General features: G+C 29.2%; 5 protein-coding genes, 1 non-coding gene and 1 pseudogene across 6 annotated transcripts; 4 read left to right on the forward strand and 3 right to left on the reverse strand.

Annotated features, from left to right (window-relative positions):
- Positions 1 to 12,045: 12,045 nt before the first annotated feature.
- Positions 12,046 to 19,131, reverse strand: LOC137807965 (probable inactive purple acid phosphatase 27). Its single transcript, XM_068608845.1, has 12 exons — positions 18,638 to 19,131; positions 17,951 to 18,045; positions 17,695 to 17,764; positions 17,475 to 17,597; positions 17,163 to 17,255; positions 16,802 to 16,931; positions 15,849 to 15,930; positions 15,636 to 15,768; positions 14,615 to 14,820; positions 14,401 to 14,526; positions 13,752 to 14,061; positions 12,046 to 12,566 (listed from the first exon to the last, which is right to left on the reverse strand). Exons 1-12 carry the CDS (start codon positions 18,839 to 18,841, stop codon positions 12,261 to 12,263), a joined length of 1,878 nt encoding a protein of 625 aa, XP_068464946.1. The 5' UTR covers positions 18,842 to 19,131; the 3' UTR covers positions 12,046 to 12,260.
- A 5,795-nt stretch (positions 19,132 to 24,926) lies between these two features.
- On the forward strand, positions 24,927 to 29,092 carry LOC137807972 (subtilisin-like protease SBT5.4). Its single transcript, XM_068608852.1, has 11 exons — positions 24,927 to 25,007; positions 25,118 to 25,227; positions 25,315 to 25,412; positions 25,505 to 25,666; positions 26,420 to 26,522; positions 26,628 to 27,156; positions 27,263 to 27,360; positions 27,448 to 27,693; positions 27,784 to 27,898; positions 28,120 to 28,327; positions 28,421 to 29,092. Exons 1-11 carry the CDS (start codon positions 24,927 to 24,929, stop codon positions 28,969 to 28,971), a joined length of 2,301 nt encoding a protein of 766 aa, XP_068464953.1. The 3' UTR covers positions 28,972 to 29,092.
- A 3,659-nt stretch (positions 29,093 to 32,751) lies between these two features.
- On the forward strand, positions 32,752 to 33,976 carry LOC137805657 (subtilisin-like protease SBT5.3; annotated as a pseudogene).
- Positions 33,977 to 34,442: 466 nt separating this feature from the next.
- On the reverse strand, positions 34,443 to 35,447 carry LOC137807971 (ATP synthase delta chain, chloroplastic). Its single transcript, XM_068608851.1, has one exon. The coding sequence runs from the start codon at positions 35,326 to 35,328 to the stop codon at positions 34,585 to 34,587; it is 744 nt and encodes a 247-aa protein (XP_068464952.1). The 5' UTR covers positions 35,329 to 35,447; the 3' UTR covers positions 34,443 to 34,584.
- Positions 35,448 to 39,898: 4,451 nt separating this feature from the next.
- On the forward strand, positions 39,899 to 44,883 carry LOC137807966 (ubiquitin-like modifier-activating enzyme 5). Its single transcript, XM_068608846.1, has 14 exons — positions 39,899 to 40,171; positions 40,317 to 40,385; positions 40,491 to 40,604; positions 41,037 to 41,165; positions 41,462 to 41,530; positions 41,675 to 41,827; positions 41,921 to 41,957; positions 42,364 to 42,446; positions 42,720 to 42,794; positions 43,020 to 43,094; positions 43,302 to 43,388; positions 43,514 to 43,629; positions 43,819 to 43,865; positions 44,593 to 44,883. The coding sequence occupies exons 1-14, from the start codon at positions 40,082 to 40,084 to the stop codon at positions 44,727 to 44,729; spliced, it is 1,281 nt and encodes a 426-aa protein (XP_068464947.1). The 5' UTR covers positions 39,899 to 40,081; the 3' UTR covers positions 44,730 to 44,883.
- A 2,647-nt stretch (positions 44,884 to 47,530) lies between these two features.
- On the reverse strand, positions 47,531 to 51,267 carry LOC137807973 (uncharacterized). The gene is made up of 9 exons (XM_068608854.1): positions 50,940 to 51,267; positions 50,779 to 50,854; positions 50,651 to 50,690; positions 50,504 to 50,562; positions 50,391 to 50,428; positions 50,144 to 50,207; positions 49,680 to 49,733; positions 48,147 to 48,248; positions 47,531 to 47,944 (listed from the first exon to the last, which is right to left on the reverse strand). The coding sequence occupies exons 1-9, from the start codon at positions 51,104 to 51,106 to the stop codon at positions 47,888 to 47,890; spliced, it is 657 nt and encodes a 218-aa protein (XP_068464955.1). The 5' UTR covers positions 51,107 to 51,267; the 3' UTR covers positions 47,531 to 47,887.
- A 6,880-nt stretch (positions 51,268 to 58,147) lies between these two features.
- On the forward strand, positions 58,148 to 58,228 carry TRNAL-AAG (transfer RNA leucine (anticodon AAG)). The gene has a single exon. It is a non-coding gene; the product is annotated as a tRNA-Leu (tRNA).
- The last annotated feature ends 1,108 nt before the right edge of the window (positions 58,229 to 59,336 follow it).

Genomic DNA, 59,336 nt, shown 5'->3' on the forward strand with positions numbered 1-59,336 from the left:
GAACAAAAAGGATTTGGAAAATTATCCCGCATAAATGGAATTAATGGGTTTAATTCGGTCCAGTTTAAATTAAGATGAAAAGGTATTTATTAAAACGCGTTTTTTCATATTAATTTGATTTAAATTTTAAAATATAATTGATCTAGCCAAACTAAATTAATATTATTAAAACCCGTTAGTTTGATTCCAGTTAACTAAAAATAAATAATTAAATATATTTAATTTTTTTGAATTAATATATATATACACTCACACACGTACATTAAGTTTATTGGTGTAGCCTTGTGGAATTTTAGTTAACATAAAAGACCTTTTGTTAATTTTACATTTTCGACATTTTTTTAATTTTTATTATTAATTATAATTAATTTAACGTAAAATTAAATAATATTTAAGATAATAAATAATGATTTAAATTAATATATTCAGTTGTTTTGAAGTGTCTAATTCAATCATGTCATGCATTAATTATTTCAATTAGAAAAAAAAAATCCACAGAATGCGTATAAATTTCTTTCTTATTTTATCACATCATTATATTCTTTACCAAAATATAATGTAATTTTACACAACAAACACCAAATTCGAAACGGGTAGTAAGTACGCTGTAAGAATATCAAAATCAATGAAAGAGAGAAATATAAAATAATAAAGTAGAAGGATAAAAGTGTTTAAATCTATATATAGATCTAAAAGTTAAGAATAAGTTAATAATGTCGATGGTTGATTATTTTTATTAAATTAATTAATTAAAATTGGTTTACTTCAGATTTAAATATAAAAAATAAACTAAACGGAATCAATTTAACTAATTTGAATTATTGAATTCATTAAATCAATCTTATTTGATAAACATCTTCACTTACCATTAATATATCATTAAATACTTACTTTTCATGTATATTATCAAATAATACTTTCCATGTTTTAGTTTAGTAAAAATACTTTATATATGTTTTTTAAATTAATTGTTACCAAAATCATTAATTTTATTGTATTAAAATTTTATAATCGAACAACGGTATTAAAAAAACTTCACAGATTTAATTTTACTTTTCATCCCGTGAGGGTATCATATTTATTTAATTTTTTCGTTCTAAAATTTAATTAATAAAATTAAGTTATTAATCATGTAATCATACGACTCTAATATCTTCGCTAGTTTGTTTATTAACAATATAAAGAGATAATTTTGTTTAAAATAAATTAAAAACATAAAACGACAACTTTATACATAAATACGTGTATACAACATAATTATATAATTATCTAAATGTATAAGTTTATACATATAAATAAAATATATCTACATGTACTTCAAAAAAGATGAAAGTCCCATATAAAATATTTAAAATCTAAATTTGTCTATAGAATTGCCTTGAATTGGTACATTTATTCATGTACAACACATAATTACTACAATTACAAAATTAAAATATACAGTAAATTAATAAAATAAATAAATTTTAATTTTAATTTTAAAATATCACCAAACAATGTAATTAATACAAAGATCAAACATATTATTTATCTTACCAAGTATATAAAGAATCACTAAAGCAAAATTTAAAACTAAACTTTTTGAATATGGTATTAAATATTTTCTTATTAAAATAATACTTAATCTACGTTGAAGGTGCGTCCGAACATCAAAACCATAATTTTGATTTCAATTGTAAACTCATTTCTATTATGATAGTTTTTTACAAACTTGTTCCAAGAATGACATATAAGAATCTCAATTTTTTTTTAAAGTTTTCACTACTTAATATTTTATTTACATTATTTAGGTTATCATTAAATTTTAGATATCTCATTTGATTATTTACTTACCCTCTTGTACCTATAATTCTGAACATCAATTAATTAAATTTCAATTTATTCCACAACATTCTCTAACAATATATCTAGTTTTACCAAACAAAACAATTAGACCACTTGAATACTACATTGTAAACATATTCATATCCGTGTAAAATAAAAATAAAAAAATTATACAACACAACTTATTAATAATAAGATTAATATTAGAAAGTATTTAGTAATCACTGGGTTAACAATATTTTCATTGAAAAATTCAGGATGTTAAATAGAGTTTATAAGTTTCTTTCACATAAATTGATAAAGTATAGATAGATCATTACAATCCGAATGACACAACTTATTTATTTCATCACTTGAATGATGTCTAATTTTACCTTAAAAAAACTTTTAAAAAATTTCACTATAATCAAAATATATCCCAGCTAAGTACATAACATCATTTCTGACAAGCAAAATAAAACAAAATAATTCATATTTATCTTGTTCTATTTCTCAATTAATATTAAGAACTCAAGTGTTATCTATTATCACTTCTGTCTAAAAAAAGAACAAATGATGAAATGAAAAAAAAAAACTCTTTTAAAAAGATATATGAAAAGCTTTCTATTTGAGTTATAATTTCACAATGAAGGATATATAATATTTTATTTAAGGCTATACAAAACTAAGAATACATATAAATAAGTTTGTATGTTTTTTCGTACTACATTTGTCTTCTTTTAATGTTTATAGATGCTTAGAAACGTAGTTGTTTTAAAGCAACTTTTATCTTGATATTTGTTTTTGAAATTATGGTATTGTTTTTGTTTAATTTCATCAAAAGATATCGAATGATCGATTCACCATTGAGAGCATTGACCCCAAAAAGCAAAAGGATGAATATCGTGGTGTTCTAACCGTGACAGATCAAACAAGAACTTTATGAGCGAGATCAGCTGACGAAAATCCTTCCTTTTTCTACAATTTCGAAGCGAAACCTAGTGTATCTTGATAACAAAATTATTGGTTGAACTTATATTTTCTTCTTACGAAAGGTAATCTATTACCTTTAACTGTAGGTTAACATAAAAGCATCAACTAGGACAATATAAGATATAATAATTTATTATTATTTTATTTCACATAATATAAATGATGATTAACCAAACATGATTATTTCTTTCAAATTAAATAACAAAAATACGATGCATTGCAAATGACGTCAATTGTCTAATGGCACAGGTCAGTAGGCCAAGTCACAATCAAATCATGGGGTTGTATTGTTGAGTTTATTAGAATCTAGGTTCAAGTGAGGGTGAATTGGACTTAGAAAATTTTCGCAAAGAATACAATTTAAGAAATCCTGACAGAAAAATAACATATTGATTTAATGAAAAACAAATTTATTTCTTGATTTCGAAAAGCAATTTCATAAATATAAAAGATTGGTTTTAGAATCAGCAAATTTATTTCTTTATTAGTTCAAGACTTTTTGTTCAAAGAAATATTTAAAGACAATATTAGTCCTTTAACACAAGAGTTAACATGAGAACACTTTGAAGATTAAAACCAAGAAATACAAGATGTTTCAATTTGATTCCTGAATTAGTACCTTTTAACAAAACCAATTCAAAAATATTTCACTTGAAACAGTTTTGTTGAAGAGAAGTGGAGAAATTAAGTTCAACAAGCAACTTTCAAAAATATTTTTGAAAATAGTTTCAAAATGATAGAATCTTGAACTAGATTGCTTATTTGAATATTAACACACGTATTCCTTAAACAGAGGTTAAAGATACTTTGAATATTGAAAAAGATTAAATCCTTATCAGAATATGATTTAACTCAGATTTTAGATTTAAAGCAGTGATCAAGAGAGGAGAAAGACACACACAGTTTTATACTGGTTCACTCAATAAGAGCTACATCCAGTCTCACCTTATACCAAGATGGATTCCACTAAAGCAAACACAATCTTTACAAACCTCTTAGTTCTTGAACCCTCTAAGAACCGAGATCACCAACTGAAACATACTACTTCAACAACACACTAATTTCTAGAAACTCTATCAAGAATTACAAATACAAACACTTTTACAAAAGGAAAAGTTTAGGGAGGAAAACACCTTGATTGCATATACAAGAGTTCAAACCAGGACTCTCAACTACAACACTTGACAGAACCTTGAATTTCAAGCCAAAAGTACCAACACAAGAGCACTTAAAGATTTTAAGAAAAACTTTCAAAAACTAAAACTCACTTCAAAATCTCAAATGAAAGCACTTGAAAATTGTGTGCAAATTGTGACTGTAAGAGGTGATTTGACCTGAGATCAACCTCCTTTTTTATAGGTTTCAGATCAAAACAGATTTTATAAAAAACAGTTAAGAACTGTTACACAAAGAACAAATTAAAGTTCAAAAAAACATATTGTTTTTTTGAAAATACTCTTGGTGGTAACATGACCACTTTCTGATTAGTTGAAAACTGAAAGTGTGAACTAAATTTTGAAAAAGCTAATAGTTTTGAAGTCGTACTAAATAATCAATTGTTTTGTCAAACAACAAATTAAATTTTTGTGTAGTAACACAGTTTTTGAAAAACTTGGAGCAGTTTCTTAAAACTATTTTTAAGAGACCCTTGTGCTTAAGCTCATCACTATGGCTATGAAATATAAAGTAAATTCAGAGTGCAAAAGGCTATTTAAACAATTCTAACCTAACTAAGACCATGGATTACATTTTTCATAAACATTCAAACAAGTTGTCTTCATCAAAACACTTCTTTCATGCAAGTTGAGTAGAATCTTCACTTATCATTAACAATTATGCTTTTAAGTATAAAGTGTTGTGCCTCAATTATTAGCTATATTGTTTATCTTGGTAGTAAGTATTTGATTCAACAATTGGTATTGAAGTCAAAGTCACAAGTTTGATTTCCAGTTAAACAATTGTTCAGAGGGAGATTGTTGCAAGTTGCACAATTGTGTTGTGGCGTAGGCAAAGTGAGATGACTCATAATTGAAGAGTTTAATTTTTAGTGGAACAATTAGGTGACATTAATTGTGTGATAACATAAAATACATTGATTAAGTCACAGTCGAATCATAACGCTTTGGCTTGGATTTTACTCTCTGAACTAGAAACAATTTGTCCCTTGGCTATCATTTATAACTTTAAACCTAGTGGACTTGATTCAATATTATACACTATATACTCATTTCATATAATTAGTATAGTATATATATATAAAATAGTTAGTATAGTATATTTATACAAAATTAGAGTATTGTATGATTATATAAAGATTTCCTTACATCGTATACACATTTCTTCCTAGTTATATTTCTCATAACCTCTTTTAGCTGAAACCTTTAGCTATTCTCATAACCTCTACTCTATTTTCACCTTCTTCCCGATAAACTATCAAAGTCTTAAATAAATTATAGCTTGACATAAATTTAAAATTAATTACATAAATTATTATATGCACATTAGAAAAATCCTTGTAGTAATGTATTAAATGTATTTTATTATTATTATCCCTTTTATGCATGAAATAATTAATACATATGATATAAAAAAATATAAGCAATTTAAAAAAAATATTGTGATTAAAAAAGTAATAATCAATTAATAAAAATAGCACACCAATGCTTGTAATATATTAAAATTTTTAAAAATGATAAATATAAGTAGTGTGCCATTATCTTTATAAAATAAATAAATATATTACTCAATTGAGTTATTTTAAAAAAAAATACTTAATTGAGTTATCTAACATTCCTACTTTATCAATTCTAAAAATTATAATAAACATGAAATATTAATATACTATATTAACATATAGTATTTTAAAATATATTTCTCTTCATAAGAATTTTAAATATTTCCATAAAATTAAAATAAAACCTTCAAAAGAAAATGTTTCATCTTTCACTATGAAACACTCTCACTTAAAGTCTCATTTGCTCTTGTGTAAATACATGTTCATCATAGATAAAAAAAAACACAACACAAATAACATTGTAAGCTAGTTATTTTTAAAACTTATCCTATAAATGAAATTTTTAATAACAAGCATAAATTCATCAATTTTCATACCTTTATCCAAAGCAATCAAGTGTCCACAAATAATTTATCAACCATATTTCTCATGTCAGACTTGTAGTGACTCACATACTCAGACATTTGACTCTATTTTCGCAAGACTCATATATTGAAATTAGTTTCCAAAGACTTGCATTTGTCATACTATTCATTGTGAATCTAAACAGTCATGCACATAATAATTTCAACATCGAATCATCCTAAAATACCAGGTTCTTTTTCATACCCCAAACAAAAATCATATGAACTTTCTTCGACTTTCACAACTTGAATAACTTCATTTATGTGATTTTAATATATCAGTAAAGTCAAAATCGTCTCTTTCAGAGGACACTTACAAATTAATGTACTTTCTTGAAAACCTCAATACAATATTTCCTTTCTTGCAAATATCCGATCACATTTTCAAATCATTACAGACTTCACATTCACAATATTCAAAATCGTACTATTGAATCACACCAAATTTTAGTGGTGTCACTTAATCTTAAATCATACCATTGAGTTAAGTGGTGTGTCATTTAATCTTGTTTTGCTTTGTTGATTGCTTAAACTATGAGTATCTTATATATAAGGGTTGGACACCCCTAAAATGTTCCATTTTATTCTATTAATTTATTGCTGATAAAAAAAAAAATCACACCAAATTTTAGAATGGAAACAAACCAAAAAATTATCCAAATTTTAAATAAACACATAAAAAAACTAAAGAATTTTGAATTAAATATATAATTAAAATTCACTTATAAATTAATTAAAAACAATAAATAATAATAATAAAACATAAACACAAAAACAAATCTTAAAAATTTAAAGTTTTTTTTTTAAATTTAAGTTCAACGAAAATAATCCCACTTAAAAAAATAAACTCGCTTAAACGAAAACACTTTTACTTTAGCGAAGATAAAATCCTCTCGTTTGTCTTGAATATTTTTGCCATACTTTAAAATAAAATTTGAATATAATTTAAAATAAAAGTAAACAGTACTTGGTTTTGGAATTAATTGAAATTTAGAAAGTTTCACATCCTGAAAATTGAGTGTGAAAGCACAATTGAGAAAGTGCAAGTTGATTCAGTCAAACAGATGAATCACTGAATTCATTGAAACATGCAATGCAAAATGGATCTGAAGTTTTTAATTTTAATTATATTTTAATTAATACTTTAAGAAAGAGTTGACCTTTGATTGATTGATTGATTGAATGCTATTTGATCTCATTTTATTAATCAACCAACTTGCTGGTCAAGGGTCTATTTCAATCTCATCTTCGCATTTTATTTTATTTTTTAATTTCTGCTAGAATCATTTTGTTGAACTTTTTTTTATATTACTTTTTCTAATCAATCCATAAATACTTTTACTAGGGAGTGATCTTTTTTAAGAATTATCATTTAAATTAGGACACGTGTTACTTAAATTATTATAATCTTAAGCAATCCTAACTTGAATTTGATCTTATAAATATCGAATTTTGGCACACAATTTCAAAAAATAACATTGTTTTAATGTAAATAATTATATATATATATAGTTTTTCCTTTAATTTTATAAATTATACTTCCTTTATTCTCTTTTAATATAGTAAATCTTTTCATCATTAATAATGAAACTTTTACTTTTCTCTTCAATTCATTTTTATTTAAAATTAAAAATAACCTTAAGCTAGAAAACCTCTTTAATTAATATATATTTCTTAATGTTAAATAACTCATTCATGTTGATTATAACATATTTATTATGCTTCTAAAAAATAATGGAAAATGAAGCAACCATTTGAAATCTTATCCGCATAACATATTCATTTTCAAGCTTTGATTAATTTATTATTTTGAATTTTTATTCTCATTATGGTATTCATTGACGTTTTAGTGTGCACTTCGATAAAGTTTGTAGTGATATTTTTCTAATGAAAAATAGACCTATATAAATAGAAAATAAAATATAAATATGAATATTAGTATTGTTTTAAAAATAGAAAATAAAGTAAAATATAAGCTTTTTATTCATTAAAATTAACAGTTTATATATAATCGTTATAAATACTAAAATTTTATTGTTTTTACAGCAGATTAAATTTTTTGTTCAAATTTATAATTTTGGTATTCCTCATCGGTTTCTTTTAGTTAATGAGAAACGAAGAAAAGAATAAGAAAAGAATATAGATGTATAAATATTAATATTAATTTATATATTATTATTAATATTTTTTGGAAAAAATTGACAAAAAAAGTATTAATTTATTATGGATTATGTATAATCCATTATGAAAGTTTTATAATTAATTATGTTTTTGTTGAAAACATAATTGAATAGGTTCTTAAAAAATATTTTCATCCTATAGTAACTAGTAATGCATTCAAATATAATTATTAAGATAGTAGAAACATACACTCCACTAAAATTTATACTCTGTTTTAACTCTTTTATTATCTAGTTGTGATTAGAAAACAATGGATTAACTTAATGATTAAGAACTATGCACTCCCATAAATGTTGTAAATTTTCTATTTCTATAAAAAAAAACCACGTTGTTGGAAGAAATTTGCATTTAAATGAAACCATTCCTTTAATAATTTATTTATTTATATATTATAATTTGATTATATCTTAAAAATAAAAAATACTAACAGTGATATATAATAAACTTAAGTTTATTATAAGCATTAATAAATTCTAATAATATATTATAATATTAAACTTTAAATCTAATTTAATTTTATAAATTAATTTAATAAAGTGAAATTTAAATCTTCATTATATATTATAATTTAATTATGTTCTTGTGTAAGGGTCATGGTCTGGAAAACTACTGAGAAGATGCGTCTTTTTTCTTTCTGTCGGTTGGTCGCGTTGCTCTCCAATCTCCTTTGCTCGTTATTCACCTTCGTTTTGTAGCCTCGGTCCTCGGTACTTCTCGTAAACACCGAATTAGCTACCTGCAGAAGGTGTTCCGACGCTTAAGTCGACAAAAGTGTTCGGTACTTAGCCGTCAGAGTACTGTTGATAATGACGTACCTGTTTCTTAGAATATTAACTATTTATATTACTTATGATGGACTTTTCTTATTGGGTCAGGTTAAGGGGTTAAACCGTGTTTAGGACTGAATTACCTAGTTTCCAAACATGAATTAATTTCGCTGACCTTAATTGAGTGTAATTGGATCGACGTGATAGACGCGTGCTATAACTACGCTCCGTTGACCCTCATCGATACAAATTATATTTATAGTTGATGTAAAAATATTGATAAAATATATTATATATTTAAAAAAAATATCAAATTTTTAAAAAGTATTAGAAAATTTTCTCATTAATTCTTTTAAACGTAACCTTTAACGAAGATGTTACACACCTCTCTAATTCTTAAATAGATATTGCTTTCCTTTTGTTTTTAGTAAATGACATTCATCTTATTTGTACCTTTGAAAAAAATTATAATTATCTCTTATTAGATTTAAATAATTTAATTTGGTTAAAAAAATATTTAAATATTTATGTTTTTAAACTTTAAATATTAATTTTGTATTGAAGTTTTAACTAATATAATATGTTTGAATAAAGCAAAGAAAGCAAGAACCGTTTCCTTAAAATTATAAAAACGTCATTTATATAAAATATTAATATCTATTTAAAATGGGAGAAAATATATGTATTATCTTATTAAAATATAAAAAATTAATGTTCATTTTTAAAACTAAACTGATGAAAGTTTTTTCCTCTAATTAAACTTGAAAACTCGAAACTCAGCAATATCCGTGATAACAGATTCTGGGATTATATATGAAAATATTAAAAAAAATTAGGAAGAAAATTTGTAGCATGAGCACGTGTGATAATATATTGTCCTATTTATTTACCTCTTAAATATATTTTTAATAATAAAATTAATAAAAAAATATGACATAGACTTCTAAGAATATATTTATGTAACACGTGTCCTTTAATATATTACTTTTTCATATGTCCTTCCATATTAAATAAAACATAAGATTTCATTTAATTTTATTCTAATAATAAGTTTCACTTAAAGATAAGTAAGTTTTTTTTTTAATTCCATAATATTTTTTAATAATAAAAGAAAATTTAATTTTTTTTTTATTTTACAGGTTTTGACTTTTTTTTAAAACAACTCAATATTCAACACTATTTAAAATTTATTAGATAAAAAATTTAGAATAAAAAATAATGAATCATTATGTTAACTAAATTAGGTATTATTTATAAAGTAAAAAAGTTATTAATATTTAAAGTAATTTTTATTTTATAAACTATTTTTAAAATGATATTTAATTAATTATTATTAATATTTTAGTTATTAACTTTATAATCTAAATTAATTAATAACTAATTAAATATATAAAAAAATCATTTAAATAAATTATTTTCAAAAGTTAAAATTATAACTTGAGAGTTTGCTTGAATTAAATAAAAACATTTGGTAAATATTTTCTCTAATTTATAATATTTTTTAAAATGTTGACTCTGAACCGTGTGAAATGAGTGTAATAAAGTGATGATAAAAGTAGCCGACGTCATTTATTGCAATAAAGTTTTGTTGTTAGTGATAACATTATCTAGATAGGACTTGAAATAATACCAAAATCTTGCAACTAATTATTATTTTTCTATTTACTTTGAATGTTTTAATAAAAGTTATCATTCACCATCGTTTAATATTATTTATTTTTATGAAATTATTCCTTTAATTTTGCTTTATTTATTTATTATCTTTTAAATAAAAAATTAATCTTTAGACAAAAAATGATAAAAGTTTAAAATTAAGTGAAACCTAAAAGTTAAAATAATAATTACATAAAATATATTCTTGTCCATATAATTAAATTAAATTTTATATAAAAAATCATATACATATGCGTATAATGTATTTAACCAGTGATTTTAATAGTGTATATATAGTTTTAGTTTATCAAAATAAACTTGTATAATAAAAAGCTTATTTTATATTACCAGTTTTTTAAAAGGAATTTTATATTGACCAGTTTGTTGAATAATTAATCATATCTAAGACTTGTAATTGAGTGAGTCAATTTAGCTTCCAATAAAAAAAATTAAATTTGAGGTTTCAACTGTTTTACTATTTTTTTTTTCCAAACATATCCAAGCTCCAACTTGAAAAACTTACTTCAGAGATCCAGTTCCAAAGTTTAATTTTCGATAAGATTCAAGATATTCATCTAAATATGAACAAACTCTCGTCAAGGGCTACTTCTTCTTGCACCCCATAAGTTCTTTCAGCACCTCATTGTAAATATGAATTACCGTTTTTTCTTTCAGTAAATAATTAAAACTTCAAAATCCTACACTGTTACATACCTTATTCTTTCTTGTTACATTGAAGGATTTTTGTGTGGTTTTTGACACAATTTGTATCTTTTGCGGTGCATTTGTGATTGAATGGTTGAAAATGTTAGTTTGAGTTCTTTTTCATTCTTCTCTTGCACTGGTTTATGAGTGATCATTGTGCTATTGAATTTTTTCGGTTTCTAAAAAACCTGTTGAATTAAATCGGAAGGCAATATTGAATTGCAAATTAAATCCGAATCATGTAATCCATAAGCAATTATTTTAAATAACATATTATGAATTACGTAAACGCAAACTAGAAGTTAATATTGGACCTGGAATCACCTTACCAATTACATAATTCAAAATTAAATTTAAAATTTATGTATCTTTCGGATTGGATAATTCAGAAGGATATTTATGAAATTAACAAATTTATGGGTGCTGCAAGAACATATGGAAGTAAATGGGGGTGCAGGAAGAAGCAGCCCTCGTCAAGCCCTTACGCACATTTCACAAACAGTAACACTTGTTCCAAGACTTTGGTTGTAAGTTATAACTTTCAACAGTTTTCTTCTGGGGTTAATGCAATAACATCTTCAAGCATAACTCACCATTTAGATGTAGAAACTCCTTCATTTGACACAAATGAAGAATCTCTATTTAGGGACAGCATTTAGTCCAATGTAAATTCTAAATTTTTTTAGGTCTGGCCAATTCCTCCCAAAAGAAGTATAACACTCCTTTGAAGAGTTTATCATAATTACTTTATTTTCCTTCTGCAGGAATTTTCTTCTCATAAGAATATAAACAAAATATAGATGTATAGTAATAATACCGATTTTTTTTACTGTGAAAAACATTTTTTACGTGTTTGTGCATCCATTGCACTTCACTTCATATATTTATAGAGGAGTTTCACCTTGGCACAACATGCTGCACCGTAAAATGCAGTTGGGTTTGAAAGAAAAGACATAAGAAAATGTTCACTTTTTTTTTAAGAAAGAAAAGGCATTAGAACTTGCATGTGAGTAAAGCAGTTCAAGTTGTAGAAGTGGTTGCTTCGCAGCCATCATGCACACAGGCTAAAACATCTCTGTAATCCCTTGAAACGGTGAAAGAATCATAGACCTTTCCATCACTGCTTTTCTTGTATTCAAAGAGGAGAGATGAATGATTGAATGCTGTCAACTTGACAAACCCAAAGTCATAGTCTCTGTAAAGACTCCACTTAGGGGTTACTTCACTGAAATTTGACAAGTGACTTCCTGCACCTCCAGCAACAACATGAATTGTTCCATTCACAACACCAGAATAGTGAGACCTTTCATCATTCACACATTGATTCTGCATATGGATTTTGTTCATAAAAACATTGGCATTAGTATGGAAGCTGTTAAAAGCTCACCATCATAACCGTAGTAATAGCAAATTGTTGAAAATTCTGTTTTTTTAACTGCAAATAAGTGCACGTGATATTTTTAGGTAACTGCTCATAAAATCATTTAAAAGTCAGTTACTGCAAGTACTATAAATGTAATTGTTAGCAATGATAATAAAATATTTTCCTCTGATCTATTCTAAAAAACCAACCATTGGTATCAGAGGGAATCTGTGAGAGGTTAGTATAGAGTGCATTAATGGAAGGAGGTTTCAATTTTTCAGCAATGGCACCACCTGTCTTTGATGGAGACAATTATCAAATGTGAACTGTTCGTATGGAGACCTACCTAGAAGCCATTGGATTTATGGGAAGTTGTAGAAGAGAAAATTCAGTAACTTCCAGAAAATACTGTGGTACAAATAAAATCACAGAAGGAAAAAAAAGATGTGGAATGTAAGTGCGGAATCTAATCAGGAAGTTTGAATTGCAGAGAATGGAGGAGTCAGAGAGTACTTTGACAGACTTCTAAGCATTGCCAACAAAGGCTTCAGGGTGTTTAGAAATCTGTCAGAGTACTCTTTTACGGATCCTGACTCCTTCATTCTCTGCAGTTCAAACTCCCTTATTAGATTCAGCACTTGCATTCCATGTTTTTGCCTTTGATCTTTTCATCTTCTTTTCCTTCTGTGATTTTATTTGTGCCAATTTTCTGGAAGGGACTGAATTTTCTCTTCTACAACTTCCCATGAATCCAATGCATCTAGGTACTGCATACGAACAACCCACATTTGATAATTGTCTCCATCAAAGACATTACTGAAAAATTGAAACCTCCTTTCATTGATGCACTCTACTAACCTCACAGATCCCTCAAGAAGATTGCTCTGATACCAATTGTTGGTTTTTTAGAATAAATCAGAGGAAAATATTTTATTATCATTGCTAACCATTACATTTATAGTACTTGCACTCTTAAAAAATTAAAAAATGAATGAAGCAACCAACCATAGACCATTTCAATAATTTGATAAGGATAAAAAAAAACACCCATGAAAAGCATACAATGAAAGTAACAAATCATTAACTTTTCAACTGCGCAAGTTAGTTTGAATTAAATAAAGTCATGCATATTAGGCTCTTATCTTTACCTGATATATGGGGCATGTCCTTTCGTAGTTATGGACATGGCCATAAAATGCAATATCTACTTTATATTTCTGCCAAAGTCTCTGCAAACTTTCCCTTCCCATGGGCTCTTCAAATGAGCTCTCCATGGCATACCAAAAATCAGAAGAATATCCGAGCACACGATGAGCCACAAAAATCAACCAGGGTTGTTTCTGTCTATCTACTGTTGCAAGACAATGCTCAATGAATTTGTATTGTTCTGTTCCTTCTCTCCAATCATGTTCACTGTCAGCTATGCAGAAATGAAACATGCCATAATCCGTCGCGTACCTACATATTTAGAATCTCATTTTTTATATGTCATGAAAAATAAGACTACATTCTATAACTCACAGTTGTTCAGTTTAGAATATCAGAAGTAAAACATTCTTATATCACGAGTCATTTTATGAAAACCTCTCTCACCGAGTTTAAATTAATTCAACTAAACCACTTTTGTAACATAAAACATATTCATGTAAAACTTAATTAAATTTAGCAGTGATATGTGAATCAATTAGCTTGTATTGCAATCAAAATAGCTTTACAATCATTATAGTACTGACAAAGCTCTTGATAAAAGAAGAGATTTTACATAAATTTGATTTTTTTTCATGGAACTGAATGTACCAAAAGTTTGCTCTGTTCTCGGCTGGAACAAAAAACATGTTCTGGGCCAAAACTCCACATTCGCCACCTGAATCTGTAGTGTTATAAAAGGATCCTGTGTTGGGCCAATCACGTTCGTGATTACCACTGCAGGATTATCAGACAATTCTAGTTTAATATATAACACATGAATTTAATTTAGTTGCAAATAGAAGTTGTGGACAATAGGACAAACCTGGCAATCATATAAGGAACTGTTGATGCAATTGGTTCCACTTGAGCAGTGAATTGGTCCCACTGCGAGATGTATCCGTTTGCATAAGTTATATCTCCTATGTGGAAAACAATGTCAATATTTTCTAAATCCTTGATGAGCTGGCCAGTGGTGTTAAGCGAACCAGGTTGATAGTCATTATACTCATTTGAACCATCGCGCTCAGCCTGAAACAAAATGAAAGAAAATCAAATGCTTTTATCGATAATCATTCTCAACACAGCTTACAACTTCATCATTTTTAACCTGATCATTTAGCCATTCATCAGCCAGAAATTTACACGGATTCCAAATTTTCAATTCTATGATTACATTACTTAGCATAATTGACTCTATAATTGGCTTCTGTTGAGTCCTCCAAGGAAAGAATGCCCACTCCTCTACCCCACAAAACAAAACAAAAGGTCAAAAGAAAAAGGATAAAAAAATTAGAGCTCTTTTTTGGTATTATGGGCATAGAATGCAACATGAGAAATCAAGCCACAGAAGTTACTTGGGTAAAAGTCAATAAATGATGACAACTGTGTTATGTAGCATTGTAAGAAACGCTTGAATTGATCAATCAATTGCAGAGTAAATTAAAAAATAATGCTTCATCAGCAAACAAGGGTCAATAAAAGAAACAATTGTAACCAAATGCAGACATCCCAGATAGACAAGAAAGCAGCCAATGACTTATTTTATTTAATAAAGAAGCTTATGACTATTTAACCTATGTAATTCCACTCTAACAGTTTATGATAATATCATTGTCTGACAGTTTATGATCTTCAAGATTGTAGAGAGAAGAGAAGATATTTAGAGTAGAGTGATAAAAAATAAGTAGAGATGGTAAAAAGGTTGAGTTATTTTTCTTCATAAATCCATCACAGGTAAATATTCTTACTTCGTTCATATGCATAAATATGCCTATAATTGCACTTAATTAGAGCACACTTGGTTCTTCCTCTCAAAGAAAGTTTGAGTGTTCTTCTTACATTACCTTCCCCATGTCACCAAATATGATAACACGTTGTAGTGAGTCCTGTCCAGGATAAGGTGATGACTTAAATGAATATTTCTTGCTCCAAATATAAGAACCATTAGACAGTAGATGCCCTAATCGATAGGTATACCTGAAATGATATTATATATATTTAAAAATTATAGAACAAGCATATTGTGGTATAAAATAAATGAATATCTGAATGCATACACTAAGTTTGGCCAAAGATTTTTTAGAAAACTTGTGTGTATGAAACCAGGGTCACGCCACCCAACAGTTCGTGCAGGTGAACCTGCAAGTGAGAATAACCAAAGAACCACATTATAGAGCTATACAAAAAGCCTACTTCCAATTTGTCTAGAAAGAAGATCCATTTTCAAAAGAATAAAAAAGCAGCAATCTGTATATGAGTTTCCAACATATAACTAAGACAAAATTAACATTTCAACATTTAATTGCTCCCAGTTGCTGGAGAACTACAACTCTTTTGGTGGTAAGCTTTAGGTGACGTGATGAAATGTCGCAAATTGTACAGAGATCATGAAAAGTGAGATTTTATGGTTATTTTAACAGGAAAACCATTACTGGTTATGGACTAGCTTACAGAAAATCACTTCTATTTAAACTTCGATTTTTCAGTTCTTTGTCTTACCCTCCCACCCTCCATTTCATAGGATGCTACTCTAGTATAACTTCCAGGAATAGAAGCTTGTTCTCCTTAGTATATTTTCAAGACACGTTATGAGGAACATTATAGAAGGGGCAGTAAAGAGGAGGGAGGATGTAAATAAACATTAGATTTCAGTTTATTCAGTTTCAAAGTAACTAGAACAGTAAACCCGTGTTTTGCATGATCAAGGTTCAAAGTGAACAAACAAGCCAATTTTAATAAAAATGCAGATCGAAAAGAGAGAAAGAAAGAACGACAGTGCAGGGTGGAAAAGTTTGACACGAGGCTGCATAAGTTCAACTCTGGACAGTTTTAATATAACAACACTAAAGACTGATGCTCATGATGATTCCTAGTAAGGGTTTAGACAATTTACAGAATGCTAAGCAAAAAATCATTTAACAGTTAGGTTTCTGAAAAATATTAACTGGATCAGACCACGTATGCAGTAAAAAAATGTTGTGCGATGGCATTATGACAAAATAAACCATACCACACATGCTGTCAGGACCAAATGTCAATGTTCCGGCAGGAGATTGCACTTGTGTTTTACCCTTAGAACCCCACTCAACAAAGGGTATAGCTTCATTTATTTGATATCCACTAGTCCAGGTAACTGTCATCTGCATAAGCAGGCCGAACAATTCTGAAATCATTTCGTAGTCGTAATAGCATCAATTCCTATTTCCATAATATTATGTCAAATTATAAAATCTAGTGATATCATTCATCACTGGAGGGTTGTACTCAAAATCTATTAAATCTATACATGTTGCCTTATGATAATTGCTAGTTGTGTGCTTCATATATAGGAATTGCATCAGATAAGAGAAATCATATCAAGGTAAACTTACTTCATCCCAAGACTTCCCCTGAGCAAGTCGTGGATACAGAGGCACCTTAGGATTGACAAACGATATGAAATTGGAAACTGCAACAAGCTTAGGCTGCATTGTTCAATCAGATCACTCCAACTCAGCCATAAAATCATATACATACTCTGAATGAAGATAGGGTGGTTTGGTATTGAGTGCTAAGTGTAATATAGTGGCAGTTTTCACAGGCAATGCTACATCTAAGGTGAGAATCAATTAGCATGTGCATGATTTAGTAAGAATGGGAGGGAGATAACAAATATAAGAACAGTTGAAAGAGTCTGGAAGTACATTTAGTAGTCCGCCTGAAAATAGAGCAAAGGAGAAATCTGCACGTTGATTGATCAACTGGAATTTCAAAGAAGCTTTTCCTGTCTTCCAATAGTGTGAATTGGAGTAATTCAAAAACTTGAACTGGTACAAAGTTTCAAACAAACAACATGAGAAATGCGTCACTTAAAAAATTAATCTAAACTGCATTTTAATTCAATCAGACATCTATGACACATACCTTAACTGGGGCTGAGCATATATACGGAATCTCTTCTTTTGGATTACTCACAGGTGGACATGTTGATGAACTGCCATTAGAAAATAACACTATCATTTAGTTCTTCTAGCAACAATTAGAAGCACAGACTTTTGAAATAACTAGATTTGAAAATTTCAGTTATTGAGGAGCACTGCTTGGTAAAGTACAGAGTTGAGTTCCAACTTCTATGCAATATTCAACATAAGTCCATCAAGAGAAGATGTGTAATTATTACTTGAGATTTGCAGGAGAGAAAACTCCAACCCAATCATCTGCAGCAGATGGGGCAGGGTAATCAATATCTACTGTCACCCATTGAGTATCCTCACCCTGAAATCATACACATCAAATTACAAATGAGTAAAGTTCAAGACACAACAGAGATTAAATGGTTGGAAATTTTACATTCAGCCAAACTATAAGGCTAATCATTTATAAAAATGAAAAAAATTCATTGGTATTAATTAACTATGACAGTGCTCTTATTTGCAAACAGTGTAACAATACATACACTAATTATAAAATTTCCAACTCACTATTCCTAACTGTAATAGTCTCTTTTTTGTTCAATAAATCTATTCTCTTCTTATGATCATCCCTTGATATAGTAAAGGTTTATATTATTCTTTATAAATAAAACTGAACAGACTTTAATCATCTCACCTTTTTGTCTATGATGACGATGAGATTTTTTAAAAACAAAATTAATTTACCACCTCTTATAATACACCTGTTGACTTTCTTCCTCTTTCTTGCATTAACTTTAAAGTTCAGATTAGCTTTTCAATAGTAGGCTATCTAATAATGTATCTTCTATTCAGTGAAACTTAATCCAAAATTATAAAATTGAAGCAATAAAAAAAGTTGTAATTTTTTACGGCCCTCTTGCTAAATTAGCGAAGTTTAAGGAAAATGTTGTTACCTTTGTACCGAGAAGCGACGGGGCGGCAGTGATGGAAGCGCCAGTGTGGAGTGACACAACAGCTTTATGGATAGCAATCTTTGACAGTGGTTGGTCCCCAAAGCCATGAATATGAGCAAAACAAAAAACGATGTTGAAGTTCAGCAACCACGCCACCAGCGGTACCAGATTAATGTTAAGGAACCCTTCTACCCTCATCTTCATGTGCTACTGTTTGTTTTGGCAAATTCAGAAGAGTTATATGCTGTTTGGATACCCAGAATTATTCCACTTTGACTTTCTTCTATTTTGTGTTTCTTTTACTCAACTCTCTCTCGAACATGCTTTGGCAGTAGAAAGATCAAGAATTTGTTACTCTTATCATTGAAGACCTGAAGAGATTATGAAATGTTAATTTTCTCCAACAAGAAGCCTTTTAAGTCAAAATTATGACTAGTAACATGTTTGTTTTTCTTAATCAACTTATTCTGGTTAGTCTCAGTCACGGACATTTTAATGCTCAGAATATAAGATAAATTGCAAATATTTACCCCCCTCGATGGCAACGAATGCTTTCTTTGGATTTAGTTGGTCGGTGCTGAACGTTCGTTGAACTTTACTTGGCAACATTCATTATCTTTGCTATTTTTTTGTTAAAAATAATATAGTTTTAACTATATTTTATAACGATATATAATAGAGTTTCCTATGATCTGAAAAAGAATGAAAACAATATAACAAAATTAAAACAATAAAATAAAAACTAACTAGAAAAATATTCAACCTGAAAATTAAAAAATATACATTTATATGTGTTTAGAATATTTGAGTCTATATAATTATTTTTTTATTAAAATATAATTTAATATAATATAAATAAATAATAAATATAGATATCTTATTTTTATATGATAAACAAACTTCCATAAAATACCAAATAATATACCTATGCATTTTTATTTATAAAATGAGTTAATAATAAAAATACAACTATACACCATGATAATGAAGTGTTTTTTTATACTACTACTACTCATAATAATAATAGCATTAGCATTATGAATATAATTTGCGACCACATTTATAAATAATATGAAAATCATACAAGAATAAATCAATCAGAAATAATGTCGGATGTAACACATATATAAATTCACAGTCTTGATGCGTATAATCAAATAAAATTAAGTATTCTAAAATTGTAATTATATATTCTAAAAGTATATTTATAAATTATAGAGTCTGGAATTAAAATTTAAAATTTTATTGTTTATTTTAGAATTAAATATTTAAAAGTCAATATACATTTCAGATATAAAATTTCAAAAGTCTATTAGTAAGAGTTCTAAAGCTTATTTTGATTAATTAATATACATAATCAAAATGGGTATTTGGATTTTGAATTAGAATTTAATAGTTACTCATTAAATACTGAGATATGGTTTGAAATTTAAACATTATTAATAACAAGAAAAAAAATTCAGATTTTCTGAAGGAATTTGGAAATTTTAGTCATATCACACTAGGTTTCTTGTAAAATGAATCACGTATATCCGTAATAAGATAGAACTCTATAGCTATGGATATTACTATAATGTGTGATTAGCAACACAATTTAAAGAAACCAAAGTCTAAAAACAAGGCTACCCAAATTGACACTTTAGTTTGATGTTTTGGATTGATGTGCAGAAACTTGATTTAAGAAGAAAAAGAAAATGATTTTGTGAGATTTGAGGATGAAATTTGGAAATCTTACAAGATAGTGAATACACGATACTTAGCCTGAAAGAGGAATGAATAATTGTACTTTGTTTCAACCTCTTCCACTAAATGAGAGCATTGCTAAGTCAGACGAAGACTAATAAGAGCAATCACTAGTCACTAAATAAGGTTGGAATATTGAGGAAGAGGAAAACCTTGCAAATATTTGAGATTTTTTGCACCCTTTTGTTTGATGTTCCACCATACGATAAGTCATACCAACAACTAATGAGCTTCAATTATAATATTTCAAATAATATTCAACTTTTTTTAAATAATATTTGTTTTGGTTTGATACCAAAATTTGAAATACAAAATGTTTCCAATAGAAATAATTAAATATTTCAACTAAAAAATTATACAAAATCATGTTTTCTAACATAAATTTTTTATCAACAATAAAATAAAACTAAACTATCTATATTGAAAAAGGAAAATAGTTTATTATTCTCTTAACTTTTGGGTGTCATCCTGTAATGATAGAGATTGATAATTAAATACATAAAATATTTTACCTTGTGATTATACCGTGATCATAAAGTTAAAATATAAATTATGTGATTATACCGTGATCATAAAGTTAAAATATAAATTATGTGATTATACCGTGTTCATAAAGTTAAAATATAAATTATCTTATATTTAGATATGTTACTTTTGTCTAGGAGTCGATGATACCTAGTACGCTTTTTTCATTTATAGATTTTGAGTCTGACATAATTTTGAAAAATAACAATCTCAATAAGTCATTTCACAAAATATTTTACAATAATAAAAGTATGAACTTATTAATAAACACCTATTAAGAAGCTATATTTTCTCAAATCTCTTCATCATGATCACTCCTGATAGCATGCATGTCGTCCACTTCATTGTCCATATTGACAAAAAAATGTTCTTGATGAGAAAGACAACATCTCCTGCATATCTAGAGAGTCATCGTCGTGAGTTATATGAATGCTTCTTCCCTCAAAAGTTGTCATTAGATTGATTGTTGACATAAAATATTTGTCTTGCTTGACGTGTCAGAATAAATGGTCCATTTGTATACCTATCTTGTTTAGATCCATTAAAGTAAATATCGTAGTCATCTGTCCACATACTTGTATTGTCATCTATCCATTTACACTTGAACACTGACATTCTAAAAGTCACATAATCAATTTTTCAGATGTTATATATGACTCCAAAGTAACTCATATGTTGTAATGAGTTTTTTTGTCTTTAGAACTAGCAAAGTGCACAACCTCAGTTTGAATGATAATCTCATTATTTTGAACTCTATTTTTGTCATCTTTTATCTTAGAATAGAAATAGAATTTGTTAATGTCTTATCCACCATATGTAATCACGTCATTATTAGGTCAACGTGCAAGTCTCAATAGTGTATATAAAACATTAGGTTCATTGTAAACATTTTTCTTAAACAAAGCTAAGAATGTCATGTTTTGTTCATTCAATGTCCAATTTTCATTTATCTAGGGGTGTGCTGCCTTGATTTCTTGAAGTGTTGTGAATGTAGGGAATAACCTCATCAATGTTGTTCAATATGTACAAATGTGGTTGATCCACTTTTTTTTTTACTTACATTCTTAATCTTCACATTTGAGTACTTTTACCTTCACATCTCCCATCATGTCGAGTCTTAGGAATTTCTATTGGTTTAACCAAATCTAGTTGTGCTTTAACTCCATCTTCTATCTTTCCTTTTATGCTGAGCAATGTTCCAATTACACTATCGCAAATATTTTTCTCAACAAGCATCACATTTATACAATGCCTAACATTTAATTTGTACCAATATGGAAGAATAAAGAATATTGATCGTTTCTTCCAAATATTCTTCTCAATTGTCTTCTTTGTGTCTTTCCGAACACAATGTTAATGTTTTATACATGCTTATATACTTGTTGACCATTGTTGGGTGTCGATGCAACTTTATCGTCTTAACATTCATTAAATGTTTTCTTCAATTTATGACGGTTAAACACATATATTATAAAATTTCTTATTTTTATATTCGTTAGTAAAATCAGTCAGTAATATAAATCCGCTGACAATTAAAAAATTATCGACATACTCAAATTTGTCAATATTTTTTTATCGATAAATCAATCATTTCTTGTAGTAACTAATATAGTAATTTTATATCGGTTATTTGAAAAAGAAAATACCAGCCACTATCGCTCCTTTGTTTGTTTTCTTGTATTGGCGAAGATCACCACTACTCTGTTGCTACTGCCTCCGCCATCGCTGCCTTAGGGTTTAGAGTTTTCCTTCTTTTAAAAAAAAAATCAAATAAGAATGCGGCTATTAGCCGCATTTATAAATGACAACTATTAGTTGTCTTTTTATCTCTTGTATTTATAACTACGTGTACAACAAATGCAGTTATAAAGCCACCATTTTAAATCAAAAATAGTTGCCGTCTTTTAATATTTCTTGCACCAGTGAGGTGAAGAGAGGAATATAAATAAATATGGTATTTCTCTATCTAGAAGACAAGAAAAAAGAACTTCCTAAGTTACAAAAGGCACATAACATTTTGCTAAGCTCACCCACTAGCTACTTGTTTTAGAGTTCTATTTTTAGGTAATTTCTTCCTTCACCTTGGTACATTTCTTTTGTACATCGTAACTATAAAAGTTCCCAATCATTTTTATATTGTATAATTTATAAGTCAAAATTATATTTTAGATTGCATAATCTAGAAGTAATTTCTTTCGTAAAAAAAGACTTATAGATTGCACAATTTAAAGTCATTTTTTACTTCTAAATTACACAATTCAAAAATCATTTTTGACTTTCAGATTACACTATTTCGAATTGTGCAATTCAAAAGTCGAAAACAACTTTCAAACTATGCAATTTAAAAGGTCATTTTTTAGAAGAAAAAAAATGACTTCATATTGTATTATAATTCAAAAATCATTTTCGACTTTCGTATTACACTATTCCAAATTGTGCAATTCAAAAGTCGAAAACAACTTTCAAACTATGCAATTTAAAAGGTCTTTGTTTAGAAAAAAAAAATGACTTCATATTGTTGCATAATTCCGAAGTCAAAAATAACATTCAGATAGTACAATTTTAATTTTTTTAATTATATAATCTAGAAATAACAAAATAATTTTTTTAAGTTTATAAGATTTAGAAAAATGTATGGAGGTGGAGAAAGAAATGCCTCTATTTATGTTCAACTCACATAAAAGTCCAACCACTTAAGGCTAACCAAAAAATAAATAAATCTAATAAAGTCCAACAACTCAATACTTAATTTCTATTAATCTCACCATCCACACTAAATGCACACATCACATAATTATATCACAATAAATTGAAACTTACTAAAATATAAACGAGTCGTTAATTCTAAATCTACTAAAATCTTTTTTAGATTTATCAAAATTATATCATTCATTTAATATAATAAAATATATCTTTTGTAATGTAATATATATTGTTTCACCCGAGTTAACAAAATCTGATAATTGATCATAATATGATATTAAAGTATTTTATTTTTTATAACATATTTATATATATGATTACTAAAATTTATAATTATTTAAAAAATTAGATTGTAATTTTTAAATATTTTATACTATACACTGATTAAAGATTATTAATTATCATTAATATTGGATTCTCCACGTGTTTTGTGTCAACGTGTTTTGTGTATTAAATGGATATTATTTATAAATACATGGAATGTATAAGACGTAAATAAAAAATAAAAATATTTGGAATATTTAGTTTAGGAATCTGAAAATTTAAAATAGTTTAAATGATAAACGGTTTTTGTAATAGTAATATTATATTTAATAAAATTAATTACAAGAGTTGACTATTTAAGAAACTAAACAAAATAAATATTTCATTTGACTTAATAACTACTTAGCATAAAATAATATTAATTTATTTTAATCAATGTAAAATAAAGTCAATTTATTTAAAATTAAAATTTAACAATATATATAAGTAGGATAAAAAAATATAAACACCTCTCTCGAATAAAGCTATTTATCATAAGCATGGTCTCATAAATAATAAACTATTGAGTTAAAACATTCCATGAAATAAAAATTAATTTCAATTTATGAAGATGCATTCTGGAGTAATTACCAATTCATTCTATCATTGTATTTTACTACTATTATTATTAATTATGAATTAGATATAGAAGAATGAAACATAATTATTTAACTTAATTTGAGTAATTTTCATTTCATTCTATGTATCTTTTTTATTATTATTATTATTACTATACATGCCATATTGATATGATTTGTTAACAAAACAAAATTGATTATTAATTATTATTATTTTGAAGAAATTGATTATTCATTAAATTTATTATTAAACACAATCCTTGTTTTAAGAAGCATTGAACATAGTTGGCTCAATTTGGAATACTGAAACAGGGGACCAAGTTGTTTTAATTTGCTAAGTGTTACATAATAATAGTGATATAAGCAAGGGAAAGTATAAAAACCGTGCAGAGCTCTCAGATTTATTGTGCAAAACAAAACAACTCACCATAGTAACAATGGCACGATCCATTTCTCATGTCTTATTTTTACTTCTTATTTGCATTCTTCTGCAAGATCATATCCAAGCACTCAAACAGGCAAGCTTATTATTCAATAATTCTCTAGTTTTTAGCATTGAAACTTATTTTAAGCTTCTTGTGATGCCACAAAAAGTGTTACCTAACACAGTTTTATTTTGTTTTGTCAGTCCTATATTGTATACTTAGGATCACATTCTCTTGGTCCAAATCCTTCTTCAGCTGTTCTTGAATCTGTCACAAACTCTCACTATGATTTACTTGGATCTTATGTGGGAAGGTATAGAATTATCCCAACTTTATGAAATACTTATTGAAAAAACCAAATATAGAGTGACTATATGTTGTTTCTTCTTGTTTTTCACAGCATCGAAAAGGCCAAGGAAGCAATCTTTTATTCTTATAATAGATATATTAATGGGTTTGCTGCAGTTCTTGATGAAGATGAAGCAGCTAATGTTGCAAGTATGTGCATTTATTCTATGCAAAATGTCTTCTATGGATTATTTGAGAAATTGTTATTTCAATTTTGTAACTCTTGTTTATTATGCATGTAGAGAACCCAAATGTGATATCAGTTTTCTTAAACAAAGAACGAAAATTGCACACAACACACTCATGGAACTTCCTTGGGTTAGAAAGAAAAGGTGTGTTTCCACCTCACTCACTATGGTCGAAGACTGAGGGTGAAGATGTCATTATTGCAAATATAGATACAGGTAAATTGTGTTTTTCTTTTGCATTTTGAAAAAGCCAATATAAGTAATCAAAAGCTTTTTTTTCTAATTTATTTTAATATTATCCTTCAGCTTTTGTTTAAGTACCACTATTGTTGTTACAAAATGAATCTGAATAAAAATCAGTCTTAATAAACATTTTATACGATTAATACGAAAATTCATACTATCGTACTTTTGTTGATTACATATGGTTATAATTATTTTCTATTTTTCTCTTTCTTAAATGTTATTATATATATATATATAGTATATGGTTTATATAAAATATTTATGAATTAACAAAGTAAACTCTAATAAAAAAACATGCACATATTTTTATCATTACATTTATAAATTATTGAATATTTCACATAAATAAGTTCTATAAGTAGTTGTATTCAACAATTTAATCTTGGAGTTCTGTGTGGAGTCTTCTTATATATGATTTTTTTATTCCCGATTACAACAAAAAAGATTATATAAAATAAGTAAAACAAAGTACACTACAGTTTTTAGGAGTTTATATTGTAAAAGCTTTACACTTAGATAATTATGAATCAGAGTAATTACGAATTTTAAGTGAGTTATTTTTTAATTTAATTATTTTAATGAGTAACTCTTTAACAGTTAAATCAAGGAAAAGAAAGGATCGAGATAAGTTAGTGTTCAAATGCTTTGACATTTTTATGAAGCTTAATAGATCTTCATTGCCAAGTATGAACCCTCTTTCATTGATGCTGTGACGTGTGGTAGGTGTTTGGCCTGAATCCAAGAGTTTTAGTGATGAAGGGTTTGGACCCATCCCAAAAAGGTGGCGCGGAATCTGTCAAAAGGGAGGTCATTTTAAATGCAACAGGTTCGTTCTGTCATCTCATACACAAAATCGTTCTTTCCCTGTGAAACTTGAGTTTTAATCGTGTTTAGTATTTGAACTAATTTAAAATTTATAATATGTATGTAGGAAGCTTATTGGAGCAAGGTTTTTTTACAAAGGGTATGAGGCAAGTGTTGGTAAAAAACTGAACGTGTCGATGCTTAGTGCACGCGACAATGAAGGTCATGGTTCACATACTTTATCAACAGCTGGTGGTAGCGTTGTTCCCGGAGCTAACATTTTTGGGTTTGGCAATGGAACTGCAAGAGGTGGATCACCAAAAGCTCGAGTTGCAACCTATAAGGCGTGCTGGGCTGAAGGATGTTTTGATGCAGATATTTTTGCTGCTTTTGAGGCTGCCATAAGTGATGGTGTAGATGTGATTTCCATGTCTTTGGGTTCAGATAATCCACCGGAGTTTTCTGAAAGTGCTATATCCATAGGGTCCTTCCATGCAGTTGCCCACGGCATAACTATAATGGCCTCTGCTGGCAATTCAGGACCTGTTCCTGGATCTGTATCCAACAATGAACCATGGACTCTCACAGTTGGAGCAAGCACAATGGATAGAGACTTCTTTAGTTACGTTGTACTTGGTAACAACAAAATCTTGAAGGTATATTGTTTATATACATAGAACCTTGATTTTGTCTTTGTTTTTTTGTTTCTTTTCATGAGAAATGAGGCACTGACCCACCCTCCTTTTTGTTTGTTATTGTTAGGGAGCTAGCCTTTCAGAGTTTAGCTTACCATCTAATAAGAAGTACCCATTGATCAGCAGTGCCGAAGCACTAACTAAATCTGCATCTTCTTCCGACGGGTAAAAATACTCATACCATCTTCATCTTGTAAATTAAATTCATGTTTGGGTTGTTGTTCTCTCTTGTAATCTAGTCCATTCTTGTAGCCCTTTTTGCTTGAACAACACTCTTGATGCTGGGAAGGTGAAGGGGAAGATATTGCTCTGTCTTCGCGGTATAAATGGTAGAGTAGAGAAGGGTATGGTAGCTGCCAGTTTAGGCGCTGTTGGGATGATTGTGGCTAATGATCAGCTAACAGGAAATGAAATTATATCCGACTCACATGTGCTTCCTGCTACACATGTTAACTACGAGAGTGGCAGATACATTTATAGTTACATCAACACTACCAAGTAATTCTCTCTCTCGTATCTTACTTCAAGCTTGTTAATTTTTTTGTATTTCATGGTTAGGGCCTTATATATACCATTTTATGTCATCAGGTCTCCCATGGCTTATATTTCTAGACCGAAAACAGAACTGGGTATGAAGCCAGCTCCAGTTATGGCTGCATTTTCATCAAGGGGTCCCAATCTCCTCGACCAAGGAATCCTCAAGGTTCAGTGTTTCCTGTGATGATCACCTCACCACTCACTCACCCTTTAGGATTTAAATATGAAATAATTGTAGGAAAACTTACTTTAACAACAGCAAATTGAAAGACTTTAGTTTACAATAAAGAGTTGTTTCTCTTTGCAGCTCTAATCTGGTGTAGGTATGATTGTGAACAAATCAACACTCATAATTATATAACTGCAAATTTTTGTTTTGTGTTTCAGCCTGATATCACTGCACCAGGAGTCAACATCATTGCTGCTTATAGTGAACTCTCAGATTCCACAGCATCTAAGCAACCAATAACTCCTTACAATATGCTTTCTGGCACTTCAATGTCATGTCCTCATGTTGCTGGTGTTGTTGGGTTGCTGAAAGCCCTCCATCCTAATTGGAGCCCAGCTGCTATTAAGTCAGCAATCATTACCTCAGGTAAATATATATTATATATGTATGCCAAGAGTAATACAATTGTTCACTTAATTTTCGACACACACTAATTATAAAATTTCATGCATTTTGCAGCAACTACAAAAGATAACTCTGGAAGGCGTATCCGGACTTCAGCACAGAACGAGTCAACACCATTTGACTTGGGTGGAGGCCACATTCGACCTAATCATGCTGCAGACCCTGGACTTGTATATGACCTAAATACTACTGATTATTTAAACTATTTGTGTGGTCGTGGCTACAACAGTTCCCAGCTGAAGTTGTTCTACAGCAGGCCTTACACTTGTCCGAAGTCATTCAGTTTAGCAGATTTCAATTACCCAACAATCACGATTCCTCGGATTAAATATGGACATTCTGTGAATGTTTCTCGAACTGTTACGAATGTTGGGTCCCCTAGCTTGTATAGAGTTCACATTGAGGCGCCACCAAAGGTTGCAGTTTGGGTTGAGCCTACCAAACTGAAGTTCGAGAAAAAGGGTGAGAAAAAGGAGTTCCGAGTTTCATTCACCTTGAAGTCCAAAACTGACAACACCACTGATTCCGTATATGGGTCGTTGACGTGGACTGATCACAAACACCGTGTTAGGAGTCCAATTGTTGTTAACTTCAATCCTTTGTAAGCTTTATGTTGTTATTTTATCTTTGCAATAATGGTTTTGTTGAAACCTCTCTGAAAATTTTATAAGAGAATGTATCAACAATTGTGAATGTTCATCAGGTGTTTATGATTAAACACGTTTCAGGAAGATCTTGTGAATTCTTTCAACATCAATGTTACCAAAATTTAAAAGCAACCTTTGCAGTGTTCGTCACTCCTTCCTTCCTGCTATTAACTCGCATTAGCCATTTTGATACAAACGGTTCCCACAATTTGTTTATGTTATTTAAATATTAACTTATATGCATTTATGTTCCCTCATAAATAACAATTGTATCTCTACTATTAATTTTAGATTTATGTATTTAGAAACAATCCCATAATCATAGAAATTTTGTCCTTAGAATTAGTTATCCATATTTTTAAATAATCATATAGGTCCAACCACCTCATAACTGATACAATGAAGCATAATAGTATTCCTTCTAAATTTGATATCCAATCAGAACTCTTAATTTTTGGGAGCCTTTGACCATGTTTGTAAACCCTAAACGCAATATCCATCATTGTGCAACCTTGAGCTTTATCGCAACCTTCATTACTCCGCAATCTACCTTATTGTGATCACATTCACCTATGATGGGATTGTGAATCATGGTTTGAATTAAAAAAAGTGTCCTTCATCTCCGTAAAATGTTCAATCTAATTTTTGTAAAAACTCACAAGATCTCTCATGTAATGTTTTTTTCGCAACAACTCAGAATTGGGGGAGGACAATTAGAGAGAATGAAAGGTCTATAATACATTGTGGATCCTAATCAGGCTAACAATTATAGGTCCTAAAATATTTGGGCATGTATCCTTGTGCATGTTCATGAATCCAACCCACCATGATTACACGAGGTAACTCTTTCTAATCCTATAAATTCTAATAACTCTAATGAGTTTGTCTTTGAAAATTCAGAAGCACAAGTAGATTAAAACCTAGACTTTTCCATTGCCTTTAGAAAAGGAAACTAGAGCATGCATCCAACAACCACTTTACCCTCTGTCAAATTTCCTAATATAATTTTTTTATATTAACAAATTAAAATTAAAAATAATAATAGATATTTGGTGAGTTTCTTTGGATATTTTTAAAAGTTTTTCTATGAAAAGAAATCAATAAATAATATAATGTTTTAAATTTTAATAAATAATATATTAATAACTTATATATAAAATTTAAATTATAAGTAAAAAGTTGATTAATAATAAATTTTATGGAATTATTAGTTTAAGGAGTAATATTAATTTCAAATATTTATTATTACAAAATAAACATAAATAATTTTATACAATAAATTGAAATAATGAATAAAATATTAATTTAATTATTTTTTAATAAAAATTAAAGTATATTTTGTATAATATTTAACTATTAAAAATGTAAATTTTTAACCATTGAATTAATAATATTTTAATTGTTATTATACACAATTTTTTAAATTTAATTATATTATGTAAACAAAAATTAAAACATTTGTCATTGACTCATTTCTAATATGTGTTTCCCTCTCATTGTGACTCTTGTTATTCTCTTAGTTTCTCTATCTTAATATTTTGCTCATCTCTTGCTTGTGCCTAACTCTTCTCATTCCTTAAATTGTCGCAAACCCACTCCAACCTCACACCAACTCTTCTTCATAACCTTTCTTCTTTCTTCCTCTCTTTGGTTTATTGCTTCTGCGTATCAAATCTTGTACTAACTAACTCTTTCCGTTTCTGTAACTGTCATGCACCTTATAAGGTCCAGTGCATGCATCTGCTATATATCTGTACCATATACGTATATATCAAGAACATTCCATTACAATTCTTCTTGAAAGTAAAATTTATCTAAATTAAAAAAATAATTATTATCAAATTATCCAAAGTTTGTGATAGACTATGAGGGAGTTCAAAAAGCGAGAAATTGTCATACCAACGCACACTGTCCCGACGACGGAGTTGGGTCACTACTTATTAGTGATGTTTGGTTTCGAGAAAGAAGCTTGTTCTTGATGGAAATTATCTTAATGGGAGGATCCAAGTGTTCAATGTTGAAGTTAAGCTTCCAACGAAGGCAAAGACTCCAATAGTGAATTACTACTTAAATCAAAGATTAATAACTCGTTCATCCCATTAAAAATATTTGGGATCCTCCCATTAAATCCAAAATTAATCTCAAATTAATGGTAGGTATATCCACCTCTTTATAGGTTCCAAACGTAAACTTTGCATTGCAGCATGGGTGAAAATGAAACCTTAAATCCTTGATAAGATTTAGTACCTTCCATTTTTTTGTCACTTAGACCATCTTTGTTGCACCATTCTTGGGTCTTCTTTCTAAAAATAAGGAATAGTAAGCAAATTTATGAAAACAAACCAAATCTCTTTTTAATTTAAAAAATATTAAATTTTAAAAAAGTTACAGTTATGAGCAAGTGATGCTTAGAAACAGAATTTCAAAATGCAGAGTCTTATTTACAAAACACGATTTTAGATTTTTTTTCTGTTTCTGGTTGTTCTTCGAACTGCCAATATTTGGTTACCTCCTCCGCGCGATGATGGTTGTGGTGTATTCAAGCTCTTACATGGCTCCGAAACTTCGTATTTCTAAAGCGCGTTTGCGGAGTTAATAAATTTGACTCAAATTTCTCTTTTTTATAACACATTCAAAGATGACTAAAACTCTTATTGAGATTACACGTGGAGTTTATGAATTTGTAAATTACTAGACCAAATTTATTATTGAAGCTTAATGTAGAGATAAAAATGATAATTATATTAATTTTGTATCAATAAATAATAAAATAAATTAATTAGATTATTTAAGAGATACTCAAACAAACATGTATATTCAAGAAATAAATCTGTAGCCATTTATTAATGTCATATATTTTCAGAGGAAAGATTATTTTGAAATTCATCCAATACTATAGAGTTAATATTCTCCTTCCTCAATCCCCTCACGCTGGCACCTCGTGATACCATATTAAAATCGGCTTAGTAGTCATTTTTTTTTATCAGCCACTTATATACTATAAGATTCTAATCTTTAGTTGATGTAGGATTAAAAAAACAATTTGTTTTACTTTTAGTACTGATGCAATATGATACATTTCATGAAGCTCTTAATGTTCTTTCTTCTACTGCCAGCTTATTGTAATAAATTTTCGGATCAATGTCAAAACTTGTCATACAGGTGTTCGGCCTGAATCTAAGAGTTTTAGTGACGAAGGGATAAGGCAAACGATGGCGCCGAATATGTCAAACACACAAAAATACCAAAGATAAATTTCAATGCAACAGGTTCATTCTTTTTACTCTTCCTAATTTCTCCAAACAAATAATATATGACATCGATCCCTAGTGGTGATGAGTCTTTCCGTGTTCATATATGTTCGTTAAGTATTAGTCAAACAGATGTTTGGTGGCAAGGCATCACTTGCATTGCATCGTGAGGAGTTTCATTTGTTTAACTGTGTTTGGTATTTTTATCAAGGAAAATTTCCCTTTGACACCACTCTTTGTTCCTTGAGCTAATGTTTTTGGCATTGGAAATGGAAAAGCAAGTGGTGGATCACCAAAGCTCGAGTTGCAGCATATAAGGTGTGTTGGCCAAATCTTATCTTTTTCAGTGGTGGATGTTCTGATGCAGACATTAAGTGACGGGGTTGAAGTGCTTTCATTGTCTTTGGGTGCCCCGAAGGCCCAAGATTAATTCGAAGACGTTATCGCCATAGGGTCCTTCCATGCAGTTGCCAGTGGCATAGTCATAATGGCTTCTGCAGGAAATTCAGGACCTTTGCAATTACATCAGCACCACCAAGTAACTTCCTCATGCCTCAGTTTTCATGAGTTTTTATTTCCGGGTTGGACCTTTTCTTAATTAACATTTTGTATTATCAGGTCTCCTGTGGCTTATATTTCCAGAGTGAAAACAGAATTTGGTGTGAAGCCAGCTCCGAGTGTGGCTTCATTTTCAGCAAGGTGCCCCAATCCTATTGAGCCGGCAATCCTCAAGGTTCAACTGTTTGATTTGATGATGACTTTACCACTCACCACTCACTCACTCGCCCTTTAGGACTTAAATATAAAGTGATCTATTATTAGAAAAATATGTATTTAAGTCTAATTCAAAAGATGAACCAGTTGTATAACACACTGTAATTTTTTGCTTTCTGTTTCAGCCTGATGTCCCTGCACCCAGATTCAACATCATAGCTGCTTATAGTGAAGCCATGTCTCCTACAGGTCATGTCCTCATGTTTCTGGCCTTGCTGGGCTGCTCAAAGCCCTTTTCATCCTGATTGGAGCCCAGCTGCTATAAAGTCAGCAATCATGATCTCAGGTAAACTAAATATATACATGCACACATATATATATATATAGGCAAGTCCATTTCACTATGGTGCAGGGCACATTAAACCTAACAGTGCTGTGGACCCTGGACTTGTATATGACCTAAATATTACTGATTATTTGAACTATTTGTGCGGTCGTGGCTACAACAGTTCCCAGCTTAAGATCTTCAACCACAAGCCTTACACTTGTCCAGAGTCGTTCAGTTTAGCAGATTTCAATTATCCAACAATCACAATTCCTGAATTTGGCCCTGGACATTCTGTGAATGTCTCTCGAATTGTCACTAATGTTGGTCCGAAAGCACGTATAAACTGCGCATCAAAGGGCCACCACAAATTGAAGTTTCGGTTGAGCCTAGGAAACTGAGGTTCAAGAAAAAGGGTGAAAAAAAGGAGTTCAGAGTGGCATTGACCTTGAAGAAGAAAACTGAAAGCACCACTGATTTCGTATTCGGATGGTTGACGTGGACTGATAAGAAGCACCATGTTAGGAGTCCCATTGCAGTTAACATAACACAATAAGTGAGATGAGATTTATGTTGCTGCTGCATTTACCCTCTGAGTATTTAGATGGGTGTTTTCATCCATTGTTTTCTTACCTCTGCAGTAAAGGTTCTGTTCAACTGTAAAAGTTATTCAAGCACCAAAATACTTTTGTTTTAGGTGCTTGTCCCTCTTAATTTCAAAGCCATTTTTAATATGCGGATACATAAAAAAAGGGAAAAAGTAAGAAAGATTTGGAGATAAGTAAGAGATAACTCCGATACAATCCATAGAGAATTGAGGTAATTGGTTTTTTTCCTCGCCAAACATGCTGAACCTTGAAATATATTGTAACTAAAATAAGATAATAACTCAGTATGAAAAATACTTTTAATAAATCCTTAAAGATTGTAAAAACCATTTTCATAAAATAAACTAATCCCAGCTTATTTGCACTTATTTGCGATGAAACAAATCCTCAAATACAGGTCGAAAGAATGTTTGAATTATGGTTCCTTCCGCAATACGTTCATGGGGTTTGTTGGATAAGGTCTAATGATGCATGCGATTGGATTTGTGATCAGAAAGTGGAGTTGGGAGATAAAATTAACGTGAAAAAAGCTTAAGAAATAAAGGCGAGGAAAGTATTATAAGGTTGTAGAGAGTTTGAGAAATCGTTCATCATATCTCATAGATACATACACATTATACTTAGCCCAAAAATAATAGGAAACGAAATGGAATAGAAAGATAAGATGATAGGGTTATACGGCGAGTGTGAGATCACTCAACTCAAGCTGAGCAGCAATGTCCTCAAGCTGCTTCCTGACGCTCATGTCAATCAACTTGGAGCCAGAATTGCCGTACCTCACAGTGAAACCCGCCACCAAACTAGGGTCAAGGAGGGTCTTAATCCTCACGTTTTTGGCCCCAGTCAGCTTCTGAACCTGCTTCGCAATTTGCGTCAGGTGCTGGGACTCCAACTTCACCACCGAGGTCACCACCGCCAACTCCGTTTCGGTCAACTTGTTATACACCAGGTCGAACTCCTTCGCTATCTCATTAATGAGATCGATCCTCTGCGCGTCCACCAGGATGTACAGGAAGTTTCTGGTGTGGGGTTGGAACCCCGAGGACTCCGCGATCTCGTCCACCACCTGCCGCTTCTTCTCCACTTCCAGCGTGGGGTCCGCGAAGAAGTCCGACACCCGTGGGTCCGAGAACAGCTCGTCGATTTTCTCGATGTCGGAGGTGGTCGCGTCCAAAGTGTTGTTGGCGCTCGCCACGTCAGCCAGAGCCGACGCGTAGCTGGAGGCCGCCGTGGCGGACATTCTTGCGCCCGCGGCGCCGTTGGAGCGGCGGGTGGCGGCGGCGAGCTTGAGCTTGAGGGCGGAGAAGGTGGAGCGGGGCAGGGAGACGGTGTGAGTGGGTTTCTGGGCGAGGGGCTTTCCGGGGATTAGGACGTGTTTGGATTGGAGGGAAGCTGTGGGATGCTGCAAGGACGCCATTTTTTGCGGTGAGTGAGGAATGAATGTGATTGTGTTGTGATATTGTTTTTGTTTCGTTTTTTTTTTGTGTTCTTTTGTGATGTTAAGGAGCAAGAGAAGGGGCTCTTGGAGGATTGAGAGGATCACCGTGGCCTCTTATCTCGCGGATAAGATAATCAACTTTGGACACGTGGATGCCTATGGGTGGAAGAATGGTTTTTTTGGTTTCTGATTTGGATTTTTTAATTTTTTTACAAAATAATATTCCGACCAGAAAAATAAAGAGAAAGGTCACCACTGAAATTAGTGTTGGAAAGGAGATATTGAAGTGAATGTATGAGTAGTTAGTTAGGAGTTTAGTATCTTGTTTTGATTATGTGTCATTTTATCTTATCTCCATTTCAGATTTCCACCATCTCATTCTTTTTCCACTATTAAATGAGTTTTATTAAAGGAATACTAACATCATATCTTAACGCACTCTCTTTAAACTACGATTTATCATTCCTCACCTATTCTGTTGAATTCAGACCAGGAGATGAAGAGAAAAAATGTACCATGCGTTTCGTGAAAAAAAAAAAGGAGACAAAATAATTTAAAACAATTCATCAAATTCATTATATTTTTTTTACATATATTTTAGATTTATATAAGTTTTGAGTCTTAAAAAATGATTTTTTTTAAATTGATTATTCATTAAAAGAATTAGTATACTAAGTTTTCAATAAATAAAATCTTTTTTTTTTAGTTGAAGATATTACAATTTTTCATTAACTCGTTATTAGTTGGTATGTTAGTTATTATCAGTAAAAACAAGTGTTTATATATAGCTAACGTCATAATCTTATATGTGAAATTTCAATTAGATAATTTTTTAGAAATTCAACACAATCTTATTATATTTAAAAAATAATCGATTATTATAATTAATTATTATATTTAAAAAGTTAAAAAAAAATCAATTTCACAATGTAAATTTGCTTAAAATAATCTTAAAAAATATTTATACTTTACATCTCGATTAATATTAAGATAAGAGAATCATAACGTGACATCATCAAAATTATCATAAGTCAACACATCATATTTGATATACTTTACTAATAAGTATAGGTTGGAGTAAGAAACTTCTCCTAAAAAAATTTGTAACAAAAAATAAAACCTATAAGGGTTTAAGAAAAAATTCAACCAAAAAATGGAGCACAAATAATTTTTTTTCCCAAAATATTCAAGAATTATTTATCAGATGAATAAAAAAAACAACTTCACAAGAATTCATGAATATTCATACATTCTTGTGAATCTGATCAGATTCACAACTTCAATTAGTTCATCTTAGTTAATATAAATATTTTTTTCAAAACTTACTCCTAAACAAATATGCTATTAGTAATAAGATATTCTACCTTTGTGTTTCATCGTGATTTAGATTTCCTTACCATTATGACTGATTAACAAAAGTTGAGTAGGTCAAATCTACTTTCACAATATAATCAATTTGTTCAACATTTTCTCATTCCAACATTTCATGACAACATTAGGAGAGTTATCAGTTTCTTTATTAATATTTATAAAATCAAAATGTATCACATTCTCATTGTATATTTGTACGTCCAATTTTGCAATTAAAATTTATTATATTAAATCAAAATACATCTTTCTTTAAAAAAAAAAATTGTGTAAAATATAAGTCATGATTGGATAAAATTATCTACTTCAAAAAATAGCATCACAATTTTAACACTTCAAATTAAGAATCTCATATCAAATAAATCTTTAATTTTATAATGAGACCATGTTAATGATGGTATTGACAATATGTATAACATCCACAAGACCATGTAATGAAAATATAGGAGTTAATTAAATATTAGGTTTGATTACTTTTGTTGTCCTGTTAGTTATTTATTTTGTTCAATTTTATCTTTAATTTTAAAAATTCAACAAGGTTACACTTTCTAGTGGGGTAAATGGCCTTGAGTTTTATAAATTGTGAGTATGCATTGGTTATAAATTGTATTATGTGTAAATTAAAATAGTTAACATGTTTTTTAAGGATTTTAGTGCTAATTAAATGGAAAGTAGTCTTTCACGTTATTATGTTTCACAAATTGAATATTTTATTAACATTGAGACCAAATTAAATAAAATAAATAAGAAGACTAGACTAGGTAAGCCAAAATACTATTTATTAATCTAAACTCTCTAATATATTTTTGCTTCATACAATTATGGTTCATTATTTGAGCAAAAGCCCACAACTTTAGGTTCAATATCTTTTCAATTTAGCTTAATGGGGATTAAAAAATTTAATATAAGGGGATCCACAACCAGTCTCTTCCTATTTTTTTCTTAATTTCTTAAGTTTTTTTAGTTTATTCTTCTTTGTATGTTTCTGGGAACCCATCTATGAGCAGAAAAGAGGAGAAAATTTATTCAATTTACTAAATTTTTTTCACTAATTTTCCCTTATTTATACTCTTTTTACTTTAATTAAAATAACTTCACCTTTTTTTTTTACCTTAACTAAAACAATTTTACTTTTTATTATGTTTAAATAAATCAATCAATGAAATTTATATGGTTACAATTAAATTTAACTGGGTCAAAGTAAAAATATTTATAAATCTTATTTAAATAATATAAATGTTTTTTCTTCATAAAAAAATTTAAACAGTTTCTTTTTAGGAGATACGTTGTAATTTAAATCGGTCAAAGAGAAACTATTTATAAATCTTATTAAACAATATAAATATTTTTTTCTGTGTAAAAAATAATTAATTAAATTCATTTGACCCATATAATTAGTTTTTCAATAATTCTAATACAAGTTAATTGTTCCCAGGTGAACAACTATTATACGTTAATTCGTTAATTTTATTTATTTTTGTTTTTAACTGTTAATTCAACTAAAAAATAATGATGGAAGAGATAGATTTAGAAATTCATATAAATTAATCTATTTAAGTATATAAGTATAGTATAGTTAAATGCACTATAAATAATTATATATATATATATATATATATTTATGAATAATTTAAATATTGATATAAATGTATTCTTATTTATTAAAAAATAAATTTTCTTTCGTAAATAGAAATAAAAAGTATAAATAAAAAAGATAACTAATTTTAAAAGTGTAATATAAATAGATAAATTATATAATTTAATATTATCTACGATCTCAACAAATCTAACGTTACAAAACACGGGTCAGATTTTATTCTATTGACTACTCCAGCATACTTTCTATACGTTTTTTAAGTTATTTTCTTTTAAAAAATAAAAAATACAATTTTTTGCCTATATTATTATATAATTATATAAAGGAAGTGTACGTTTTTTTTACAATATCTAATGTTATTTTTTATTTAATAATTTCAATATAATTATATAAAGGAAGTGTACGTTTTTTTTACAATATCTAATGTTATTTTTTATTTAATAATTTCATCCTTTAATAAAAGAGATATGTGTTTTATTTATATTCTTACATAAAAAAAATCTTTTTAACAATGTGTTATTTCATTTATTTTATAGTTTTATCTTCATGGAAGATGATGAGATATATGAAGATGATAAGATATATACAATTTGTTATAATTAGTTATAAAGAAGAAGTTGAATCGAGTTTGAATTTAAATCATAAACCTAAAAAGTAAAGTAAACACAAGTTCTAATGTTTATATTGTTCACCTAATAATAAGAATTAATGTTTAGTCATTTCAAGTAATCCACTCAAAAGTCTTTTATTAAGTATTTTTTACATCTATAGATACATAAATATTTTTACATTTCTTTCAGGTTCACACAATTTTTTATACATCTTCACGTTTATAAGTATTTGTATACATCTTAAAGTGCACAAGTATTATTACACTTTTTCATGTTATCAAGTATTTTCTACCACACAAGTAATATTCTTACACATATTTAAGTCATCAATTATTTTCTACCTCTCTTTTCCCATAAATCCATACCTTTAACCACATGATAAATTTTCTAAAAAATAACAATGAAACTTGAAAGAGTATATTTCCAAATGTGAAAGACTTAGAGAAGTTAAACAAAAGATATTTGATCTCACAATTCCATCTACAGTAACATATGTAAAATTTATATCATTATTCTAATCACACAGTGTTTTAGATGTATAGCATCTTTAATGTTTTAGATGCTCGAAAAGAAAATTTTAACTCCTATATATTTTTCGTGTTTCTAAATATTTTCTTGTTCTTCAATTAGTTCTTTATATATATATATATATATATATATATATATATATATATATATATATATATATATAAATTTCAACATTGAAACTTAGATTATATTTATATTTGAATTTTTTCTTTTTTACACGATTCATAATCTACTTCGTATAACACACTTAACATGGAAATTTCAAATGAACCCTTAATATCTCATTCTGTACAAAATATTAATATTAAATTTGGTAATTAATTTTAATACAAATTAATCGTCAATTAAAATAAATATGTAGCTAAAATTATAAAAACTAAAATTGGGCACATTTGCAAAAAAACCAAAAAATTGCATTTAAATTATAATTAACACACTAAACCGAAGCACGTAACGGCAGCAGCCGCAGGGAGAGTTCAACATAGAACCTATGCTGCTGACCCTAGTGGAGTGATAGACTACACAGTGCCAACCATCATCAACACATTGCTCCAAAACTTCAAATTCAGTGTTTCTTCCAACTATCCGCAGAAAAGCGCGATCCGCACAAAACAGAATCGGGAGCGAGATGGAGATCGAACTCAAAGAGTTGAACGCCGATCTTCAATTTCTGAGCCAATCGCTTCCCGATCCATCTCACCATGCTTTGCTCCGCAAGGTTTTTCTTCTTTTTCAATTCCGAATATATATTCGAACTCCTTCAATTAATCTAAAAGACTCTTCACGAGTGCTAAGTACATTATTAGATCCGATTATGAACTTAACTAAACATGTGAGGTATTTTCGCATTTATGTTTTTGAAGATTCAATTGCGTGTTGATGACCTTGCCAAGCTTGCAGCGGCGGCACCTGTTCGACGCTCCAAAGTTGAGGTAATTGAATTGCCCCTTGGTCTGACACATCTCTGTACTTTATTTGATGAATTCACAGTGTTAAGTTTAATTGAATGGTTTTTCTTCTTATTACATTGTTGTCAGGATATGAGTGCTGAGGTTGTAGATAGCAATCCTTATAGTCGGCTTATGGCACTTCAGAGAATGGGTATTGTGGAGAACTATGAAAGAATACGCGATTTCTCCGTTGCCATAGTTGTCTGTATTAATCTCCTTTATCACTCTTGTTGCTGTAGCATAAAATTTGTGATACGCATGTTTTTATTTTTTATTTTTTTGAAATATTTAATGGTGTGTATTAGTAAATTTCAAAGACCAAAGTACGGGTTGAATTACAAGAGCATGAAACATTATTCTTCCCCCTTGACTTGGGATTCATATTAATTGAGAAGTTCCTGTCCTTGATTCCTTTTGGAATCACCTTTATTTTGGGAAACTACTTAGAGTGACATTCTTATTGTTTATTTATGGTCGTATGTTTTTTGATAAAATCAAATTAGAAATGTGTACCATCTAAGTTCAGAACATAGATGATAAACTTGTTGGAGTATTTTTTTTATCCATTGCTACACTTTCTTTACAATATGACATAATTGATGGTGATTTTTGGTTATTCTTGCACAAACACAGGGGATAGGTGGTGTAGGAAGTGTCGCAGCTGAGATGCTGACTAGATGTGGCATAGGTCGACTTTTGTTGTATGATTATGACAAAGTGGAGCTTGCAAACATGAATAGGTTGTTCTTTCGTCCAGATCAGGTGGGTATCCAATTCTTCATTTTCTTGTTCTGAATTTATTTTTATTTTTTTATGTTTGTTATTTCTACACATCATGTCGTGAAACTGAAATGGCTAATCACATGAGCGATTTTTAACTTAGTTTCTCTTGGTTGACTTAGTACAAATGTGAAATTTGATGCTAATAGCTAACTGTAGGAGTTAGAATTTTGTACAGACAAAGCTATACATTAAATTATATTTTCAATCCTGAATTTTCAAGAAGTTCCCTGTATCCATACCATAATTGTGTGATAATAATATTTTTAGCTTTGCAGGTTGGTTTGACTAAGACTGATGCAGCTGTGCAGACTCTTTCAGACATAAACCCCGACGTTGTACTAGAGGTAAATTATGCAGTGTTTATAGTCACATGATCTTTTCATATATCTGTGTTATTGTTAAACTGAATCTTTATAAACATTTTGTTAATTGGTAATTTGTTAATGCTCTTTCTCTGCTGACATAGCTCCCTTTTCCTTTTGATTTAGAGCTATACACTGAATATCACAACCGTCACAGGTTTTGAAACCTTTATGTCAAGTTTGAAAAAAAAATCATTTCGCCCCAATAAAGAAGGGAGTGGTGTGGATCTGGTTTTAAGTTGTGTGGATAATTATGAAGCAAGAATGGCTGTTAACCAGGTATATACAAAATAATTTCAATTAAAAACAATTACTTTCCTTTGGTTTTCCCTGGGAATTCTTATGTCTGACTGGTTTCTGTAAGCACTGCAGGCCTGTAATGAATTGAATCAAACATGGATGGAGTCAGGTAAGCAAAAGGATCAGCAAATATATTTTCTTGTTAGGGATAAAATTCTTGTACTTGTTTATGGAAGGAAACTAAATTGCTTGATTGACTCCACCACCTATAAATATTGTGGAGTAGTAATGTGAAAAGAATCAATGATACTCAAAGATATAGAAATAAACATGTTTCTGATAAATATTGCAAAGCGTCATTTTCTTTTGCCAATGCTTTTTGGTGCTAAAAAAGTATACATACCTTCATATGTATATGTGGCTACTGACTATGTACTGGCATATATTACAGCACATGGCAGCACCTAATGCATTCTATATGCAATATTTTTATGATGATTTTGCATATCTGTATGTATGAAGTATGGATCTTTTTTTGGTGTGTAGAAAGTAATGAAATATACAAATTTGACCAGGTGTTTCTGAGGATGCTGTTTCTGGCCATATTCAATTACTTATTCCTGGTGAAAGTGCCTGTTTTGCATGTGCACCTCCTCTGGTATGGCTCTATAATGAGTTTGTGTATGATTCACAATAATGATAAGTGGCACAAGGGATTAAACTTAATTGTATCTGGTGAACTATGCAATTTATGAAGCTCATCCATATGACAAAAACCACTGAGCTATTAATCTCAAGATATAAAAAACTTTGATGAATGACTTTGTAGCTAATCTATTGATGTGTGTTATTTCATCCACCTTACAGTAAATATGGATTTTTTATGCAATATGTACAACATGTGAAGCATACATTTATGTTTTTCTTTTAGGTTGTTGCATCTGGAATAGATGAACGCACACTCAAGCGCGAAGGGGTCTGTGCTGCATCTTTACCCACCACTATGGTAAACTACGATTCTCTATATCTTACATTGGCTGCTTTTCTTCTTCAGAGTTTAAAATTCAAATACACTGTGAGGTTATACTTCTTTATTCTTTTCAAATTTTCAATAAACATGACTGTCTACTAATTTTAGGGGCTTAATTATTTTATGTTCATTGTTTAGAATGCTCAGCACACTTTTAGTTTATTGTTAGCTAACGTTACAAAATCTTATTTGATTTCCTAGGGGGTTGTTGCTGGCCTTCTAGTCCAAAACACACTAAAATTATTGTTAGGCTTTGGACAAGTCTCTCCATATTTGGTAAGGACTGGATTGGTGTTTTCTTTGTTCTCTTTCCTGAGTTGTTGCAAATTGTTCCTTATATTCTAAAAACAAATTAACAAAGTTGTAAACTGAGTTTATTCTTCAGAGGAATCTGGTTAGGCTACTTCAATGAAAGACAGACTCTGTTTTTGTTAAATGCATTAACTTTATGCTGATATCCTCACACTGGTTGTTTATCTCTAGGGATATAATTCTCTTAAGGATTTTTTCCCAACTATGCAAATGAAGCCAAACCCTCAATGTTCAAATGTTGCTTGCTTGAAAAGACAGGTAAGTTGTTTATGATTTGAAATTTTGAAATAAAGGCAGGAGAGGGTTTCCAATCATGTCCCTTTGATCTCGTCAATAAATTCATTGCTCCTTCCTACTATTAAACTGCTATGCATGTCATGCAGGAAGAATACATGCTTGCAAAACCAGCAAGAGATGCTGCAGCAAAAGCAAAAATGGAAGCTGAAGTACTATCAACCGAGGAAGTGCCACTTCACGATGATAATGAGTGGAATATAAGGTGTTTAATGACTTTGTTCATGTTCATTTTATGTGTGTAAGAGAAGATACAAAACAAACTTATCAGTTGGCATAGATTTAATCCCTGATTTACTAATCGCTATCATTTATACAAGTACCCTATAGTATCAAACGTCTCTGGAAATTTTAGCCTTCACATTTAGTGATGTTCTTTTGCATTAATTTTCAGTGTTGTTGATGATGTTGAGCTGGATGGTCCGGATACCAGAAGTTCAGGTATTATATTAATTTATATTTTCTGAAAGTTTAAATTCATAATCATAAGCTCAGAATTTATCCTTCATTACAAGTGAATTAAAGTGCTACATGCTTTTCTGTGGTTGTTATCACTACTAGATAATTCAGCAAGTAAAAAATGTTGGCACTAAAATTTGCATGGCCCCCATTTCTTGTGGACTTGGTCAGCTGAGATAATTTTTAAAGTGCTTTTATAGTAGAAATAAAATAAAGTAAAAAGATAGAATGAATAAAATTTCTCTCAAATTAATATTATGCCTCTAAACTCAACATTTTCAGTAGTTAAATGAAGAAAATTTTAAAATAATGTTGAAGTACATAGGTTGATTTATCTTGGGAAAAGATTATTAACTTAATTTGCATAATTCATTTTTTTTTTAAGAACTGGCTGTAACTGGACCAAAGATGCATTTGTTGATTTCCTAGTTTGTTGGAACACGGGGGAAATTACTTGACCATGGGAGGTTTTCTTTCTCATTCAGCTCCTTCCTACAAATGTTTTCACATAAAATGTTGCTTTCTCTTTTGCACCTTGACTGCAAAAGCAAAGTTTTCTATCCCTTTATAACATTTTGGTTCGTCGAAAGGATAAATTGCTTAGGGAATGCGTTTAGATTTCGATCTGAAAGGGTTCAAGATCTGTTTTGTTTTTGTTGCTCATTTTCAATAAATATTTATATTAACCTTTTCCCAAAATCTATTTCAGATGTTCTGCCCGAAGGTCTCACACGTGAACTTCCTAGTGCAGACGAGTTTCATAAGGCAACTCTTGACTCTCCAGAAGCTAACAATGACGACCTTGAAGATCTTCGTAGGCAACTTGAAGCCATTAATTCTGCATAGTGTCAAAATATTTTTTCTTTTTTAAAAGAAAAAACTTCTGAATTTAATTTTTCTATTAAGCCAGTTTAACTTAGGATCAGTTTGTTTTAAAATTGAGAAAAACTAATTTTAAATTATTGAATATCATACTATCTATCCTGCCCTTTTAATTAAACGTATATTGTTTATTAAAACTGTAAAAATCTTTTTAATATAAACCAACGGCTTAAAAAACTGCTTTAGTTTCAGAAAGTGACTCTTAAATATATCGAAGCGTATGGATTGCTCACTTCATTAACTTTCCACATAAAACTTAATCAGCTCACTGAGTAGAATATCATTTGATTTTATATTCAATGTTAAAATTGAAGACTTGCTGAAGCTTTAATAACATACAAGGATATTCTCAAAATAAATACAAATATCCTACTTTTTTACGAACTTTACCAGTAGAGCATTGTGGTGAATTTGCTATTCTGAATTTTTTTTATGCCAAGCGTGAATAGCTCTTTGCACTTTTCACCTTCTAATGTTCTGGATCGCAGCCACGATATCTGCAATTGGAATGATATTAAGAGACCCAAATTTGCATGCCATCATCGGGAAATATGAATATTTGCTGAGGCAATTGTAGTCAGAATAGGCCCAATATACTGTTTACTTGACCTGATTCCCTGTAATTCCAAGACTCTTTAGCATACTGGTTGGTTAATTTGTACTCTACTTGCGTAAGTCCAATGTTGACACTATAGACCACCTGCATATGGTTTAATCCTACAAGGTTTTCTAATGGTCCTCTTTGTTGCTTATTTTGGATGATAACGACTCAAAAGCACATAAGAAATACTCTCGCAGAAAATAAACAACATCTAAGATGTCAACAACAGATAATCTCATTGCACTAATGGTGAGAGAAAAAGAAAATAACAAAATTGCAATGCAACCATGTCCAGCTTTGCAACGCAATCATGAAGGGCCATGCTACATGCAAAACGAAAAAAACAGTTAAAAGCCCCTCATGGTGAGAATAGATATCCATTATTCCTAGCTTTGAACGATGATTTTGAAAAACGCTAGTATAAAGCGTCTTGATGAAGAATTTCGCCACCTCAAGAGAAGAAGAAACCGGAAGCAATGTAATCAAACCAATGTTAACTCGTTCTCGAACAAGAAGACAATTAATATCAATTTGTTTTGTTTGTTTGTGAAACATTTGATTGAATGCAATATCAACTGCAGATTGGTTATCCCAAGAGAGAAGCGCAAGACAATTGAAAGGTGTGAGCAAATCCTTCAAAAGTTATATCAGTCATTGAAGTTCACATGTCGTGGATGCAAGAGCGCAGCATATAGTTGTCCAATCTGAATCACTAAAGACTTTTAATTGATGGGAATTACTAGCATCAAGGAAGATGTCATACCTAGGAGCCTACTTTAGGTATCGAAGAATAGGGCTTGGTGGTTTGCTAAAGTGGCTAAGGTGATGAACAAGATGTGTAATATCTGGGCAAGTGTTGATGAGATAAATTAAACAACCAACCAGTCTTCTACTAACAGAAAGATCTTCGAGAGTTGTACTACTAGAAGCAGATGAACAACTGGAGTAATCCGTAGGAGTAGAAATAGAGCGGCTACCAACATTCTAGTCTCAGAAATAAATCAAGGGTATACTTACATTGGGATAAATGGATCCCAGTTGTATTTCGACCAACCTCCAAACCAAGAAAATATGTAAGTCATCAAGGTCTTAAATTTTGAAAGCCTGATCAAAGAGAGAAGTGATGTTACAGATCTCAAGAAGATCATTCCCAATAAAAATTATGTCATCTACGTAAGCATGAAGGGAAGTATGAAGTGTTGGTGAACTTCAAAAACGAAGAATGATTATAGCCATTCGATAAAAGGAAAGTCGAAAGACAAGCATACCATTCACGATTGGCTTGCTTAAGCCTATATAAAGACCTTTATGATCAACAAACTTAGTTTGGCATGGGAGAAGAGAGACCAAGTGGAGGTTACGTATAAATTTCTTCATTTAGTTCTCCATAAAAAAAAAAGATATTGTTGATCCAACTATTTTAGAAACCAGTTGTTTGGTTGCAGCCAAGAAGGAAGAAGACGAAAAGTAATTAATTTTGTAATAGGTGAGAACGTATCAATGAAGTCAACGACCTCAAGCTGAGTGTACCCTTTGGCCATGAGACATGCTTTATAGCTCTTAATAGAACTATCCTCATAATGTTTGAACTTGTAAACCCATTTTCACCCAATAGCTAACTTGCTAGGAGGGAAAGAAATAAGGGTCGGGATATTGTTCGCTTCAAAGGAAACAATCTCCTCTCATAATTTTAATCCACTCTTGAAAGCCTTGGCATACAAAGTGGGCTCAATGGTGGTACAAAGAGACATGATAAAATGACAAGAGATAAGTGATTATATGAAATGTAAGAATCCAAAGGAGAACACCTAAAAAAGAATGTGGCCCAGCTGATGCAAATGTGTCATGAAAATCTTGGAAATATGTAGGTGCCTGATGCGAGCAAATTGAACAACAAGGAATGAGAGGGGAGTGATCATCATTAGTAGGAGAGGGAGAAGTTGTGGATGTATGGAGGAAACAAATCAAATTCGGTGAGACTATGATCACTGTGGAAAGGCAGAGAAAGAGAAGATGTATAAGGAGAAACTGGGTTAATGTATGGAAAATAATTTTCATAAAAATTTACATTACAGGACACTTCAAGATAATGAGTGTGAAGTTAAAGGTAAGATAACCTTCTGTGTGAGACTTGAAGCAAGATAATGAGTTGCTGGAAATAATAAAGGCAATGATATCAACGTTTATTATTTCCAACGAGTACGTACGTATGTAGTGAACTCCCTCGCTCAAGGCTCATAAACATACTCAAAAAACTACCTTCACATTCTTAAAGTATATTTTATAATATCCTACACACAAGGCCTAAATAACAACTGCTTCTACAACTAAGAAACTGACTTTTATGCATGTTAAACATGCTTATGTTCCACTCCTTTACAGCATACACTAAAGTAGTGGACTGGTTAATGTTGATTTGGTCAGAACCATCCAACTAAGTCTTCTTTTTTACGTTCCGTCCTCCTGACAGGTGAGAGCTCTATCATATTACATAGTAAAAATTTTAGTCAAACTTCAAAATCTATCTCTCCTCAAACTTCAGATGAATTCCATTCATCAGTGGTTGATGTTTCCTGACCTGCATGATAAGGAATTTTGCACATCAAAATTATACTCCATATCTTCTTCAGAATGGCTAGAGATATTATTACACACAAATATAAGGAACTAACAGCTAAGAAGTTAATTATATTGAATTGAATCAGTGTCAGTGGGCACCCCTAAGCCTATTGAACTGCAACGGTAATTTATTTACATCCAAAAGTTTACGGAAATGTTACCTTTACACCAGCTAATGAAAGTAGCTTGTGAGAGGCTATATATGTCATATCTGAATTTTCTAATCTCTTCTCCACAAAATAAATTACTTCAGAAACTCCTGACTGCAAGAAAGAATTTAATAGATAATGCCCCTCTTTTAAAGATTGGATAGTAAGATAAAGATATGACTGACAAATGTACTGTTACTGATATAAATCAGACCACCATTGAATATGATTATCAGCTTATCGTCTTATAGCCAAAAAGTTGTTATTCACATTATACAACCTAAGTTTCCCCCCTCGGAGGGAAGCCAACTGTAATATTGAGCATAATGAAATGTAGCAGTGGTAAATGACCCCTGATTCAACACACATAAAAACATCTCAGGAGAAAGAACATAAGTGAGGCGATTTATCTTAGAATTTGGATTTTGTGATTAACTTATCTCACATAAACTGACTTGTAACATCAGAGTTGTCTCAGTTATTATATTAGATCAATATAAGATCATCAATACACATTCTCACACAGAAGGCTAATAATGAAATGATAGTAAGTGACCTAACGAGACTAACAATTATTAGGATGAACATGTTTGGCGAAACTAATTAAAAGCTTTGAAGCTAAAAGAAAAAAAAAAAAAAAAAAAACTAAGTAGTTGTTGAAAGTTGATATTTGTTAAACTGAATTATTAAACTGTAAGTGTTTGATAAAATGATGAAGATAAACATGCTAGTATGATGTTTTATTTAACTTTCAATTTCATTAATAAAAATATATTTTGGAGTTTTTATAATTTTAGTCTTTAATTAATTTTAAACTTTTTATAATTTTATTTCTACGCAAATTCAAAATAAAAATATCGTATTTTTGAGGAGATGTCATAGTTTCATTATTTCAATTAATGTAATGGTTAAAAAATAGGGGAATATAAAAATCTATCATTTATCAATAATATTAATATAATAAATACTGTATATAGTATGACGGTCAAAATAAATAGTATACTGTAAAAATATTACAAAACTAATTATTATCAATATCTTACCGAATAAAAAGAAGAAAAAAAATCTCAAATAAAAATAATAAATAAACCCTACTTTATTAGTGGAAGAGAATTATATATAAAGGGAAGATTGAATGACAGTTTAAAATAAAAAATAAATAATTAAAAAAAAACATAACTAGTGTTTTAAAAAAAAACACTACAAACTAGTAAAAAATTGTGTTTATCTAACACTGTTAATTAAGTGGAAAAAAAATTCAGCTACCAAGCAAATTTAGAAGCGAGCTGAAACATGTTATAGCCTATCTTAGAATTTGAGTTTGCATAAAACCCAACTCCACAAAACCATGAAAATTGTCTCTCACTTCTATATTTTAATTTAAATATACTTTAATCAATATAGATCTACAACATATTTCATTATCAGAGTAAGAAATGCATTACTCTCGTAAAAAGCTTAATGCTTTGATAAAAAAATGAAGACCTCGTCTGAAAAATGGTTCATCAAAACATATTATACGTCAAGCAGGACAAGGTTACCAACCTGGATTATGATCTTAGCACATTCATTGCAGGGAAACATGGTCACATATAGCCTCTGCAATTATTAGACCAGATAAGAGAAGAGATAAGTGGAACCTCTTCGTATCAAGTGGTTAAATAAACAGTGTATTTATAACATAAGGGTTTTGTAAGCAATCCTGAGTATATTGGTTAAGAAATTTAAAATAGAAAGTTTTCACTGAAATTTACATTCTGAATGAATTGGAAACCGCAATAAAAGTACATTAATGAAAACTTTCTCTTTTAAATTCCTTGATAACTTACAACGAATCTTTAAGAAATTTATTTTCTATGCTAACTGGTAAGGGTAGTGAAATACTCAGTGTGTGAGTCAGATATATAGTCAAGTTTCAAAAGGAAAAATGATAAATAAAGCATAAGCCAATACTTCCGATCAAGACATTTTTAAATGATATCTTAACTAGAGAGTGCAGAGAAACTCACTTGTCCGGCAGCAGAGGCATGATTTGTGTTAAGAATAGCATTTACTTCTGCATGACAAACATAACTAAAGTAGACATAAAAAGGCATAGTCAACCACGATCACGTTTAATAAAGAAAATCAAATGACTTGAGCAAGAGCATTATCAATCCACACAGAAGATTCAGTGCAAAACAAAACCCATCTCATCAAAACAAAACTACCATTAAAATTTCAGCGACATTGAATAAACAAAAGCAAAATACTTACGGGTATTTTGTGTCCAAAGGATTTCCAGTCCTGGATTTCTGAAACACAGCTTTATGAATGAGAATGTTTAAACAATACTAAAAAAAACATAAATCGTTCTCTTAAATACCAACCTTTGCCCAGGGTAGCTTGTCATCAGAGCAACCCCTTGGAAACCCATTATAACCAATTCCTGACAGTAGAAGAATCAAAGTAAAAAAAAAAAATCCACGTTTCACATAAGAAAGCGAATGCGCATAAGAACCCAGTAATGAACTTACCAAGAATTATACCATTTTGACTCACCAAACAAGCCCCAACCTGCTAAACTAACACCGACGCACAAGGTTATAATTTAAACCAATCCAAATTCAAGTGTATTATTTACAAAAATTGAAATAAACATGACCTGCCTGTTAGGGTCTTTGGACCTCTCAGCTGACAAAAACGCAATTGCCATAAAATAGTCATCCCACGATAAATATCTGTAAAATTATAAAATTTAAATAAATAAAGACAAAAACAAGGTTCAAACCATCCATTTTTCGCAACATGAGAACTCAAAATTACCTTTTTCGCTTGGAAGGGTCGAAAGGGTCCTGAGCAGAGGAAACGGTGCCGTTTTGGGATGATTTCGCGCGCGCTTGGGAGCGGCAGAAGAAGCGGAAAGCAACTGCAGAGGCCATGGCGCCAATCACAGTTGCCGTGGCAACCAAAGTAGCCTCGCGAGAGTTCATGGAGCTCAAAAATATGAAAACCAACACGAACTGGATTTGGGGGAAGATGCAGTTTCAGGGTTCAAAATGTCAAATGAACTATAAAATAAATAAATAAACACAAAAGTTGGAACTTGGAAGCGGGAAAGAGCGCGGCAAATTTTCCAAAACGAATTCAGTTTAGTTGGTGTATGTGATTTAGCTATACTTTATAGCATAGAAAGAGTGAATTTAAATTGACATAGTATTATTATAACTTTATTTTTTTTTTTAAGTTCAAAATGAGAGAGTAGAAAAAGAAAAATTATATAGTGATAAACATTATTGTTTTGATTAAAAGAAATAAAATATTTACATATTATTTAATTGATATGATGAAATAAAAATAATTATAAATAAATATATTTGAAAATAATAAAAGCGTTTTTATGTTAAACCAAAATATAACTAAATTTTAAAAATATTATTTTTAAATTTAATTAAAAGTTCATCTTTTAATAAATGGATATTCGTTTATAATTTATTTTTTATTTCATATATTAACATTTTTTAATTTTGTTTAAGAAGTTTGTGCAAAAAGAGATATATATTACATTCAAAATAAATTCTAAATTAAAATGAATTATATTTTATTATTATAACTTCAAGTAAACTTAATGCAAGTTAATATTACTAACAGGGAATAAATTTAGAAGTTACTTGTGTAACATGAGGACAAATTTTGATTCCATCATGTACCACTACAAAATAAAATCATAAAATAGAAACCACTACAAAAGAAAATCATAAAATAAAAACAAAAACTAATTTTAAATATAAAAAATAATTAATTGTTATAGTTACTAAATTAGAGACTAAATAATTTATAAATTGATATCTAATTAGCTATCAAGGTTTTAACTATCAAATTTAGTTAAAACCTTTATAGCTAATTAGATACTAATTTAGAAACTATTTAACAATAATATAAACTAATTTAGAAACTAAATGTGGAAATCCCACATTGACTAGAGATTAGAGTTTTTCATTGTATATAAGTGGGTGCAAACCTCAACTCTATGAGACGGTTTTATGGGGTTGAGTTAGACTTAAAGTCCACTTTGTAATACTAAATTTTTTTTAAAAAAAATTATTTTCAATTTAATCATTATAACAACTAATTATTTTTTATATTTAAAATTGATTTTTATTTTATGATTACGATTTTTACTTTCCTCAAAAGTAAGTGTTTCCCTTAGATAAGAAGATACTTTTACTCCTATAACTTTCCATGCAAATCATGAATCTCTAATCAAAGTAAACAAATATGAGTGTCCTTTCCCTTCTCTAAAAAACAAAAGGTATTGGTTTAAAAAGTAAACTTTAGTTTTTATAAATTTTAATTGTATGATATTTTTATCACGAATATTTAGTATAAGATTGTTTTGGATGACAAATACATATACCAGAAATTCATGTTTTTATTTTTATGTGTGACTCTCGTGTTCATACATTACTTTGATTGACTGTAGTTATTTATATAAGTTTATCAGTGTTTCTTTTAAAAAAATGTTCAATTTTTTTAAAAACTGTTTCTTTTAATTAATAATGATATGTAGATTATGTTACATCTCCGTCTTTGTATTCTCTTTCTTCAACTTTTTTTCTAAATTTTCTCTTTTAAGAATTTGACTACAACTCAAATATACGAGGAGTAAATGATATTTTTGTCCAATCAAATTATCAAATGGAGTTTTTTTTTTTTTTAGATTATCTGTTCTCTCTTTTTTTTATATTGTTGTCATCAATCTTTGTATGATAAATTGAGAAAAGTGATTCTCTCAACTTGGATAAGCATGTACTAAAAATTTGTTATGTTTGTATACCATACTCTAGGTCTCTATATTGTAATTGGTTTTTTTGAATTTGGATTTTTGCTTTGAAGAAAGGCATTATGGATAAGAAAAGTTATTTATGTTTTGCATAAAATATTGTGATATGTGATTTAGATACGAAGGTGACTTGCTCACAATATTATGTTTTTATCCAGAGAAATAATGTTTTTTTTATTTTATTTTAATGTTTGAGACTAAATGTTATTTGTGTTTTGGTTAATAGACAATTTTTTTATAATGTTTTGATTTTAACACTCTATACGATATGTTAACATAGTAACTGAATTATACATGTTAAAGTATAAAGTTTATTAAATTGAGTTTTGATTGTAGTTTTAATGAGTTTATGAGTTTGGTATGAATGAAGCATAAATTTATTATTGAATTATTTAGATTGAAATGGGTGAAGAATTGTGTTGGAACAAATCATGGTTTAGATTTGTCATTTTGAAATCTTTAAAAGTGGCATTATTAGAATTTTTTTGAAAAGATCTTTGAAAAATGATTTAATTATACTAGTAAGACTGGTTTTGCTGATATTTACGCTCAAACCAAAATAGACATGCAACTTACCCTTGCTTTCAACCCTATTTTCCTTCCAGCAAATAAAATTTTGCTTAAGCTAAATATTCTCACTAAGGTTAAAAAGTAATTAAAAAATATTTATTTCTTTTATTACCGTCAATGAAAATGAATATTTTTTGTTTGATGTGATGCATCAAATGGAGCGCACATAATCACACGTAATTGCAATGGAGAAAGGGAGTTCTGATGAACCCTAATTGCAAATGAAAAAGAGACAATGACTTAAGCATAAAAGAGAGAAAAGCAGAGAAAAGAAAACACAAAAGAAATTCTTATTTACTTGTGTATTAAAGAGTAAAATACATGGTGTATATATAAGAAAAAAACTAACACCTAGCTGAAAAAGAAAAGGAAAGTTGGGTCAAACAAACAAAGTCCAATAAATATGTTAACATCTTTTTTTTTTCTTTTATGTTAAAGTATAAAGTTTATTAAACTGAATTTTGATTAAGATTTTAATGAGTTTATGGGTTTGATACAAATGAAATATATATCGAGTTTGAATGATTTATAAATATTCTCACTCAAGCTAAAAGATAATTTATTTATTTTTCTCTCTTTCTCTTCTTTTCTTTTTGTCTTTTCAATGTATTAAATTGTGTATGAATGTTTATTTTAAATGTGAAATGAATATTAAGTTGTATATTTAATTAATTTTGTCTTTTTGTTTAAATAATGTATGTTATATGAAAGATGTTGTTGTGATTTATAAGAATTATGTGAATTTGTGGTAGTTCTTGCACACAATGACACATGTAGATGCACACCTTGAGTTATAATGAACTTACCATGATTCATATTCTCTCATGTTCTCTTGTAAATTTAAGTATTGTGTATTGAATCAGATGTTAGTATGCTTAAGGATGTTGGTACATTAACACTCTCAACAGTAAAAACATACACTTCACACCTCAATAAATTAATATTTTATTTTTAAATTTGAAAATATTACATTATTATAAATAGTGTCAAATGTATGTTATTTACTGTTCATATAATCAACAAAACTTTTCTCTATGCTTAAAACTTTTCATGTGTGGTCTCTATAGTTATTATGTATTTTTTTGTATAGTTTATGGATTCTTAATAAAATTGTTTTCTTTTATATGCATTATCTTATGTTAGAAATTTATTCAAATTAACTTATTGTTTTGTATTTATTGTTTAACTTTATTTCATATTTTCTTTTATAAATATTTGTACGTATATATGTGTTTTTGTGTATCTACAAGTTTTGTTTTAAAATACATTATGCTACATATAAATCGTCTCTTAGTTTATAGTATAGTGGATAATTCTTCTTGAGATGGGATGTTACATTTAATTATAGTGGATTACCTTAATAATATGTTTAATTATGAGAAATAACTTACAAATAATTAACTGTTTTAAATTATAACCAATTATTACCATATATAATCAATTCAATTAAAATGTAATTAATTATTTAATATATGATTGGAAATGACAGAATAACTCATCATTTACTGTTTTTATTGATTTATATGGACAGTAAATGATTTGACAGAAATTCAGCGTGTTAGAGATCGTATATTACAACAATTTCGCATTATGCGCTTATTTTGCAGGATACGGGACTCAAATGCTCGTCCTGACAAATCTCTAATAAAACAATACCTAAAACACTCACATCAGACGGATCCAATCAAATAAAGACAACTCAAAGATCAGTATCTAGTATTGCCTTTTTGTTGGTTCTTCTCTCATCTCATGGAAGTAAACAAAAAAAGAAAATAGACAAACAAATGTATCAAGATCATCCGCGAAAGCATAATACGGCGCGATGACCAATACTTCTTATTTGGAGATAGTTTGGTTGCGATATCGACTTGAAGGTGTCAGGTAACTTGTCAACTCAACTTTTTTTTGACAATCAAGCGACATTGCATATAGCAACAAACCCAGTATTTTATGAACACCCAAAACTCATTGAGATAAACGCATTGTGTGAGAAAAATTATAAATCAGGACAATCAGCCTCTCGTATGTACCGCACAGTACTAATTCTCGCAAATATTTTTACGAAGACACTGGGCAACCAACATTTTTTGACGTTGTGACACAAGTTGGGATTCATGATCTTCAGGTTGTAATTTGGAGAGAGAAAATCTCTATACACTTTTATATTTCATATACACATAATCTTCATTTTTTTTAAGATCGTTATTCGTCTGGAGCACTCTTTTTGTCGTTCATGGGAACTATTTATCTTTTTTTTATTATATTTAAAAAACAACTTTTTAAAAAAAAATATTCAGTAAAAATAAATTATATTTTTTTATAATTATGACTTGTTCCACCAAAATTGGTGATTCTTTTATTATTGCTCTTCTCTTGAACACACTTTTGAAGTAACCCATCCATTTTTCATGAACTTTCCATGTCAAGGTAGATACAATTAGGAATAAGTTATTTCAATAAAAAATGGATATTTTTTATAATCAGTATCATAACTTTTCTTATAAACCATTATCATATACTATAAATCAATAAAAGTACATTAAGATTTATATACACGATCAATCTAAACCCCTTTATTTATGATTTTATTTTTACGAATAATTTAATACCTCATTTTATTAGAGCATTTCCAACATATAAGTTTGTTAGAAATTTTGAAAAAACTATGATTGAATTAATTTCACCGACCAAGACGCTAGAATAGAAACATGCCAACTTTTTATTGTGGCTCACTCTACTCTATGGTTATGAAAGATTCATGTATAGTTGCAAGAATTAGAATTCATTCACCTATTCACAAAAACAATGATGAGAGGTATCCCACAATGTGTGCCTGTGTCCTTTTCTTATAATTTTTTTTAAAAAAGTCGTAAATTAAAAAAGAAAGCACATAACATTTAAAAAACTATAAGCAGATAAATGGATGATTTATTGTACCTAGTTATGTCCTCTTTAGTCTTTACAAACCTTTAGTGAGTGCCTTTTAACACTACTTTTCCAAGCATCTAAAAGATTTTTTCTGTAGGATTTAACATGAACCTATTATATTTTGAAATTGAAAAGGACACTGAAAAGTAAAATAGGAAAAAAAAAGTTTGTCCATTTTTACAAGTTTTTAGAAAGTAAGTGATCTAATCACAATGCATTGAAGAGATGCAAATCATGCATGCTCCCAAAAGCAAATGAACATGTGAGCATGGACTATAGAGTATGGACAATGATGGCAAAAAATAATTGATTGAACTTTTAAAGTGTGAAAACTACAAAGTGTTTAATGATGAATTATAGGGTGGCAGAAAGGCAAAGAGGGGAACCAAGAAGTAAAGATATGATAGAGGCAATAGGAGAAGGAAATATTAATTTGGGAAAGTTTTAGATGAATGATGAAGCATGTGAAAGTTTGAGAGGTTTGAAGGGTTGAATGTGCCTGCATGCCCTTCATCTAACTCCATTATCACCTTTGTAAGCAGCATTTGAGGGAGTGATGGAGGCCACTTTAGCACAATGATTCATTTATCATGGTCTCCAACTAAGCCTTCTCTAACATATTGTTCCTTGGGACCCAATTTCGTGAACCCCAAAGCCCTTTTTTTTATTTCAACCACCCCTTTGCCAGTTGTAGCATAAGACTCTTCTCTTGTTTATGGTTTCACCTTTTCACAAGAAAAACATCCCATTATCATCACTCTTCTTTTTGTTTCTTTCTATCTATCTAATAACTTTCCTATTCCTTTGTTTGCTTCCTAACAAATAACAATTCATCATCAACATAAATAAACATTTACAGTCCTTGTAAAAATACTCTTTATTATTTCTTAAGAACTTGTAATATCACATATGCATACTTTCATCCACTTTATCTAATTTTGGTTTCGCAATGAAAACTCCATTTCTCGTATCTATCTTTATTTAGAGATCAACTTGTGCCCGCCCATCTATAAATTTCACACATTCTTATATCCCTCAAAAATTTAGTTAAATAATTTCATTTCAAAATTATATTTTATAGAGTTAAATATGTTTTTTTTTTCTATATTATAACATAAAATTTGTTTTTTTCTTAATCTAAACTTTAGACTTTTTTATATTTATAATAAGAAAAATATTGAAATATGTTTCTTACAAGTTTTTTTTTAACGTAACAAAAACAAACTTTTTAATGTAGATTGTATTATAATAATATAATATGTATGTTAGTGATAAGTTAACATCAAAGACTTATTTCAATAATTTTCTTAGTATATCTCAGAAGGTCTAAAATTTGAATTAAAGATGAAATCAATTTCTATTTAATCTTATTTTATATTTTTTTTATTTTTTTTTCATATAGATCATGTTTATAAAATTTAAGATTAAAATAAAATAATTTAATATCTCATTTATAAAATATTTTAATATATATATATAGAAATATAATTTATTTAATTAGTTTTTCTGTGTATAATATAGCTATACACATATATAACAACACTTTCATCGTATACTTATAGATTAATTTGATAAAATTCGACAAAAAATGTAAAGTTGTATAGAATTAAAGATTTATGATTTAATGAATAAAAATCAAATGCTCACACATATATATGATTATATAAATAATAATAGAGAATGTGTACAACAAGTTGAGATGGCCGAGTTGGTCTAAGGCGCCAGATTAAGGTTCTGGTCCGAAAGGGCGTGGGTTCAAATCCCACTCTCAACAAATTTAAATTTTTATTTTTTCCTTTTTCTTTTTTATATAATTTTTTCTAAAGAGTTTCTATTATTCCTAGGTTATGCATCCACTTTTTCTTTATAATAACCACAATTAAAAAATTTGTATTATTTATAAAAATTATTAAAATAAAAATTTATTGAAGGTAATTTTTTTATGTTTAAGCAGTTTGTCTTGTTATAAATAATTATTCAAGTTAAAAAATAGTTATTTAAAAGATAAAATAAGAAAATTTTATGTAAATCAAATGAGTAGTTAAAATAGAGAATCCAATATTAATGTTATAGATTGATAACATTTTGAAGAGCGGAGTCCTACTACCTATTTAAGCATTAATTTCAACATATAATATATAAATTGAACAAATAAATTATTAAACAACTATTTTAAGGGAAACTAATTTTAAAAAAAATTAAAGTTAAGAAAATAGTTTAAGTATATTATTAATTATCATATAAAGAGTATATATTCTGAAAATTATCTTTGCTTTTCTTAAAATTAATTAAATTTGGCTTAGTCATTATCAAAAAGGCAATCGGTTTTGATTCCTAAAGAATATGATACTGTTATTTTCTTTAGTGTTGATTTTAACAAAAATAAATAGGAATCATGTTAAGGATTTAAAATATTGAAGGTGATTAATAAAAAAATTGTTAAGTGAGTATTATTTTAAATTATTTCATTAACCCTCTATTAAACACATTCGTACTTAACATATTTGTCCTATAATAATAGAGAGAAAAACATATTTTGATCTTTTATTTTTTTTAATTCTTTAGATTTATTTATTTATCTTTGAGACATAAAAATACTTTTTTTCATTAATAAAAAAACATTAGACTAAACATATATTTATCCTTAAAAGTTTCAAATGAGCAATTAAGTTTTTTAATAATATAAAAAATATTAATTGGTTATTTTATAAAAGATTGTGATAATAGGTAATCTAATACTCAAGATTGCATCTTTTTATTTTATTTTTCCATAATTATATAATTAGTTATTGGTGTAAAGTATTTATTAAATTTGTTGATGACTAAGTTGAAGAAGTGCCAATTCTTTTTACTTTAATAAAAAAATAATAATTTAAGTGCCA

Source organism: Phaseolus vulgaris, chromosome 3, assembly GCF_000499845.2.
Source record: "Phaseolus vulgaris cultivar G19833 chromosome 3, P. vulgaris v2.0, whole genome shotgun sequence".
NCBI lineage: Eukaryota > Viridiplantae > Streptophyta > Magnoliopsida > Fabales > Fabaceae > Phaseolus > Phaseolus vulgaris.

What these genes read in the sequence shown, in the direction of transcription:
- LOC137807965 (XM_068608845.1), bottom strand. Translation starts at nt 18,841, where the DNA reads ATGAAGATGAGGGTAGAAGGGTTCCTTAACATTAATCTGGTACCGCTG. An exon ending in TTTCAGGCGGACTACTAAAT is followed by an intron (nt 17,256 to 17,474) that starts GTACTTCCAGAC and finishes TGAACAATGCAG; the next exon opens with CCTAAGCTTGTTGCAGTTTC. An exon ending in TATTTGGTGACATGGGGAAG is followed by an intron (nt 14,821 to 15,635) that starts GTAATGTAAGAA and finishes ATTTTGTTTCAG; the next exon opens with GCTGAGCGCGATGGTTCAAA.
- LOC137807972 (XM_068608852.1), top strand. Translation starts at nt 24,927, where the DNA reads ATGGCACGATCCATTTCTCATGTCTTATTTTTACTTCTTATTTGCATT. An exon ending in GTAACAACAAAATCTTGAAG is followed by an intron (nt 27,157 to 27,262) that starts GTATATTGTTTA and finishes TGTTATTGTTAG; the next exon opens with GGAGCTAGCCTTTCAGAGTT. An exon ending in TCTGCATCTTCTTCCGACGG is followed by an intron (nt 27,361 to 27,447) that starts GTAAAAATACTC and finishes CCATTCTTGTAG; the next exon opens with CCCTTTTTGCTTGAACAACA.
- LOC137807971 (XM_068608851.1), bottom strand. Translation starts at nt 35,328, where the DNA reads ATGGCGTCCTTGCAGCATCCCACAGCTTCCCTCCAATCCAAACACGTC.
- LOC137807966 (XM_068608846.1), top strand. Translation starts at nt 40,082, where the DNA reads ATGGAGATCGAACTCAAAGAGTTGAACGCCGATCTTCAATTTCTGAGC. An exon ending in TTCGACGCTCCAAAGTTGAG is followed by an intron (nt 40,386 to 40,490) that starts GTAATTGAATTG and finishes CATTGTTGTCAG; the next exon opens with GATATGAGTGCTGAGGTTGT. An exon ending in GATAATGAGTGGAATATAAG is followed by an intron (nt 43,630 to 43,818) that starts GTGTTTAATGAC and finishes ATTAATTTTCAG; the next exon opens with TGTTGTTGATGATGTTGAGC.
- LOC137807973 (XM_068608854.1), bottom strand. Translation starts at nt 51,106, where the DNA reads ATGAACTCTCGCGAGGCTACTTTGGTTGCCACGGCAACTGTGATTGGC. An exon ending in CCAAAGACCCTAACAGGCAG is followed by an intron (nt 50,691 to 50,778) that starts GTCATGTTTATT and finishes TTAGTTTAGCAG; the next exon opens with GTTGGGGCTTGTTTGGTGAG. An exon ending in TTTCATTAGCTGGTGTAAAG is followed by an intron (nt 47,945 to 48,146) that starts GTAACATTTCCG and finishes CTTATCATGCAG; the next exon opens with GTCAGGAAACATCAACCACT.